We start from the raw sequence: 72,089 nt of genomic DNA on the forward strand, positions 1-72,089 counted from the left end.
GTAGTCCTCAACTTACAACAGTTCACTTAGTGACTGTTTGAAGTTACAATGGCACTGAAAAAAGTGCCCCCCAAGCCACAGCTGAGCAAGACACCTGCCTGCCCGCCTGGCGGTGCTCTTCCTCCTGTCCGAGATTTTCACTGTTGTGAGCATTTCTGTTGAGGATTGGCAGCAGGGTGGGGTGGGAGTATGTTTGGGTTTCCCCCCCTCCCGTCTGCTGGGTGGTTGCAGCAGGGTTTGGTCACTTCACATGACCCTGGGACACTGTGACCGTCATAAATATGAATCAGTTGCCAAGCATCTGAATGTAAATCTCAAGACCCTGGAGATGCTGCAACATTCCAGCAGATTGGTGCTTCTTCTGAGCTCAGCAGAAGCACCAGGATCAGCACCGAGCTCCAGGTGGAGCCTGGTGCTGATCCTGGTGCTTCCACTGAGCCCTGACAGCCCCGAAGAAGCACTGATCCTGGTGCTTCCGCTGAGCCCTGACAGCCCTGCAGCTCTAGCCATCTCTCGCTCATACTTGTGTGGTGCTGCCACCGGTTCAGCTCATTCCCCTCCCCAGCTACTTTTCTAGGATGGTCGCATACCATCTGCCAGGTGCCAATGTACCACAGGTTGTACCCATACCACTGGTTGAAAAGCTCCATTCTAGTCCAGCCCCCTGCTCAAGCAAGAGAACCTATACCATCTCAGACAAATGACTGTCTAGTCTCTTCTTAAAAATCTCCAGTCATGGAGCGCCCTCAATTTCTGGAGGCAAGCTGTTCCACTGATTAATTGTCCTCACTGTCAGGAGGTTTCGCCTTAATTCCATGTTGCTTCTCTCTTTGATCAGTTTCCAACCATTCTTTCTCGTCCTTCCCTCTGGTGCTCTGGTGAATAACGTGACCCCCTCTTCCTTGTGGCAGCCCCTCAGATACTGGAATACTGCTATTATGTCACCCCTATTTCTTCTTTTGTTTAGACTATCCAAACCCAGGTCCCACAGCCGTTCTTTGTATGTTTTAGTCTCCAGGCCTTTGATCATCTTAGTTTCTGATTTTTTTCCAAACTCTCAACATCTTTTTTGTGATATGGTGACCAAAATTGGCTGCAGTATTCCAGGTGTGGTCTTACTAGGATTTTACAAAGCAGTAATAATACTTCACATGATCTTGTTTATACAACCCAGGATTGTATTTGGTTGCTGCTGCACACTGCTGGCTCATAGTCAAGTAATTGTCCACTAAGAGTCCAAGGTCCCTCTCACAGTTACTGTTTTTAAGCTGGGTCTCGCCCAATCTGTACTGGTAGCTTTGATTTTTCCTGCTTAAATGTTGAAACTCATTTTGTTGGATTGGGCCCATTGTTCAAGTTTGTCAAGATGTTTTTGGATCCTGAGTTTGAATTCTGGGGTGTTGGCTATTCCTGTCAATTTGGTGTAATCTACAAATTGAATGAGTTCTTCAATTCCCTCATCTAAGTCATTTATGTATATATTGAAAAGTATTGGGCCTAGGATGGAACCTTGTGGCACCCTGCTGCTTACTTCTCTCCATGTGGATGTAGTGCCATTGAGGACTACTCATTGAGTACGGTTTGCCAGCCAGCTATAGATCCATCTGCTGGTGATGTTGTCTATTCCACCTTTTTCTAGCTTAGCAAGAATGTGGACTTGGTCAAAAAAGAGTTTGAAAGGATATCAAGTTATGAAGTGGTAGAATGAGTGACACTGCATAAACCTGATTTTCATTCTTTCATTCTTTCAAAGACCTGCATAACATTATTTACCCCACAAAAAGTGTGCTGCATTTGTAAGTACTTATGTGAAAAATCTGGCTTGCCCCAAATCCCTTTCAATAGATTCCATACTGTGGATGACACATCTTTGATTTGGGAATAAATTAAACAAATTCTTCTCTGGTTCCATAACATGAGTAATAGGATTTTTCTCTTCGTATGGGAGATACAGGATTCATGAGAAAAAACTTCTTTTAAGGACACTGTGTTTGTACATTGTTCTTTGGCTTAGGACGTGGTATGACTTAAACTATCTGGGCTTAGACAATAATCTCCTCCATGAAGAGAAGGAAACTATTCTTCTGCCAAAAGACAAACGAGGACAGGAAATATGGATTCTGGCTAGTTCTAATATTGTTATTCTGAAGAACTTTTGCCATTTTGCTGCATATTTCCAGAGTATCTTTTACATTTGGGTCGTTTCCCAGTCAGTTTGGGTTTGATGAAACACTGTTACAAAGGCACAACCTTTTTCATGATTAAAGGAAAGCATTAACATTTGCAAACATTACTTTAATATCATGTTCTTTTAAAGTACAAGTTATCATTTTAACAAAGGCATCTGCAACCTACCCAGTCAATAACAATAATTACATCAATAGTGAAGAGTATAAAGAAGGAACACTGTAATATATCATTTGCTTAACTCAGTCATAAACACACAAGTTGTTTTGCAAAACCCAAGTAGAAACAAAACATTTTTCTTCTCTATTCACAACCCCCATCGAGCAAGACTATCTTACAGGAATAAAAGTATCAGTAGACCAATGTATATAAGAAAAAAAATGTACAATTGATGGTATTTCCAAAAGAACCAATTAGTATAAGAAAGTGTTTAAAGCAAGAATATATAAAGAATTTCCTCAAAGATGATGAGTTTATCATAATCTTGTCAATTAAGATTATGATAATCTATTATTTACTTATTATACTGCTAATTATCAATACGTAAACTTCAGCTTTACTTGGTTCTATAGCTTCTGGTCTCACATTTTTTTTTCCTAGTGTCATGCAAGTGTACAAACTGTTTACCTGAGCTAAGATGTGTTTAGGATAGAACATAATTGTGGGCCTTCGTTATTTTGCATTCTGATAATTCAATTCTCAGTCTTTGAAACAGACAGGTTTAAAATAAAGTGTCTTGGTTAAAGACAATAGAATCCTCTATATAAGGGTTTCCCAACCATGGGAACTTTAAGGCGCATGGACTTCAACTTCCTGAATTTCCCAGCCAGTAATGTGGAAGTCCACATGTCTTAAAGATGCCAAGGGAAACCCTATCTACACAATCAGGAACTATACAAAATTACATTTTTCTCAGATAAAATGAATGTTAGAAACCTCTTCCAAATTAACCTGGGAAGCCTGAAGCTTGTGTTACATTATGTTAGCAAGTCAACTATACATAGCAAGGCTTATTAGGATTTATTTTTCATTCTTTGTTACACCCCCTCTGCCTTTCTTATCCTGGATAATTTCTACACCTGTCCAAGGCTAATATCTCAGTCATCTCCAAATTCACCCGTGATTTATTCATGGATATCCTATTTTCCTTACCTCCAGATCAGTAATAAGGCTTGAACAAATGGCAAATGTAAAGAGACTGATTTGGTCCTGTTGTTGGGCTTATACTGGATAATAGCAGTGCAATTGTCAGTGCAGTGCGGATAAATTCCTGAAGGGCTTATTCGACTATTGCAGTGCAGTGCTCCAATTAAAGGGGACTTGGAGATATCTTTTAATTAAATACAGTACCTTGGTGCAATGCTCATAAAAAATTTAAATGCAGTTTCAGTACCCAGTCTCTTGTTTCTTATGAACATTCTTAAAAACTATTAAAGGCAAAATATTTAACATTGGTCCTATGAAAATACCAGGTTTCTAACAAAACCAGCGTCCAAAATGTTCATTTCGGAGCACACTACAGTATAGATTTTAGGATTTCTCTACTTGTCTGAATGGCTGTTGCCTTAAAATACTTAAGAAAAATAGGAAGGGTATGTTTTGCAAAACCGTGACATGTGCAAAGCTTTATAAACATGTGAACTATTACCACCAGATTGCAAAAGAACAACAAGAGAGAATACACACAGTCTTGCAAAATAGTTTTTAGTATAAATAAATGATCTATCCACCTACTATAGAACTATCCACATTATAAATTTACATCAAAATTGTTAACATTTAGAACACTGCAACTTTGTATACAAGATGCATTTTTATAAACAGCTTCAATTCTAAAGTTGTTGTTGTCAAGATGGATTAGAAAATGAAAAGCAGCAACAGTTTATTACATCACACACCACCTTTTCACAGTTATCAAAACAAATGTTTCTCCTTTATATTACGGAGGTTTCCAACATAATGTAGAGTATTTTCCCTTCTTTTTAAAATGAATCCACATAGTTTTATAAAAAGATTTAAGCTTGTAATTGTTACCAGGAATGTCTGAAGAGGGCAGACTAGCCTCAGCTGGTAAAGGCAAAAGTACTTTTGTGTTGTTGCCAAAAAAACCCCCAAAGATATGCCTATGAAGCCACCTGGTGTCAAGCCCAGTTCAAGAAAGAATGCACTTTTACTGATTACAGTGTTAATGCAAAAGAGGACCCCATGATTTTAAGATGTTTATGAAAAATGGGATCTGTCTAGGTCAGGGTTAGGCAACCTTGGCTCTTTTATGATTCATGGACTTCAACTCCCAGCTGGCTCAGGAATTCTGGGAGTTGAAGTCCACGAGTCATAAAAGAGCCAAGGTTGCTTGGCTCTTTTATGATTCATGGACTTCAACTCCCAGCTGGCTCAGGAATTCTGGGAGTTGAAGTCCACGAGTCATAAAAGAGCCAAGGTTGCCTACCCCTGGGCTAGGTGATGTGGAGAGCAGAACTAGAATTAATGCAGGGTAGGGGATATGAGTTAAGCTTCTTCACTGCAGAAACTAAACAGACCGTGTTAAGAAATGATGTTAAGAAATACCTTAATAGAGGTATTTAAGCATGAGTTAAATGACTCTTTATTAGGACACTGTGGTAGCAAGATTCTTGCACTGAGCTAGGGATTACAAAAGATGGAGATCCTTTTTATCTCCACAGTCCTGTGAGAATTAGAAACGAGAGCAACCTCATCACTATGATTAATATTACAAATTGTGTTCCCCGTGAACTATAATTTGACACAAGGGATATAATCATATACCTGCAGTAACAATTTTGGTCTCCTCACAGTAAAGTACATTACAAATATTTCTGACATGCTGTCATCTTTCTATTCTGCATTATGAACAATTACATATTTATTTATTTTTTAAAAAACCCTGACCTATGGTAATTACCAAGTCAGCTTGGATTTCTCAACAAAAAGTCTTATCAAACTTTCATTTCTTTAATCAGGAAACTTCCTGGATATACACATTTCCTCCTCTGCCTCAATTCATCCAATCTAGCTGGATTGGAAATTCTCAAAGTGCAATGCTTTGGAAGAACCTGAGCAGTCAGTGTGGTCAGGAAGAGAAAGGGAAAGAAAGTTTCTACTCTCTTCCACAAACAGATCTTGGGATCAGGAGGAGCAACTAACATTCACAGAATAATGAGAACCAGCAATTTATGACCACAATGTGGAGGTGGAATCTTGTTTCCCGGAAAAATCCATATGTTCTATAAGATTACCTTTTATTCCTCTTTCTAAAATATTGTCAATTCTCTGCTAGTCTTCTAGTTAATTCTAGTTTTTTGTTTATCCACAGAGGATATTTCAAACTCTGAAAAAGAAAATACAGGTTGTTCTCAACTAATAACCATTCATTTAGTGACCATCCAAAGTTACAATAGGGCTAAAAAAAGTGACTTATGACTGTTTTTCACACTTACAATCATTGCAGCATCCCCGTGGTCATTTGGTCAAAATTTGGATGCTTGACAACTAGCCTATATTTAGGACAGTTGCAGGGTCCAATGGTCCTGTGATGTCCTTTTGCAACCTTCTGACAAGCAAAGTCAGTGGGGAAGCCAGAGTCACTTAATAACCATGTTACTAACTTAATAACTGCAGTGATTCACATAACAAGTGTGGCAAAATGTCATTAAAAAGGTCATGTGATCATAAGTAGAGGACTACTCCTACTACTGACTGCACTTGGATAAACCCCCCACAAATTAATGTGAGTGAAATATTTTCTTGGCAAAATCATAAAGAATAGACCAGCTGGGAGGGAAAAAAAGAGTACATTTTGCTACCTTCTGTGCAGAAATGATTTGCCGTTTGCAAATCATTGAAGATGGACATGTTCTTGAAAAACATTAGGGAATGTAAATTAACTTTTGCTTTTATTTATGTTTTAAAGTGAAGAAATTGGGGAAATTCATTTTGCATGCAAGTAGCCAGAATGTATTAAAATCCCTGGAAAAAATGGAGATATTATGATGACCGCATGTCCTACTTTTGGAGGATCATTTTCTATTTAAAGAACTATCCAGTCCAATATCAGTTAAAAAAGAAATGACCTATCAGAAGGAAGAGTAGAGCTCATGAATTTTCTCACTGATGGCTACAAGAATGTGCATATTGAAATAATCTGGGGGAAAAACAAACATTTGAAACAACTAGGTCAAGACTTTCATAGAAGACTGTCCCATCTCACTTCAAGGAGGCATTGATGAACTTCACAAAGCATCTTTTCAAATCCTTTACACAATCTTAATGGACAATGGTTACTTGCCAATTATTTATATGGGATAAAATGAAGGGAAAAAAGAAAAGTTTGGTACCTGAAATCATATGATGACAGCCAGTGTCATAGGATGGTTTAGATATTGGATTAGGACCAGGTTCAAGTCCTTCTTCAATAGCAATTTATTAGATAATCTTAAGCTAATCACTCTTAGCACCCCAGTTAAAAATTCTTAGTTAACTTATCTCTCAGGGCTGTGGTCATAGTAAATACTTGGAAAAAGAGTATCTTTAAATTTCTGGAGGAAACACAGATTATAAATGTATTAGATAAACAAAAAAGATCCAGTATATTTTAAAGGAAATTACACATAAATAAAGTTTCTAAAAAGATCAAAAATATCCATTTTAAAATACATCTCCATAAAATTGGCAAAAGGAAAACAGATTTTCATAGCATAGTTATAGAATACTTCCAATATGGTTCTTAGTCTTAAGAAAGATTGGTACACACTAATTTGCACCATAACCTTGAGGTGAAATAGTTTTGGAATTGCAATTGGTTACCTCTAAAAATTTTTTCTCAAGCTCTCCAAGCCCCATTCCAACTGGATAGTTCAAATTTGGTAGTTTGGTTTCCAGCCACTTAAAAATACATAGGAAAACTCCAACACTCCTGAAAGGAAAGATTCTTAATCCATCCATTTTGCAAAATCACCCTGTCCAGTCAATCTACCCTAAATGAGGACTTATAATTCATATGGCTGTTTTTCAAACACAGACATGTGGATATTTTTAGGACTCCTTGTGATTTTCTTTCTCCCACAGAGAAAGCTTTGAAAAAATTAAATCTGGCCTATAATAGGTATCTATTCATCTGTGAAATTTCTGTGAATAATGTACATTTCACTTGTGAGGCTCTGTACTACTTAAGAGTAAACATCCTGACCATTTTTCCCTTCAAAATGAATTGAAATTTCATTTGCTTTGTGCCCTTAGAGAGCAAAAGAATTAGACTGCCACAGAATGTAACAACTGGGATGCTTACACTAAATTAAAAAAGACAAAAATGTATCCAATATTTAATCCAAAGATTATTTAGATAACCTATATATTCACAATAGAGCCCTTGATGAACAAATCAGCTTTTCCATTTACAGTATGTGCATTGACCTTTCATGTAAGATCCATATTTAATTGGCTATGATGGAAATTATGTTTCATTTTCATATAATTTACGAAAAAATGTTTTAGGGTATTTTGGTGATTTTGTTTGCCACTTGCTCTTAATTGGGACTTAGATAACAAATTACATCTACCTACCAATATTTAAAAAGATTTACATTTTATATAGGTAGGTGCACATACTGTACATACATACACATGCATCTGCTCTTAGGAATGATGGCAAAGCAACTCTGTCTCCCGGAGTTGTTCTTCCTCTCAAAATGTAAATGCATATACAACTCCAACAACTACAATGTTCCCAATTGTGGCTATAATTGCAATCCATAACAAAATGGCATCATTTGAAGAACGCGATGTCTCTTCTGGCTGGTTTGGCACTGAGGCAGCATTGTAGACATTGGCAGATGAATTAAACAAAGAATATTCTTCGTTGGATGAGTCCATAAACACTCCTCCCATAACTGGAAGCTGCAGAAGAAAAAATTAGAACATAAAGTTAATGTCCAGATGGAAGATGACCATATAGACACATTACATACTGGAAAGTAGCTAAACTCCACTGGTCACCAAAGCTGCAGACTATGCTTTAGATAAGGTTATCTGTTTTTAAAAATGAGCTTTGTCAAGCAGATGTACTGCATAAAATAAATATGCTTTGTTTTCACATTATAGCACCATCTCCTTTCAAAGAACATCAAAACTTCATGAGCTCTACTCTTCCATGAAAAGCACTGAAGGGTTAAGAAAGGTTTCCAGCAGTGGGTGATGAAAATAAGTCCCTTCCAAGTAAAATATGATTATATGGCTCTCCAAAATAACACAGCAAAGCGCATGGATTCACTTTCCCTACCAGACTAGAATAAATATATTTTGCCATATTACCCGAATCAAATAAATTATGTTTAGGATTTCTTCCAAGCCAACTGGCTGGGGCATTCCAAGAGCTAAAGACCACACATTTTAAAGTGCTCATGTTTGAAAAACAATTTTTTTAAAGGAAAACTCTGCTTGGAGTGAGCGTTGATTACAGGTAGGAAAGGGATGTTGAACTAGCAACTTAAGCTTATTCGTTTTAACCTTTCAAAGGCTCACTTTTTCTTTTCTAGTTATTGATTCTGTTCTCTTTTCACTCTTCCGCCACCACCCTGGCTTGTGTAAACAAACAGGAAAATGTAATCAACCTTAAAACCACTGCTTTGAAGTCTCCACTTTTGTAAGCAGTTCACAATAAATATCAAAGATTTCAAGCTTTTGTTAGTGTTGTCCAAGTACTATTCGGAAGGAGAAGGAAAATAGCATCCAGAAAGATAGCAATGCTTCAAATGAAAAGTATGGTTAAAAAAAGATGAAAATGGCTTTAAACCAAGATGTCAAATTAGCATTTTAAGTTTTTATTAGAAATTTTCAATATAATAAAATACGCAAAATAAACAAGAGCAAAGATAGAAAAATAAGGAACACAGAAACAAGAAATAAATTGGCAAGAAACATACAATTGTGCCTTCCACTCTTATTTATTTATTTATTTAATTTTTTATACCGCCCTTCTCCCGAAGGACTCAGGGCGGTGTACAGGGCAATAAATATCAAAATATAAATACAAAAGTTAAAAAAGATTAAATAATTATGCCCAATATAATACAACAATTAAAACTATGTTAAAATCAAATCCAAACCCCAAACCCATCAGACCAGGCCGGATTGTTCAAATAGATAGGTTTTTCTATCAAGTAATTGTCATAAACCCTTCTCCATCTTCTTGTCTCATTTTCAACCTTCATGAAAGTAGTATTTTAGAAAGCGTTTCATTTTGTTCAGATTATGTTCAAACCATCATCTTCATTTTTTATAACTTTTCTAATTCACTTAATAAAAAATAGTGCTCCTGAATTTTTTTGTATATATATTTTATTGATTTTTAAACAAAGCATAAATCACTCAATAATTGGTAAACAGTGTGTTGTCTGGGTTATGCTTGTAGAACAATCTTTAACAATTAATTTCTATAATCTATAGAAGTGTCTTTCTTAATCAATGTACTTTGCTGAATCAAAAGATTTTTCTGTTTAGTTTTTTGTCTCTCCAGTTCTGGTGTTTTCCCTCATATCTCTGTAGAATATTTTTTCCAGTCCTTTTTCTTATCCTCAAAGTTGCTTCGGAGCATTGAAATATAAGTTATCTTTTCTTCCACTTGAATTGAATCATATTCTTTTGTTTTATAAGGTTCCATCTTTAAGTCCCTATCCTCAGAATTATATTCAAGTCATCTCTGCTATATTTTCCTGAGAGTTTTCTTGGAGTAAAATTAAATTGGAGATAAGTTGATTCATACTTTTAAAATTGTTCTGTATTTCTTTGTAGTTTAAAATCATTGTCCTTTGAAATGGTTGCTGCTTATCATATATTTCCTCTTGTGAAATATTCATTGCCTCGGATTTGTTAATCTCACTTTATCTACACAGCTGTGTTTATTGAGAACTTTGAAGGTCAGAGACAGAAATTTGTCCCAAAATAGTCCTCGTCCACCAGTAGATGTCAGCATTGGTTCATTTTACAGATCTTTCTAATCTTTTCCCCTCCCTAAAGGGTAAAATTCACCGCTTCCAAGGACCAAAAGGTGGGGGGGAAAACCCACTCCTTCTCTCGGAGGTCTTTTATTTTTGGGAATTCTCTTCTTCAGGAAAGTAGGTAGGATAGAGAAAATCAATATTCTTATCCAGATTCAAACGTGCTGTTTACAATCAGCTTAAAGTAGAGCTTTTGACTTCCATTGTTTGCAGCTTGGGCTGAAGTTAGGCTAGCCTTTCCTCTGTTGGTTTCTGGAAGGCTTCTCCTGGACCATTCGGGGAGACCGCTGTCTCTCCTAGGTCCCTAGAACTTCCTTCCTTCATTGCCACCTCTCTGGGGCAGCTCCTGGCCCATTTAGGATCCTCAAACAGAAAGAAATTCAGCTGAAGGGTTTGGCATTCCGAATCCCTCAACTGCTTCGCTGCTCAACAGGAACTGGAAGTCTCAACAGGAACCAGAAATCAGTGCTCCTGAATTTTTAAAAGATGTAGTAAAATATTTCTAACATGATCTGTGGTTATATCATAGTTTTAAAGCCTGGACTATTTGCATCTTCCTCCTAGAAGATGACCACCTTGATATGATGGGAGATACTTCAGTGGCTCCAATGACTTTAAGAACTCTGCTGGTGGATGTGGAAACATCTCATAGGCTTTCCTCTGGTGATAAAATATAGACAGGAGAGTAGAAATTATAGAGTAATCCATAATGGGGAAGAGAACATGTGAGGCTTTGTAGGAGCTGTGGTGGTGAAGTGGTTAGAATGCAGTATTGAAGGCTAACCCTGCAGACTCCCATAGCCAGTAGCTCAGCAGTTCAAATCTCACTGGCTCAAGGTTGATGCAGCCTTCCACCCTTCCAAGGTCGGTAAAATGAGGACACAGATTGTTGGGGGCAATATGCTGATTCTGTAAACTGCTTAGAGAGGGGTGTAAACCATTATGGAATAGCATATAAGTCTAAGTGCTATTGCTATTATACTCATTAGGAAGAAAACTTCTGAAGACATGCAGTCCTCAACATTAAACCTGAAAGAAGGCAACATCAAATTACTTCTCTATTGATGCCACAAAAGCAATATGGGTTTACCTGAAACGCAAATAAGTTTGGGTGACAAATGATATGATCCCAGGTTGAAATACATTGGGATCACTATTATTAGAAAAATAAGCTTCCAGATGAGCATTGATGGTGGATTAGCCATCCCTGTATCAAGGTTGAATTGCTAAGATGTTTGCTAACCTCTGTCATTGCTTAACTTGCCATAGAAACAGGGGAGAGGGGGAGTATGGGAAAGAAATGGGAGTTTCAAGAAGCCATCCATGGACCGTGAGACCCATGGTCATCCAAAGCAGGTGTCTGGTGGAGAAGTGGACCGTCCCCATAACAAACAGAAAGAATTTGATTGGTCAACGTGAACACATGATGGGTGGGGTTTATGAAAAGCTATTGTTAACTAACCAGATTTTCATGTGGGAAAGGTAGAGTTGATTTTACTTCTTCAGTGCCAGGATGTGTATTCAATAAAAAATTATCTCTTATGGCACCTCAAGGCTGTAGAGTTTCTTTAACGTTGAATTTGCCAGGGACAATACTCTGGTGGAATTGCAGCCAGGAGCTGCAATTTCTGGCTGACAAAAATCTCTCTGGAGGCAAAGAGAGATCTTTGGGATTACCAACTTGCACTCTTGAAAGGAGACCACACAAACTGATCTTCTTGTGTTCTACTGTGAATTCCCTATTGGGAACTAGGGGATTTACAATGTGCCTTTAACCACTGTGCAGCCTCAATGGATATTTGACCAGCAAATATGTCACTTTCTTAAACACCTCTGGATTTGCATTCTGAATGACAGGAAAGTCAAAGACTTTTGGTGAGTACCTTCTTTTTGAAATTAAGAAAGAAAATGGATTTTAATATAAAAGCAAAATGCTTAACATGATCAAACCAGATTTAAACAAAGGAACAGTGATTCTCAAAAATCAGTTTTTTTCTGACAAAATTGTCTCTGAAAATAACAAAATTAGACTGGACTTTCATGAGAATATACTGATGTTTATTTTTAAACATTCACTAGAACATCTTACAGACAAGGCCATTTCATCAGAATTATTGCAGAAGAAGTTGCCAAAAAAGATGACTGCTATGGTTATAAAGAAAACAGGAGGATAAAAAAAGATTGAAAGAAGTAGTTAAGAAGATGGAAGAATCTGTAAGGCAACTGACTGCAAATGAAAAACAAATTATTGACAAAGTTTTGGAAAGTAAGATGGAAGTTATAAAGAGAGAGATGAAGGAAGAGTTAGACAATTTGGCACTATATGAATTAACAGAATTATTATTTTTTGCTTAATACTTAGAGTAATTCCAGAACATGGAAAAGATTGTTATGTCTCTGTCTAATTTTCCGGATTGTGAGAAAGATGTCATTCAAAAAGAGGCTGATAAGGTCTATAGGAGTAGTATACATTTTGCAAAATTAAAATCCAAGGGACATCCTTGTGCACATTGACAGGAAGAAGACAAGCAACCAACTTGTACAGGAAGAAAGTTGTAATTTCACTAGTGGATCCAGATGTCATAACATAACCAGACCAATGCCAAAAGCAACTGTAGATATTGAACCTGCCAATATTAAGTTAGCTTTCTTTACCATACAAGGATATTAGAATTGGCACACTAAATGAAAACATGGAATGTGAAAATCAGTGACCCACATGAAATTATGAAACTGCTGTGTGCTTAGCTATAACTCTATACTACAGAAACCTATTAGAATTCATAGATATTTGGTTAGTATCAACACTGTACAATTGTATGCTCCTATTACAGATGCAGTGAAAAATTTAGCGGATAATTGGAAAAGTTGCTACATGAAAGTACATCAGTATCACTGATAAATGATTGGAATGCCAAAGATGGAGAAGTGAAGGAATATGGGTTGAGTCCAAGGCAGCTCAGGAATTTGTGGTCTCCATGGTAACCAGGGACCTATCCCAAGTAACTGAGGCTTAATGTACATTGGTAGTCACAAATCAAATCTGAATTTTGTCCTGAGGCTGTTGTGATGTAATCTGGTAATGGGGCATTCAAAGCTGCAGCTGGTGCTGAATGCAGAAGTGTGGGCAATTTGGGGGCATTACTACATTTGTGTTATACTACTATTCCAGAAAGGGACGCGGTGGCTCAGTGGGTTAGGACGCTGAACTTGTCGATCGGAAGGTCGGCAGTTTGGCGGGTCGAATCCCGAGTGCCGCGTAACAGAGTGAGCGCCTGTTACTCGTCCCAGCTTCTGCCAACCTAGCAGTTCGAAAGCACGTAAAAAATGCAAGTAGAAAAATAGGAACCACTACGGTGGGAAGGGAACAGCGTTCCGTGCGCCTTTGGTGTCTAGTCATGCCGGCCACATGACCACGGAGACGTCCTCGGACAAGCGCTGGCTCTTCGGCTTTGAAATGGAGATGAGCACCGGCCCCTAGAGTTGGAAACGACTAGCACGCATGTGCGGGGGAACCTTTACCTTTACCTTACTATTCCAGAAGCTGTTCTGGATCCCACAAAGCTTCTAGGTACAAGTAACCCTCGACTTAAAAGAGTTTGTTTAGTGACTGTTTGAAGTTACAATGGCACTGAAAAAAGCAACTTATCATAGTTTTTCCACTTATGACCATTGCAGTGTCCCTGTGATCAAAATCCAGATGCTTGACAACAGCTTCGTATTTACAATGACTGCAGTGTCGCAAGGTCAGGCAATCCCCTTCGGCAACCTTCTGACAAGCAAGGTCAATGGGGAAGCCAGATTCACTTCACAACTGTGTTACTAATTTAACGACTGCAGAAATTCATTTAACAATTGTTAGCAAGAAAGGTTGCAAAATGGGGCAAAACTCACTTAACAAATGTCTCGCTTAGCAACAGAAATTTTGGAGTCAATTGTGGTCACAAATCAATGACTACCTATATAATCAAAGTGCCAGGTTTCTGAGATGTAAAGCATTTTTGCAACCATGTTATTGTTAAGGTTTTTGTTGTTGTTTTTTTTGCCTAAAAGTTTTCAGTTTGTTTTGCGATTGAATTGTACAGCTTATATGTTATGTTAATGATGGAAATAATTCTTAATTTATTTTGGTCTCATTTATCTTGGTCTGATTTTTTTTAAAATCTGAAAAACCTGGCATTTTAATAAGGGTGTGTAGACTTTTTATATCCATTTAGGACCAGCCTTATTTTCTTCAGGGCTGGCAAGAAATCCTAAGAGATCAGAATCAAATAAAACTTTACAAAGGAAAATGAAAAAAAAATGGGGGAGGGAGATTTTTAATTAAATACAGGTTTCCTAGTCTAGATATTTGAATGTGTTAGATTTTATAGTACTAGGCTACATTCTTCTTAACGTAGCCTTTGAATTATAGAAAGCAGCCATCTTTGTATATGTCTGATTGTGTCTGTGTGTATACAGAGTCACATAATAACATATGAGGTGTTTATATGAAATGTAGCTTTCACCAACCTTGTACTTTCAAACATACAACTCCACCCAGGTGATGATGACAATGATGGTGAATATTCTATTCTTCTTCCCAAAGGACTTTCAACTGATGCACGCATGACTCCTGTTCCTAAGAATAAAGCCTGAAGGCTATAGCCTGAAGCCAGGAAAAATAAAATTGGGAAAAAGGCTAATACTAGTAAGCTAATGACATCCAACTAATTACCTCTTCCATAAAAATTGGGCTGCCAGGCCTGTTGTTAAGCAAAGTGGTCATTAACTGTAAAATCACATGACCCATGACTATGGTTGCAATTTTATTTTACCTTTCCTTTTCCCCCAATCTCCACCTTTTGGAATGTTCATTCCGACACTGGGATAATTAGAAGGTAATTACTGTTTGTATTTACAGCCTTTGGAGAGGAAAGGATTAAAAGCAGGGACACAACAGGGAATATATCAGGGTGCTTGGAAGCGCCCAGCCTGAGTGTGTTTGGAGCTACCAAACTATCACATTCCTTTTAACATGTATTCCCCACTATGTGCCTGCTTATTCTGCTATAATCCCTTCCTCTTCAATCACTCCTCTCTGCAAGGGATGGAAAAGAAATCTTGAAAGATCATTCAGATATCTCTCTTTAAGGTGTTTAGCCAAATCTCAACAGAGAAAGACTATTCTGTGAGAAATTCAAACACCATCCAAAATTTCAGCCATTCTTTCTACTGTTTATGTTTTATGGGAGAATGCTAAGCAGCAACTATAGAGGTGGATTAATATATTAATATATATACACTAACAAGAATAAATTTTAGCAAGTAGTACTGTAGCAGAACAGAACTTTTATTTTCAGCACCTGTCAGGTGGATACTAAAAGAAACATGCCTACTTAGAAACAGATTTGTGTCTGCAGTTTACAGTAATCTTATGGCAATATTAGAATATAAATCATTCTCAATTGCAGGCCTCCTAACAAAAATGAGAACCAAAAATGTGCATTTTTTCACCAAGATAAAGAAAGTAAGTGAAAAGGTAATTAATTTTTCAGGATGGTTAAGATCTCTTTAAAGTTAAAAACTTTCATTCTCAAGGAAAAAGAAAGACCTTTGTGGTATATCAATATTAATAAACATTAATAAGCAAATTAAATGCAGTTCTATGTTTTTGTATAGTTTGTATTATGGTATAAATGTATAGATGCTTACTCAGAAATAAATCCCACTTATTTCAATTGGACTTCTTCCCAGTTAATTGTGAAATAGACTGCAATTTAATTCATCTGTTTACTCCAGTTATCACCACCAGGACACAAACAGAGGCACACTGGTCTTTGCCAGGTCACGAGGCTATAAACACTGCTAGCCACAGGATTACTTTGGGAACAAGACAAACAATACCCAGATAGTAAAAGCTGATACTTAATATTAAAAAGATGGCAAAGCAGCATTTCAACTGTCTCTTGGGTGGGAAAGCCAATATGAGCTAAGAAGCATCTAATTCAGGAAGAAGTCTTTCTAGAGGGCAAGTATCAAGTTTTTAATGATTGCTAAATAAAGTTAGTGAAAATAAAAATGGGTATATAGGTAGAGATTAATATGGAACAAAAATGCAGAACAGAGACAAGAGGAATGAGAAATTCTTCCAAAATATTTATGTAAAAATGGTTATAATGTCATCATTCTGATCCCTGATGAAGGGAATCATTGTAGCACAAATGTAAGTGACACCAGAATGGAAAAGACTGATTTAGATAATTTAACACACAGTAAAGTGTAATGCTAACTAAAGGCTTAAATGAGTTTGACTGATATTATGGTGGACTAATGGAAGGAGGGGACGTGGTGGCTCAGTGGGTTAGGACACTGAGCTTGTCGATCAGAAGGTCGGCAGTTTGGCGGGTCGAATCCCGAGTGCTGCATAGCAGAGTGAGCGCCTGTTACTTGTCCCAGCTTCTGCCAACCTAGCAGTTCGAAAGCACGTAAAAATGCAAGTAGAAAAATAGGGACCACTACGGTGGGAAGGTAACAGCATTCTGTGCGCCTTTGGTGTCTAGTCATGCCGGCCACATGACCACGGAGACGTCCTCGGACAAGCGCTGGCTCTTTGGCTTTGAAACGGAGATGAGCACCGGCCCCTAGAGTTGGAAACGACTAGCACGGATGTGTGGGGGAACCTTTACCTTTACCTTTAATGGAAGGAGAGTCTAAAGTATCTGTGGATGCAAAGTCACAAAAATTATAATGCTCTGGCCGTGGAAGCAGACAAACACAGTTAGACATTGCAGGCAACAAGATGTAGGACAAAGTAGGCCTTTGGTGCGATTTGGCAGGGTTCCTCTTACACCAGCATTACAGTATATTAGTACTCTGAGTGGGGGATAGCTTAATTTAAATTATATGCAATTTATTTACAACTGCCAATGGAGGCAATGGAGGAGGAAGAAAATGCAGGAAACAGTTGAAGGGGATCAAAGGCAAAGAACAGAAACAAAAGACTTACGAAGAGAAGGCACAGGTAAACATTGGAAAAAGAAGAAATAGAGGGGCAAAGCAGAGGATCTTGAGAAGTAGTGGGTAATATGGGGGAAGAAAACATTGAACATCCTGGGTAGGGCCTGAAGGCCCCACAGTTTAAAGACATTTTGAGAAAAAAAACATCTCTACATTATAGGAAGAAATATCTGAAAACCGTAGCATCTGGTTTACATTTTATATTATATAAACCCCTGTATCTTATTTCTTCCTGTATACTGTTATCTACTAGATTCCCCAAATCATCCTTATGGATTCAGGATTAGTCTACATAGATCACAGTATTCCTAAATTTTAATGCACCTCAAGGTAGAACAGTTAAATTGATGCAACTATAATTAATATATCCTCATTTAAATAATGAAGCCATTGCTACACAGTCTTGAAGAAACTCACACATTCAACTTCTTTTCTGCTGGAGACAGGAATAAAAAAAATTATTTAAATTGCTGTTACTTTCAATATATCACACATTTGCACAGCCTGGTGTGAAAAATAATGAAAGTTTGAATAATGCTGTCTTGGAAATATGAGGTTTCCCAGCTGGCAATTAAAAATATTATTTTCAAAAACATTAGTGTATGTAATATCCTTACTTTGAAATTTCTTTTATTTTTCTTCATGTACCACTTTGACATTTTAATGGGGTTTAAAATGCACATTTCTAGATTGATGATTCCAAGTATAAGCAACCATTTCCCATAGTTTTATAAATTATTTGTAATTTATAGACTGACCAGTTTGATCGCCTTGCAGTCCAAGGGACTCACAGGAGTCGTCTCCAGCACCATAGTTCAAAGGCTTCAATTCTTTGGCGCTCAGCCTTTCTTATGGTCCAAATTTCACAGCCGTACATTGCAACTGGGAAGACCATAGCCTTGACTATATGCACTTTTGTTGGCAGGGTGATGTCTCTGCTTTTTAGTGTGCTGTCTAGGTTTGCCATGGCTTTCCTCCCCAGGAGCATCTTTTAATTTCTTGGCTGCAGTCCCTGTCTGCGGTGATCTTGGAGCCCAGGAAAATAAAATCTGTCACTACCTCCATTTCTTCCCCATCTATTTGCCAGGAATTGAGAGGGCCAGATGCCATGATCTTGGTTTTCTTAATGTTTAGTTTCAACCCAACGTTTGCACTCTCCTTCTTCACTCGTAACAAGAGGCTCTTTAGTTCCTCTTCACTTTCTGCCATTAGAGTGATATCATCTGCATATCTTAGGTTGTTGATATTTCTCCCGGCACTAGCAAATTAAAATGGACAGGAACTGGACTCCTTCAGTCAAAATACATTATTTACTATTTAGAACAAGAAAAACAATGAAGGAACAATATTGTTTTCAAAATAAGGAAAAATATAATAAAGACACTATTTGGTACAATGCAGTCAATGACAAAATACATAATATCAATTAGACTTTAATATGATGAATATCCAATTTATACTCAACCACCAGGGCAGGAGAGGATCAACCTATGTCTGAAACTGACAGAACATGCAATCAAGTTGTTCTGTTTATGGCTGGAGGCAGCAATGTTTATGCTTTGGCAAAAATGAAATCTCAGAACATTGTGAGATTTCATTGTCTTTATGTGAAAATCTAAACATGCTAGGAAGCCACAGTCCAACTAGCACATGGAAAAACAGAATGGCTGCAGGTTGGCAAAGGAATGAGACAAAGGTTATGTACTGTGATATGGACATACATTATGTGTCCTACATTGGCCTTGATGAATCTTTCAGTTTTCCATTGCTCTCTTAGCAGAATCTTTAAAGGCTACTCTAAATGTAGAAATATGGTAATTGTCCAGCACTGGATCACTGCTTGCAGTGATGGACACAATCCATTTGTCTGTCCTTTCCTTTAGCAAACTCAGAACAAGTACCGTATATACTTGAGTATAAGCCGAATTTTTCAGCCCACTTTTTGGGCTGAAAAACTCCACTTCGGCTTATACTCCAGTCAACAACAAAAAAAAAGAACTTCTACCCCCGTTTGGAGAGCTGCTGCTTTCATCAAACATGAAACACTTCGCGGAGCGCTCCAACGCCTTGTTCTCTCGTCTCACGGAGACTTGTTTCGGGGGATCCAGCCTCTCTCAGCTCCGCGAAGTGTGGGGTGGGGAAGCTTGCCGCCCATTCTCTCAGCGACGAAGACTTCTTTCGGGGGATGCAGCTTCTGCCGCCCCTTTCTCTCAGCTGCCCAGCTGAGAGAAGGGGGTGACAGAGACTGGATCCCCCGAAACAAGTCTCCGTGAGACGAGAGAACAAGGCGTTGGAGCGCTCCGCGAATTGTGGGGTGGGGAAGCTTGCCGCCCATTGTCTCAGCGACGAAGACTTCTTTCGGGGGATGCAGCTTCTGCCGCCCCTTTCTCTCAGCTGCCCAGCTAAGAGAAGGGGTGACAGAGGCTGGATCCCCCGAAACAAGTCTCCGTGAGATGAGAGAACAAGGCGTTGGAGCGCTCCGCGAAGTGTGGGGTGGGGAAGCTTGCCGCCCATTCTCTCAGCGACGAAGACTTCTTTCGGGGGATGCAGCTTCTGCCGCCCCTTTCTCTCAGCTGCCCAGCTGAGAGAAGGGGTGACAGAGGCTGGATCCCCCGAAACAAGTCTCCGTGAGATGAGAGAACAAGGCGTTGGAGCGCTCCGCGAAGTGTGGGGTGGGGAAGCTTGCCGCCCATTCTCTCAGCGACGAAGACTTCTTTCGGGGGATGCAGCTTCTGCCGCCCCTTTCTCTCAGCTGCCCAGCTGAGAGAAGGGGGTGACAGAGACTGGATCCCCTGAAACAAGTCTCCGTGAGACGAGAGAACAAGGCGTTGGAGCGCTCCGCGAAGTGTGGGGTGGGGAAGCTTGCCGCCCATTCTCTCAGCGACGAAGACTTCTTTCGGGGGATGCAGCTTCTGCCGCCCCTTTCTCTCAGCTGCCCAGCTGAGAGAAGGGGGTGACAGAGACTGGATCCCCCGAAACAAGTCTCCGTGAGACGAGAGAACAAGGCTTTGGAGCGCTCCGCGAAGTGTGGGGTGGGGAAGCTTGCCGCCCATTCTCTCAGCGATGAAGACTTCTTTCGGGGGATGCAGCTTCTGCCGCCCCTTTCTCTCAGCTGCCCAGCTAAGAGAAGGGGTGACAGAGGCTGGCTCCCCCGAAACAAGTCTCCGTGAGACGAGAGAACAAGGCGTTGGAGCGCTCCGCGAAGTGTGGGGTGGGGAAGCTTGCCGCCCATTCTCTCAGCGACGAAGACTTCTTTCGGGGGATGCAGCTTCTGCCGCCCCTTTCTCTCAGCTGCCCAGCTAAGAGAAGGGGTGACAGAGGCTGGCTCCCCCGAAACAAGTCTCCGTGAGACGAGAGAACAAGGCGTTGGAGCGCTCCGCGAAGTGTGGGGTGGGGAAGCTTGCCGCCCATTCTCTCAGCGACGAAGACTTCTTTCGGGGGATGCAGCTTCTGCCGCCCCTTTCTCTCAGCTGCCCAGCTAAGAGAAGGGGTGACAGAGGCTGGATCCTCCGAAACAAGTCTCCGTGAGACGAGAGAACAAGGCGTTGGAGCGCTCCGCGAAGTGTGGGGTGGGGAAGCTTGCCGCCCATTCTCTCAGCGACGAAGACTTCTTTCGGGGGATGCAGCTTCTGCCGCCCCTTTCTCTCAGATGGGATGGCAAAGTCAAATGCAAATGGGGATCTTGCAGATCTTGCCCTGCCTTTCCCCCCACGGTTACCTTCTGTTCTTGATGAGCTCACGAGTGCTCAAGGACAAAATAGGGCAGGGCAGAGCCGGCAGTTAAAAATAGGATGCAGATAAAAGGAAAGGTAAGGAGGGGTTCAGGTTGAGAGGAGAGCCTTAGTGTAACTCCTGTTTGGGCTGACTGGGTTGCCTCCGATGGGCTCTGACAGTGGAACAGAATGGAATAGAAAATATGGAATGGATTGGAACAGAACGTAGAACAGAACAGAACAGAACAGAACAGAATAGAATAGAATAGAAATATAGAAAGTGAATAGAATAGAATAGAATAGAAATATAGAAAGTGAATAGAATAGAATAGAATAGAATAGAATAGAATAGAATAGAATAGAGAATGGTAATAAGAATAGAATAGAATAGAATAGAAATATAGAAAGTGAATAGAATAGAATAGAATAGAAATATAGAAAGTGAATAGAATAGAATAGAATAGAATAGAATAGAATAGAATAGAATAGAATAGAAATATAGAAAGTGAATGGAATAGAATAGAATAGAATAGAAATATAGAAAGTGAATAGAATAGAATAGAATAGAATAGAAATATAGAAAGTGAATAGAATAGAATAGAATAGAAATATAGAAAGTGAATGGAATAGAATAGAATAGAAATATAGAAAGTGAATAGAATAGAATAGAATAGAATAGAATAGAATAGAATAGAAAATGGTAATAAGAATAGAATAGAATAGAAATATAGAAAGTGAATAGAATAGAATAGAATAGAATAGAATAGAATAGAATAGAGAATGGTAATAAGAATAGAATAGAATAGAATAGAATAGAAATATAGAAAGTGAATAGAATAGAATAGAATAGAATAGAATAGAATAGAATATGGTAATAAGAATAGAATAGAATAGAAATATAGAAAGTGAATAGAATAGAATAGAATAGAATAGAAATATAGAAAGTGAATGGAATAGAATAGAATAGAATAGAATAGAATAGAATAGAATAGAATAGAGCTGGAAGGGACCTTGGAGGTCTTCTAGTCCAGCCCCTTGCTCAAGCAGGAGGACCTATACCAGTGGTGGTGAACCTATGGCACGCCTGCCAGAGGTGGCACTCAGAGCCCTCTCTGTTGGCACGTGCGCCACCACCGCTGCCAGCAGCAGATCCTTGTTGGTTGGTGGACTGGAAGAAAAGGGAGGGGGAAGCATTTTACATGCGTGCATGCGCGCACGGGGCCACGAGCAGGCACATGCTGCAAAGGGGGCGGGGCTAGTGCCTGCGTGATACTCACTAGCCCAGCCCCATTCTCACGTGATGTGGTGCCTTGTATCTGCACCCTGCGGCACGGCGGTTGGCGTTTTTGTGCCTTGCGGTACGGTGGCCCATTTTTTGCTCCCCCTTTTTTTCGTGCCAGAGACGGCACTCAGAGGCGCCTCCCTGTCCCCTCCCCCGAGGGCACCAGAATGCCGATGCTGCCTTGGCACTTTGTGATAAACAAGTGGGTTTTGGCTTGCGGTTTGGGCACTCGGTCTCTAAAAGTTTCGCCACCACTGACCGATACCATCTCAGACAGGTGAATGTCCAGTCTCTTCTTAAAAACCTCCAGTGATGGAGCACTCTTGATTTCTGGTGGCAAGCTGTTCCACTGGGCAGCTGAGAGAAAGGGGCAGCAGAAGCTGCATCCCCTGAAAGAAGTCTTCACCGAGAAAATGGGCGCTGAGACGCCTCATTCTCTCGCTCAGCGGAGACTTCTTTCGCGAGATCCAGCCTCTGCCGTGCTGCACCGAGAGAACAGCAAGCCGCCCCATTCTCTCGGCGGAGCACTCCACCGCCCCATTCTCTCGGCGGCTTGCCACCCCGTTCTCTCATCTCAGCAGGGGGATCCAGCCTCCAGCTGCTGCATTTCCCAGCCTCGGCTTATACTCGAGTCAATAACTTTTTCCAGTTTTTGGGGGTAAAATTGGGGGTCTCGGCTTATACTCGAGTCGGCTTATACTCAAGTATATACGGTAACTTTAATTTAATTTGTAGAAAATTCTACTAGTTGATCTGCTATAATCAAGTCACACTGAGGCAAATCTTGCTAAATACTGCATTAGTTGTATCAAGGTATTTTCCAATTAGTTAGTATTTTCCAACTAGTAAAATCTAGTTATTTTGGTGTTGAAATAATGCTGCAGCCATGTGTTTTGTTGAGTGTCCTGATGTCAGAAGCCATCTTTACCATCAAATGTGAGATTCTTTTGTCTGTCTTAATGAAAATAAGGGGTTTTCAAGATTAATATCAGCCCGAGATAGTCCAGATCAGCTTGACTGGAACTATACTTTATTAAGATAGGTCAGTGTTTCTCAACCTCAACAATTTTAACTCCCAGAATGCCTCAGCCAGGGAGTTAGATTTTTGTAACCCAACAGATACTGGCTATGAAAGCCTATACCAGCATATTCCTCTATTAAAGCTGGCTGCTTAATCAACCTCAACAACCTTAATATGTGTGGAGTGAATGGGGAATTCTGGGGAATAAAGACCATACACCTTAAGCAGCTGAGCCCCAAAAGTGCTTTTTCAAAAGGCAACTGGACTTTGTTTTTCCTTGAAGATGTTTTGCTTCTCATCCAAGAAGCTTCTTCAGTTCTGACTTAATGGTGGAGGATGGAGGGATTTATATTCCTTGCAGTCATCTAGTCATTAACACTCTTTCTAAGAGTCTTTGAGGCCACTTGGAGCCCTCCCAGAATGTGAACTTTGGACAGAGAGAACTGCTGGTTTGAAAGAGGGATGAAACAGGCAGTGGCGTAGCGTGGGTTGTCAGCACCCGGGGCAAGGCAAGTAATTTGCGCCCCCTAACCCGTGGATTTTAGCACTCGAGTCTGCACTGTCCCTCCCCCAGATAGTCCCTCGCTCTCTCTCTGCACCGCACGCCTGGCACCCCCCCTCCACAGTGGGCGGCGACCCGGCGGCTCGGATCGGATTCGCACAGCCAGCACAGCAGTGAGAGAGAGTGAGTGAGCCAGGCAGGGGCAGAGAGCTGCGAGTGCGAGTGCGCCCCCCCAGATGTTGCGCCCGGTGCGGCCGGCCCCCCCCTGCACCCCCCACGCTACGCCACTGGAAACAGGCCTTCTACATTAAAACTGAGCAGCCCTCTGCCTCCTGTTTACAACACAGTCCTTTCAGCAGTTCCAAGAATGTTCCACACTCATTTATACTATTCAGATGACACTGAGGGCAAAGATAAACCTCCAAATGGCCTCAATGATTCTCAGATGACTGCAAGGAATATAAATTCTTCCAATCAACTGAATTCAGATTCCCACAAAAGTTCTAATCTTATTTTTTAAGGGGGGATTTCAGTGAGTGCAATGCAAGAAATGTCCTGGCAAGTTTCACCTGTGGGAATCAAAATACTGTGGATAGTGACAGATGCACAGCTCCAAACTTAGCTAAAGTGTCCCAGATTTCTTACCTATGATCTTGAGGAAGAAGGCTTAACCTTTCATTTGCATTTGAAGTACAGCAGAAAAAGCTGCAACTTTCCTAGGCTTTCTTAAATAGAAGTAGGCAGGCTCTGGTTTTCACTGGACTAATGACCATCCTACTTAAATAGGTCACTGAGTTCAAAGAATGCTTGCAATTTATATAGAAATAAAGGTAGGAAAAGTGGATATAAGGCTCACCTTGATTTCTTTATCTGATAGTATGATTTAAGATTATTTTGGATAACTTTTGCCTTGTTAGTAATATGGAAGTAGACAGGGTCCTTGGAGCTCTGGACTCCGCCACCTATATTTTAGACCCCGGTTGCTCCTGGTTGTTCAAGAGTAGCTGAGAGAATCAGCACGTAGCTGGATCCAAGTGACAATGAAGGCTTCTCTGTGGAAGAGGATGGTTCCAACTGTTTTGAAGAAAGTGGTGGTCCATCCTCTCTTTAACAAGCCATCCTTGGACACATGAGTACAAAAAAACCTTTATTCAGTTTCCAACCTTCCTTTTTTACACAGACTACTGCAATGCTCTCTACATGGGGCTGCCCCTGAGGACCACTCGGAGGCTTCAGCTGGTGCAGAATGCAGCCGCGCGAGTTGTGATGGGAGTCTCCCGATACTCCCATGTAACACCTCTTCTCCGCGAGCTGCATTGGCTTCCGGTTGCCCTCTGGGTGAGATTCAAGGTGCTGGTGATGACCTATAAAGCCCTAAATGGCATGGGCCCGGATTATCTAAGGGAGCACCTGCTGCCAGCGTCAATTTCCCATCGTCCTGTGCACTCCCACAGGGAGGGCCTCCTCAGGGTACCGCCGGTCAAGGATTGCCGACGGGCAATCCACAGGGGGAGGGCGTTCTCTGTGGGCGCGCCTGCCCTATGGAATCAACTGCCAACGGAACTCCGGACTGCCCCCGACCTTCGTTCATTTCGCTGGGACCTAAAAACCTGGCTCTTTGAGCTATCTGGTCTGGACTGAGGGGTTTAATGTTTTTAAATTGTGATTTAATTTTTGCGGCTAGACTTAATTTTATTTTATTTTAATTTTATATTGGATTGTTTTTAAATTTTGCCTTGTAAACCGCCCTGAGTCCTTTGGGAATAGGGCGGTATATAAACCGAATAAATAAAATAAAAGGTGGTAGGTGCACAGCTTCTGTAGGCCCCAGAGAAAAGTGGATTATCTGGACTCTTTACAGTCAGGTTTCAAGCCGTCTTGTGATATGGAGCCACTGGAGGGCTTAAGACAGAGGTTAGTACATCCATCCTTGTCTTTCTAGATTTCTCAATGGCTCAGTACCATTCTATCATTCTACCAGACTGGCTTTGGGGTTTTGGAAGTGAGAGGAACTGTTCTACACTTGTTTTCCTCCTTTCTCTGGGGCTGTTCCAATCAGTGTTACTGTGTATGTGTGAGGGGGAGATCTAGGTCTAGGATCCTGTCATGTGGGGTACCTCCCTGGATATTGTTGGATTTCAATTACTATCAGCCTCAACCACCAAAAGGAAATATAAGAATTTGGAATACTACAAATTCCTCTTCATCAATTTATAGAGACTACAATTACTGGACAACGTAGAAAAATTAGAACCCAAATGAAGCCATATAATTTAAATGTTAATAATGTTTAATGAATAATATTACTGAGTTCCAAATTTATGGGTCAATTCAGATAGCTTCACTCAGCAAGCATTAACTATAATGGAACTTCCTCTCTTCCCCAATCTCAAATGTATATTTTTTGCCCAAAATAGAAGGATTTTCAAGAGGCTGTACCAGGTAGTCCTCAAGTTACAATCACAATTGAGCCCAACATTTCTGTTGCTAAGTGTCAAGTGAGTTTGGTGAATCTGGCTTCCCCATTGACTTGGCGTGTCAGAAGGTCACAAAAACCGATTACATGACGCCAGGACACTGTAACTGTCATAAATATGACTCAGTTGCCAAACATCTGAATTTTGCTGGAATGGTTGTTAATGCAAAGCATGGTCATAAGTCACTTTTTGTAGTGCTGTTGTAACTTCAAACAGTCACTAAAAGAATGGTTGTAATTTGAGGACTACTTGTAGTTAAGTCTAGAGGCTGATTCTTTCGTGAATTTACAAGTCTAAAATCAATCCTGTAAACCAGTTTTAAAAATTTGCAAACAAAGCCTACCAATAAAATGCCATAATTGTATATTGTAAATTCTATTGAAGCTGTTTCTTGCTTTTAAATGGTACATTTTGGGGAAGAAATTGGTAGATTACAAGAGCTGCCATTGCAGGAAAAAGGAAATAGACAACAAGAGCAGAGAGCTCTGTTCTTATGTTATTATTATACTTAAACAGTCAATTTTAAACTATAAAAGAAATTCTTTATAGGAATACTATTATGCATAAACACCTTGGACATAGATTCCACATTTGAACAATTTAGAAAGGCCTCAATAGTTTAACAGTCACGAATCTTTTCAAACCAAGCACTAGGTAGTTCAAGCATATGCAAAAATTATATCTGCTCCTGCTCCCTCTGCAGAAGGACATTGACACTGTCACCAGTGTCTATAAGTTCTCAGAAGACTTGATCAGAGCTCCTCCTGCTGGTTTATTATTCCCATTTTGCATGTGCCACAGCAGGAAAAAAAATGGGGGACACCTCCTCTCATCAATCTTCAACAAGGAGAAAAGCAATTTTAAATATTACACAAAGTTATATCAGCACTGAATTGAGTATATAATCAAACTGATACATAGGACAGGTTGACAGTGACATTTCCCTCCAAAAAGCAAATTATAGAGTCCCTAAGAATTATAAATGAGTAGAACTCACATGATTATCTAGAAAAAGTACATACCGTGATTGACTGATTATGTATCATCAAATCAATGTTGATTCTTATCAACCACACAGACAGGCCTTCTCCAAGATAACTGGTCTCCAACTTGGGCCTTTAGTCTTCTAAGAGTATAGCCATCCAGTTCTCTCGCTGGTTTTCCCCTTTTGTATTTCCTTCTACTTTTCCCACTATTATAGATTTCTCAAGGAAGTCTATATTATATAACCAAACTATAATTCAAGCCTGGTCAAAGTTCTCAAGAGACAATTTCGATTTGTTCAATGATCCATTTACTGGTTTTCTTGGCTGCTCATAATATTCTCTGGAGCTGTTTCTAATAGGAAGCTATACTGTAAGCATCAGCAATAATGTTGATGTTTCTTGGACTTTTTTATAAGCAGCTTGAATATTTGGCATATCTCTTTTGCTTGTTAGGCTCCAATCTACTTTGGAGGATTCTAATTATTATAATGGTACCATGTGAAATTAAGAACGCTGTGTAATGATTTGGACACATAGTTATATTTTGTTTCTTTACTACTGGTACATAGACTGACCTCTACATGTCAAGGTATATCTGATTGATAAGATCCAGACTGTTGCAATTGGTAAGATCAAGCTTGATATTATCTGATAATACATAATCAATGTTTAGTTTATCTTATAGTGCAGACATGTCAAACTTGTGATGTCACGTGACATCGTGAGACGTATCGGGACAGTTTTGCCATTGCCGGCAATGGGGTGGGCGCAGCTTCCAGAAGATGTGTCCGGCCTGCAGGCCAGCAGTTTGACACCCCTGATATAGTGGGATACAAGTCATGTGGAATCAAGCCAACATGCTCTGGCCTAATGTTGGGTAATGTGCATTACATGAATATAGCAACTAGTTTCTTAAGTTAGATTTAGTGTACGTATGGCACCATTTCTTTTCCACTTTGAATTTTCTGTGTATTCAACCAAGTGATCAATGATTTAAGAAGGGTTTGCAGCATAGTTTGCTAATATTAAATGGGAACAGCTCATTGAAAGATTTACTGCTACAGAAATAGATTCACTAGAGATTTTATTTTACTTGTGCAAGAAAACTTTTTTCTCTGATTAAATGGAATATTTAGAGCTATGCAAAGTATGTATAAAGGGACACGGTGGCTCAGTGGGTTAGGACGCTGAGCTTGTTGATCAGAAGGTCGGCAGTTTGGCAGGTCGAATCCTGAGTACCGCGTAACAGAGTGAGCACCTGTTACTCGTCCCAGCTTCTGCCAACCTAGCAGTTCGAAAGCAAGTAAAAATGCAAGTAGAAAAATAGGGACCACTACGGTGGGAAGGTAACAGCGTTCTGTGCGCCTTTGGCGTCTAGTCATGCCAGCCACATGACCACGGAGATGTCCTCGGATAAGCGCTGGCTCTTCGGCTTTGAAACGGAAATGAGCACCGGCCCCTAGAGTCGGAAACGACTAGCACACATGTGCGGGGGAACCTTTACCTTTACCTTAAAGTATGTATGTGTAAACATTTGTCTGCTACAATCTGTTGATAATTCTTTATAGAGAGATTTAAAACCTTAGTGTATATTTTCATCGTCCAGCATAATGTATTTATCCTGATACCTAGCTATGTACATTGCTTGTATTCTACATGAAAATCATGACATTCTCATTTTGCAATAGCACCAGCAAAATAGAAGAACCACCATGATTGCAGTTATCAGGGGAAAAAATGCCTATCTCTAAAATACACAGAAACTAAAAATACATTACTGTTCTATGAAGAAAGCATTAGGAAGCTGAAATGAAATTAAATGAATGGGTGCAAAGGGATATACACACAAATATATACAAATAAGAATTACACCTGGTAAACAAGCTATCAATGTTAGAATAATTCATCTCAGAGCATTACTGAGTTGTTTACAAATGAGAAAGTAAAATCACTAAAATGTACATAGTAATGATTCATCTTTGTAAAAGAGAGAAAAATTCACTATCACTTTAAAAAATATTTGAAAACTATACTGAGACATAGTTTGGTTGACAAATGGTGGGATATTCACAAAATGAGTTTTTCTACCCAGCAATCCATATTAGGAAAGAGGGGAAGCACAATTTATGCTTTAACAAAAATCCATTGATTCTTCAAAAGAGTACAGCTAAAGAAGTTTAAGATAGTTATCAAATATATTTTCTATGGGTTTGTGGAGATGAAAATAATGACATCCACCCATCACTCAAAAACTCAGGATAAAATGCTTAGTAAAAATCAGAATTCAAATCCCCCTTGGGGGGTGAAAAGTATTAAAACAAAATAGTATAAAGGAAGGAAGAGGACCAGCTAATAATATTCTGATAAATCCTAATTGGTAATAAATTAAGCACATACAGTAAGTTGAACATCTATGCAGAGAAAAAATGCTATCATTTGATTGAATTATCACTGATTTAATTTATTAATCATACTCTGATATTCAAAACGCAGGTAATATAATATTTTAGAGGAAGCTCCAGAACTAACCCCCAAAGGATATAAACCTGTCAACATAACAACTGAGAAGCCAAGGCGGTTGCAGAAATCTTGAATTTCAACTAGAGTTCTGCAGTGACAAGTGACAGTGCTTATAAGTAAGAAATACAGGCTTAATTTTTATTCAGTTGTGTATAAGCTGAATTTGTGTTACCTTTGCAAAAAAAACCCAAAATGTATGTTGCTTGCATCTGCTGATACTACTAAAACTTGCTATCATATCCTTAACTGAGGGAAACAGTACACCAAAGGGCAACAATTTTTGAACCAGGGTACCTCAGGTGGTTAACTTAGAGAATGTTTCCAAAATTTGGGACCCATGACTTCCGAGGGAATGAAATTTGGGAAAGTTGTTGCTATTGGTTGCTGCTGCATTGTTGTTGGAGTCACGTTATCTTAATTTTCAATGTTTTTCAGCCAGTCTCAATGTTTCTCAGAAGAGGATTTCTGAAGTTCCCTGCCGGACTCCCACAAGGAAATTCAATGGGGAAGCCGGCAGGAAGTCAGTAATTGATTTTTCTCCATTGCTTTTTTGCCCACCCTTGGTCATTCTGTTTCTCTATTTAGTTAAGGAACTATCTCTTTAACGATGATCCACCAGGGCACAAGTTGTCTAGTTTACTCATAAATCTAAGTTGCCATTCTTAAATCAGGAACCTAAATGCAATAAAGATGATGTGTAAAATGGGCACATGCCCAATGATTTACTTTACATGGCAGAGTTGACATGCGCCATTAGGTGATGCATGAAGGAGGAATTAATCTACTTTGACTTGCAACCTTGCCTTGAAGAAAGAGGCTTGTAGGACATTAATATACTTTTGCCAAAGATAATTTGGCTGGTAGAATCAAAGCAATAATATTGCTCTTCTCTCTTCCTGAGAAGTTGGGGGATGCCTTAAGGCTTTTTTTGGTTTTTGTTTAGCTTTTTTAAAATGAAGGCAAGATTTGCTTTAATATTTTCTATACCTTAACTTTTGATTTCACAGCATTTCCAAATGTGTGAACGGTTCTTTGATGAACAAAAACACAATTTTGTATGCATATACAGACATGCATGAAAAATACATATACATTCTTAAAAAATGTCATGGAAAAAATAGGATGGGTTAAATAGTGAATACTTGGTAAAGTGCCTGACTGATTTGAATTTACATGTCTCTATAAACAATGTTGGAGTGCAGTCATATCAGCATGAATGATACAAAACTATAAGCATTCCTGAGGGGTTTTGAGGGGCAAATGTAAGTTAAGAGATGAGACCTTCATATTAACCTCTATAAAATGTTACCTGTTTCATTTCAAGACAAGATTAGAAATGTTGGGATGTGGAAAAAATGATGTTTTAGGAATTATAGGTTTAGATTTGTCAGGCATTAAAGGACCATTCTGAGAAAAATGAAGCTTGCATTAAAGGAATGTTTTCCAGATTTTTGGCACTTCACGTTCAAATGTGAAACAGTCTAGGCGGATTTTTGGGGAAAGCTAATAGATGCTTGGAAGCATCTGGCTCAGGAAAATTAATTGCCCAAATGGGAGCTGATATAAACATACAAACACTGATAGGGAGTTAAAGAGGATAAATGGCCATATAAGAAAATATTACACATCAAAGACAACAGGAGATAGAGAACTCTGTGAGGGAGACGGGTGGTTCAGAAATGTGAAATATAAATAAACATTTGCATGTGTTTTTATATTCTAAATATGACTTTAAAGTAGAACCTGAGGTTATCAGAAATCGACTAGAACGCAAATAACCTGTTGGCTATGGTTTTCTATAGAAATCAATTCTACAGAGTAGACCATATAGAGGACAGCACAATAAACAAGCTAGAAATGTCAGACAGCTCCAGACATTTTGGTACTGCAGGCAATAACGGTCAAAACAAGATCAGCACACTCTTGAAAAGAATAAAATCAGGAAGGCACAAAAAGTAGGAAGAAATTTAGTAATGCTTGACTATATAAAATACATGTTCTTATTGCAAAAAGAAGCAATATTTACAGATACTCACAAGATACTCTCTAAGTTCCAGATGTGTTTACCAGCCCCAAATGACTGGAAATCACTAAAGCATGCAGATAGCTATGTAAGTTGATGTTGTTTCTGTCATGAATAACTCTGCCAGACATCCAGATTTCCTTTCATTTTATTTCTACCTCCTTTACTACATTCTTTGAATATGATTATTGTATGTTCTTATATAAGAGGACAGTTTAATTAAACCGCATCAGCTTTACTAATTAAAAATAAACTGTCTTAAATAATAAATTTTTATTAAAGCATAATTCTACTATCTACTATCACCAAAGTATTTTGCATTTTAGTAGTATCTGCAATTCCCTCTTTTGGGGACACTGATAATTAATCAAGATAAAAATTGACCGTCAGTTTTGAGACAGATCTATTCATATCAAAGGTTATGATATGATTTCTTATTCCTGAAGGTATTTCAAGCCACGAGCATTTCCTCAGGAGAACAAAGCGTACTAACACATTTTATCATCAATGAATTTCTTGATGCACTCATCTTAATTTTTCCATATCATTGCATCTCACTTCAATCTAAGTAAGAGTTTTTACAGGGCTCTGTATCTTGCCAGTATAGCAATGACGAGTTAGAAAAATATTCAACATTTCATCTGAATAACTAGTATAGTTTTAATTGGAGGAAGGATATCTAAAAAGAATTGCAAGAGATAAATAAAGAATTTAAACATCAGGACTCATTAGTTGCAGCTGTCATACTTGTTTCAAAAAAGATAATATTCTCTTCAATTACATCTATGTAACTCTTCAGTTCCTTTATGAAAATCACACTGAATTATTTTTGTTTCATCCAGTACAGATATAATTTTCATTATATAAGAGAATCTTTATTAAAAAATAAAGAGCTTCCTCTAAATGGGATATACTTTCAGTGCAGCATCATGCCTTATTGGAACTATGAGTTGGATAAAGGCTTATACATATTTAAAAGCAGCTCCACTAAAAATTATACATAACTTATTTCACTATCTTAAGTTATACCTACACCAATTAATCAAGTTTTGGTATTCTTAGCCATGGAATCTCTTCTGAAGGTTCCTGATTAAAATACATAAACCACATTTGCACTGCATGCTTAGTCTTGGTTAACTCAATCACGGCTGATCACTTGTCTGGGTTCGATATTCACACATTGAATCATACACAGGCTGAGTTTGTGCAAGACAAAGCTAAAATATGATTATTGGATTTGCATTGTAAAAACAAAGTTATGTAGTAGCTTTTGAATTGGATTACCAGTAAATCCTCTGCCTGAGAGTAATGCTATTTCTGGTTATATTATTTGTTTGATTGCTTTAATATATACACCAGAGAGAAGCAAAAAAGAATCAAAGAGAGGGAATGCACATTCAAACAGACAAAAGGGGAAAAGGAAATAACAAAAAATTATATTACATACAAGAAATCATTTAGCCTAGTTTTTGAACACTCATTATAGAATAATGTTCACTATTCTGCTGAGGAGGTGGCACAAGAGTGGAAAATGTTAGATTACTTTCATAAGAAAGATACCCTTTACTCATGAGGTAGTCATCCAGTTGACTATTAGGTAAGAAGAGTTGAACCAGACAGCAAAAGAATTGGTGAGGTCACCTCACTGGATTCCTTTAAGTGGAAAATGGACAACTACAGTACCTATTAAGAATGCTTCAATCTGGATTTTTTTTTCCTCCAAAAGTCAATTGCAAAATTTCCTGTAGTTTTGGAGTGTAAAACATGATAAAGCTTATTATAATTACCAGAGTAAGTATCATATTAAAAATATATATACTCCCCTAAAGTACATGATGCAGCTCCAGCTACTCTGGGTTAATGACTTCCTTAACTAAAATTATATGCAAGGAACATCCATCCCACAAGTTGCCTCTGAAAAGTAACTCTTCTCCAGATGCTTTCCACAATCTCTTTCCATTGCACATGTGAGATAATCAAAACTGAAGTCTGAGATATTTAGCTATTTAGCTCCTAAGCAATCAGCATTATCTGAGAATATTCACAGGTTGGAAATAGAGAGAAGCTTTCACATCAAAGAGGAATAGTACCGGTATTCTTTCTCCCCCCATTCCTCCCAAACAACCAAAACTATAAGATCAACACAATTTATAATTCACTCCAATCTTGGTAAGACTTAGAATGGTGAAGAAATAACAGTGAAAAACAAAGAAAATGAAAGTTACCCAACAAAATATATAAAGCTAACAAAATCCTATGCTGACTCTGAAAATCATCTTGGAATAAATTACTATTTTAACTAGACTAATTTAACTTACTTGCAAAATGCAAAGATGATTTTATGCACAAACTGCTAAGGGGAGTAAGTTCTAAAGAGTTTACATACTTATTAGATTTACAATATATCCTACTTACTTATTATTTGATTTGTATCCCAACATTATTACTTTATAAGTACCTCAAGGTGGCAAACATAAATAATGCTCCTCCCGTCTCCTATTTTCACAACAACCACCCTGTGAGGTGAGGTGGTCTGAAAGAGTGACTGGCCCAAGGTCACCCAAGCTGGCTTTCATGCCAAAGATGAGACTAGAAGTCACAGTCTCCTGGTTCTGGCTTGTGCCTTAACCACTAGGCCACCCTGCTATACTTTAGAACTCTTTTCTTCCATGTCTGTGGAGATTCTCAGTCAACCAGGTCATAGTTATCCCAAAGGTGCTTTTTTCACGAAGCAACTGGACTTTCTTGTTTTTCTTTGAAGTAATTTTGCTTCTTATCCAAGAAGTTTCTTCAGCTCAGAATGTGAAGAATCTTCTTGGATGAGAAGCGAAATGTCTTCAAAGAAAAACAAGAAAGTCCAGTTGCCTTGTGAAAAAGCACCACTAGGATCTTTTCTTCCATTTTTCTCCATAGCAACTGGGGGAAGTAGATTGGACAGAGAAAAAAAATTACTGGACCAAAATCCCTCATTGAGCTTCTGTGGACTAAGACTTGGCTTATCACAATCCTACTCTAAGACTTTAATTAATGTGTCACATTGGCTCTCAGTTTGCAATGTTTCTGTTGCTAAAACACTTTACCAGAAACAAGACAGATTTATTAGCTGACCTGATAAAACCTCAAGGTTTACAAGAGAAGAAAATCTACAGGGAAAACAAAAAAAACAGCATACTGGTAGTCCTCAAGTTATGACCATTTGCCTTTTACAGTTGTAAGTTATGATGGGCATAAATCTGATTTTATGACCATTTTTGCAATGATCATTAAACACAGTGGTTATAAAGCAAATGAGGCAATCATTGACTAAGTCAAGTTTACTATGGGTTTTAGTTTAGTTTAGTTTAGCCAAAACTAAAAATAATCCAACCAGCAGTATTTTCAGCCCTATTGCTACTATCCTATTTTTAAAAACAAAGAAACCTTGCTTGAAATGTCCAATTAAACAACTTTTGTTTGCTGCAACTCTCAATTAAGCTTTCCACATTTTTTGAAATAAATTCTGAAGGCTCATTTTGCCTGGAAACAGGGGGAGGGGACCAAAACCATCTTTTTAAAATTAGATCTCTATTTTATTGTTGTTAAAGGGACTTCTTTCCCTCTTTTCCAATTAAAGAGCATGCTGGGAAATATGCAGAAGGCCTTTTCAAGAGGGCACCTATACTCTAGTGATCTTTTTAGTCTTTTGAAGAACATTAATTATGACCCAAACTTTCTTTGGTAAGAAACAAATATGTCTGCCTCCAATCTGATGCCCTCCAAATAGAGTGGAACTATTATTCCCTTCACCTTATTATTCTCTTAACCTCCAGCCATTCTAGCTGGGAAAATAAATGGAGCTGTAGTGCTCCATATGGAGGGAGGGTAGCAGGGCAATGCTAGCTGGTGATCATAGGAGAGCAAGCACAGCATGCTTGAAATGTACCATATTGGGAATTCCTAGAATAGGAAATTATTCTTCAGTCAGTAGGCATTGAGGTCAACCAGCAGACCATCTGGCGAAATATATAATTAATTAACATACGGTTATTTTTCTTTCGCCTAAGAAAATTAAGCTTTAATCCTTTATTTATGCTTTACTCCTTCTACTCTGTTATGTAACTCAGGAAAGTAAGGTAATAGTTTTACCTCTCAAAGATAGTCAGTGCTCTGGATTCAGAGCACACCTGCCAGGACTTCACATTCACTACATGTTGATATATCTTTACATATTTCCAGGGACAGAGACATTTAGAAAATCTGGGGTATTTTGTCGTCCCCTAAAGGTTGACTGATTGTGTTGTTGATTGTTTCCAGCTCTTAGTAACCATGCAGATTTTGTTCCAGATGATCTCTTCCACTAAAGGTTACTCAAGATACTCTATCCAAGTTATCCATGCTACCAAATATGATCAAAGTATTCTATATTTATCAGGCTTTCAGGTGTACCAAACAATTGTGCAGTAGTATATTTCATTTGCACAGCTAAACAGATACCCATTTTACCTTCTTCAGGCGAAAGGGACATTTTTATCCAAAACTTGCCTAAGACTTTTTATTCCCCCACTACCTCCTCACGATCAGTGATTTTACTGAAGAGAAGCTTTTTAATTACGGGGGGGCCGTTTTCCCCGCTCCAAAAAAGCCACAGACAATCACTAGGTCCGAAATAGGCAGAAGCCATCACTGCATCTGAAACATCCAGCCTGCAAATGCTTTCTTTCCCACCACCCGAAGGCTCTCCTCTTTCGCTACCTGCCCAGGGCGGGAGGGAAGAAGGAGCCCTGAGGCTCGGGAAGACCCCGAGTCTGAGCCCAAGGAAGCACCCTTCAGCCGAGCGAGGGAGGCCACTCTCGCACCAGCGCGGTCCAATTACCTGTGCGGCCATGAAGGAGAGGTCCATGATGCTGTTGGAATCAGAGCTGCTGCTGCTGTTGCTGCTGCTGCTGTTGTTCGTCGAGACGATGGTGGCGAGGCCGCTCTCGCCGTCGCCGTTTCCCGGCCGGGACGCCTCTTTGGGTTGCTGGCGAGCGGCTTCCCGCAGGACCAACTTGGGCCGCGTTACCAATTCCAGCTCACTAGGATGGCGGCGGGGCCGTGGCGTCTGCCCGGCTGCAATCAGCTTTCTCTGAACATGGTCGGCCGACAAGCTGGCCAGGCGAGACAGGCGAGGGCACCAGCGCCCGCAAGATCGACGCCGAGGCTCCAGTCTCCGGCGAGAACAAAAGCCGCGCGTGGAGTCGCCTGGGCGCCCCGAGTGGTCACGCCCTCCCCTCCGATGCCGCGTCCGAAAGAGCGGAGATGAGCTCGCCAGCCCGCCCGCTCCTTCAAGGGAGGCTTCGGGGAAGAAAATGGGGCAGCCGCGGGGTGGCTGGCTTCTGCCCACCACCTGCTGACTGATGTAGTCGTGAGTGTCCCCCGCCCCCGGAAGCCCGCTTCCTTTCCAGTAGCAGACGGCTTGTTTGGGGACGCCCGATTCGAATGATCCATGGACGTCGGATACAGGGCGTGCTTTTCAACCTTAGGAACTTGAAGATGCGTGGACTTCAACTCCCAGAATTCCCCAGCCAGCTGGCTGGGGAATTCTGGGAGTTGAAGTCCACGCATCTTCAAGTTCCTAAGGTTGGGAAACACTTTAGTCCAGCGTTTCCCAACCTTAGGAACTTGAAGATGCGTGGACTTCAACTCCCAGAATTCCCCAGCCAGCTATGCTGGCTAGGGAATTCTGGGAGTTGAAGTCCACGCATCTTCAAGTTCCTAAGGTTGGGAAACACTTTAGTCAACTGAAAGGCAGGTGTATTATCCTCAACAGGGATAATTCTGGGAGTTGAAGTCCACGCATCTTCAAGTTCCTAAGGTTGGGAAACACTTTAGTCCAGCGTTTCCCAACCTTATGAACTTGAAGATGCGTGGACTTCAACTCCCAGAATTCCCCAGCCAGTTATGCTGGCTGGGGAATTCTGGGAGTTGAAGTCCACGCATCTTCAAGTTCCTAAGGTTGGGAAACACTTTAGTCAACTGAAAGGCAGGTGTATTATCCTCAACAGGTGTCAGCCGCTGCCACTTGTCAAGCGGGTAGCGTCTTTACTGGGAAGAAGGTTCACACTGCGCAGTCTTATAGGAGAAGGGTTCTTTTTCTTCTGGTTGAACACATCTGACAGATTTAATCCAAATGAAGAGGTCATGTCCTTGATATACTGAACTCCCGCGAATGATTACCCAATTCTAGATTAGAAAGAAACAATTATTGGGGGTCATTAACCAGCATAATGGAATTGATATTCGAATGTCCACAACTAAATCGATGGTATCTGGACAAGTAGGAAAGGTGCAAAACAACAAAGAATTTTGGCTAAAAGACAATAGATATTCAATCAAAATATGCTAGGGGATGTGCTTAGGCTTCAAAGACGGAACAAAGGAGAAAATATATGAAAGTTAGCAATCCAGATAATACAAACTTTGAAACAGCAATATAAAATACAAATATATTGTAGATAAAACAATAAAATTACCCCAAATGATTTTAAAAATTATAAATATACATAGCATATACATAGAATGAAGGCTACTGCTAAGCTTGTAAGCCGCCCTGAGTCTTCGGAGACGGGCGGGATATAAATGTAATAAAAATAAATAAATAAAAATAAAATAAATAAATTTCTTATACAGGTCCCTGTCAAACCTGAAAGAAAATTTAATATAATAACTCTCATGGCATATGGCGCCCGACCTTCGCTCCTTCCGACGGGATCTAAAGACCTACTTGTTTGAACAAGCCGGCCTGGCCTGATGGGTTTGGGTTTTATTACTGTTTTACCGTATTTTAACTTATTGTTATAAGGCACTGGGCACTTTGTTTAATCTTTTCTTAATTTTTGTACTTTTGCATTTTAGTATTTATTGCCCTGTTCACCACCCTGAGTCCTTCGGGAGAAGGGCGGTATACAAATAAAATTATTATTATTATTATTATTATTATTATTATTATTATTATTATTATTATTATTATTATTATTATTATTATTATTATTTTATTTATTTAGACACCAAAGCATAAACAAAATTAAAATCAATGCTAACCTTTATTGCTCTTAATTATTCTTTGCCTAATTTTGCATGTGCCATGCAAAATCTGTCAACTTTGTGTTTCATTTCAACATTGATGTTGAAAATAGAAATTGCTTATAGGGTTGATTGTTGTATTGTGTTTTGCTAGCCAGGAGTCAGGCATTTGGGACATTGCAAGATTTTATATAAAATTGGCAATACAGAACTATCATACAGATGTTAGATGGTTTCTACCTTTCCTGAATCACAAGGACATATTCATAATGTAGTTGTCTTTTTGTATCTTCCAGCCAGAAATCTTGAAGGGAGAGTCTTACATCACGCTAAGCTAAAGGCTCTTCTCTGATTTGGAATCTTAAGCTGTGTCATACACATAGGTGGTGCCAGAGCTTCCTGTCATAGGAAGCTAAGTAGTATTTCTGGTAATACTTAAGCTCCACTTATGTATATGATAAACCAGCATCTGTTTGATGGTCTGTGTCAAGGAACTTTGCTGTGTACACATAAGGAAATCCTTGTAGGAACCACGTATAGAGTTTCATCGTGAGCACCAAGTGTGGAATTTAAGTCTATCTGTCTATACACACAGCATTCCAGTTTCTTCCATAAGCACCTGATATCATATTTTCTTCTCATTGGTGGAAAGTACACATCAGACATGTCAAACTTGCAACGTCACGTGACGTCGTGCAACGTATTGGAGGCTTTTCACCATTGCCGGCAATGGGGTGGATGCGCCTTCTGGATGACGCATCCAGCCCGCGGGCCAGCAGTTTGACACCCCTGGTATACATTAACTACTTTAAGGTACAGATCCTGATTGGTTATTTACTGATATTTAAATGGCATTAGTTGTTAGGCTCAGGTTGGTGATTTTCAATATACTTAAACCAACCTTTAGGTTTACCTCTACCTTCCCCAGCTACAGCATTTAGGGAATAAGCTGTGTGTTTAGTGCCAAGTCAGTTTGAAGCCAGGTTTCTTGCAACAAGCTGAACAGATGGATTACATCCCAGAGTTAGCAGATATTATACATCTGAAAGAGTTAGCAGATATTATCTCAGAACCATTGTACCGTATCTTTCAAAGATCCTGGAGCACTGGGGAACTACTAGAGGACTGGAAAAGAACTGACATGGTTCCCATCTTCAAAAAAAGGGAAAAATGGATCCAGGAAACTACAGACCAATCAGCCTGACATCAATACCTGGGAAAATCCTGGAAAAGATAATCAAGAAACATATCTGTGAACACCTGGAAGCAAACAAAGTTATAATTAGAGGCCAATACAAGTTTGTCAAAAACATATCATGTCAAACAAATATTATTTGATTCTTTGACAAAGAGACTAAATTAATGGACCAGTGAAATGCTTTAAAAATATAATAATAATAATAATAATAATAATAATAATAATAATAATAATAATAATAATAACAACAACAAAACAACAACAACAACAACAACAACAACAACAACAACAATAATAATAATAATAATAATAATAATAATAATAATAATAATAATAATAATAATAATTGCAGATCAATGGTGAAAGACTGGGAGAGGTTAATATCAAGAGAGGAATATTTCAAGGAGATTCATTATCACCACTACTATTTGTTATTGCACTGTTTCCTCTGTCAACAATACCGAATAACTCAGGACATGGCTATCAAACATCAAAAACATCTGCCAGACTATCCCACCTCCTTTACATGGAAGATCTGAAGCTGTATGGAAAAACATCATCTGAAATAGAATCGCTGCTGAGCACTGTCCGTATATATAGCAAGATATTGCAATGGAGTTTGGCTTGGACAAATGTACCACACTTACTCTCTAACAAAGAAAAATAGTGAAAACTGAAGGAATAAAGATGCCCCACGAAAATAACATTAAGAGTCTGGATGAGGAAGATTTCTACAAATACTTGGGTATCCTTCAAGCTGACAACATCAAGCACACTGAAGTCAAGAAAAAGATTAGAGGTGAATACATCAAGAGAGTGAACATCTTAAAGTCCAAACTCAATGGAGGAAATACCGTGAAGGGAATCAACACCTGGGCAATTCCAGTCATTAGATACACAGCTGGAATAGTGAACTGGACTCAAGCAGAACTAAAAGCAATGGATAGGAAGACCAGAAAAATAATAACAATGAATCATACCCTTCATCCATGCAGTGACATTGACAGACTCTATCTACCAAGGCAAATAGGTGGACATGGAATGCTGCAAGTACATCAGATGGTTGAAGAAGAAAAAATGGTTTTGGAAGAATATCTGAAGGACAATGATGAAGATGCACTGAAATTAGTATATCAGGAAGGCTTACTGACTACTGGAAAGACCAAACTGGCCTACAAGAAAGATCAAATGAAGAACAGAATAGAGGCGTGGGAAGACAAAGCACTACATGGCCAGTACATTAAAAAATAGCTGTGAAATCAGATAATAACAAGACCTGGCAATGGCTAAGAGCAGGAAAGTTGAAGAAAGAGACTGAGGGACTAATTCTGGCTGCACAAGACCAAACCTTAGGGACAAATGCATACAAAGTCAAAATTGAGAAGACAGCAAAAGACAGTAAGTGCCGCCTATGCAAAGAAGCTGAAGAAACAGTGGACACCTAGTAAGCTGCTGTAAGAAGATCCCACAGACTGACTACAAGCAGCGGCATGACAAAGTAGCAACAATGGTGCATTGGAAGATCTGCAAGAAATATCATTTGCCTGTAAGCAAGAACTGGTGGGATCATAAAATAGAGAAAGTCATAGAAAATGATAAAGTTAAACTGCTCTGGGACTTCAGAATTCAAACAGACAAGAACCTGCAACATAACACCCCAGACTTAACAATTGTCGATAAGAAAGACAAAAAAGTCTGGATAGCGGACATGGCAGTGCCTGGAGACAGCAGAATAGATGAGAAAGAACTGGAAAAGATAACAAAATACAAAGACCTACAAATAGAAATAGAAAGACTGTGGCAAAGGCAAGCAAGGGTAGTACCAATGGTAATAGGCACCTTGGATGCAATCCCAAAACAACTGGAGCACCACTTGAACACCATTGGCATTGACAAATTTGCCATTAGTCAATTGCAAAAGGTGGCCTTACTAGGAACTGCTTCCATCCTGCGATGATATCTATAATACCATCAAACATCCACATCTGCCTATCCCAGGTCTTTGGTAAGGACTCGATAGGTAGACAAAAATGCCAAATCCAGTCTGAACATCTGGCTGACTGATCAATAATAATAATAATAATAATAATAATAATAATAATAATAATAATAATAATAATGATGATGATGATGATGATGATGATGATGATGATGATGATGATGGATCCAGGAAACTACAGTATTTCTCTTGCAGATCTCTTAGAAAAGAATTAAAAAAAATAATATTTAGAAAAGAATGTTGCATGTGATTTCTTACCACTTTTAGATGTATATGCAATCTCCATTTTCATCAAACCAACCAGTCTTATATTCCAGACACTATAGTCTTATATATCTCTTATCTTTATGAACAATCCAAAATGTTCAGTCATTTAAAAACAATCCAGTAATTTCTCACCTAGAAGAATAGCCAAAAGGTCAAAGTTTTTCCTTTCTCTGCAGACTATTCTTAAACTTAAATATTGCAGCTCAGTAAGTATTTATAATCCAAGAAGGTCAGCAGTTTTCATAAACAATTGTTTTTCTCATTCTGCAATAGATAACCCAGTGTGTTTTCTTTCTTTTATTCCCAGCTGTTCTCTGTTTAGCTACGAATCCTTAAGGATCAAAAGGATAAAAGCATTCTGTTTCTGGGTGTCTTGCCAATTTCTGAGGCAGAACAGCTATAATTCTACACTCTGTTCTACCACTAGATTTCAGTATCTGTTTATTTTCCAGCTTTTTAAATGAAAAGATTATTTTCTTGTAATTCCATCAATATTCTTTTAAGTAGAAAATCTTAACAATTTCCATAATTTTCAGTTTCCATAATTTTACATTAGTCCATTTCAATGTATTTCTGTCCAACATAAAAATTAAATTGCCACTTCCATCTATGGAAGGCTGGGGTTATAGTTCCCTTCCTTCTCACTTTTGGAGGATTTTTTGCTTCTTGGGGATCTTTTCCAGTAAATCAGTTTCAAAATAGAGAAGAGAAGATCAATATTCTCACCCAGCTACATCACACTGTTCAGTTGTTCTTGGTGTTTTTGGACTTTGGATGCCAGTAGCTTTGCCTAGTCAACAGTGCAGTTAGCCTTTCTCTTGTCAGGTTGGAGGGCTTCCTCCAGATCAAACTGATTGACTGCCACAGTTCTGCAAGCATCAGGGTGCCCTTCCTTCTTTGTCGCTTTTCTGGGGTGACTTTCAACCCATTTAGGGTCTCCAGGCAGGGAGAAACCAGCCATGGGGTGTGAAGCCCTGCAATCCATCAGCTGTGTCACTACAATGCAAAACTGGAAGTTCCACTTCACCAGTCTCTTGATGGCTGTAGGAGGTAGAGGGGAAAATGTTACATAGCAATTCTGTCTAGCCTGGGAACCATTGGTTTTCAGCTTGCTCCCTTCAGTCATTGTACACAATCTCTTTACTTTTGTGCTTTCTTTTGTAACTCTGTTTCAGTCTGCCCCACCCCTGCCTAACGTGCCTCTACTTTTCTGGAGTCAAGTGTAGTGTCCTCCATTTCAATTACCCTAAATGAACCTGTTGAAGGCCTAACTAGTCCAATTTCTTTTTCTTTGAGTAGCCAAGTAAACTTCACTTTAAAAATGAAAGCAGGATATTTGCACAAGAACCTCTAGGTTTCGGGGGAACTAAATTTAATTGTGTCAAAAGAGGAAATGCAATTAATACATGTAGACTTGTTCATTTAAAGGAAATCATAAGGCAGGTGAGTAAAGGCTATTTCCCCTTCATGGATTACTGCCTTGTCGTGGCGAAGTGGTTTGTGTAATTCAATGAAGCTATGAGCTATGCTGGGCAGGGCCACCCAAGAAGGACAGGTCATAGCAGAGAGTTCTGACAAAATGTGATCCACTGGAGAAGGAAATGGCAACCCACTCCAGTATCTTTGCCATGAAAACCCTGTGGATAGTACCAAAAGGCAAAAAGATATGATGCTGGAAGATAAGCCCCTCAGGTTAGAAGGCGTCCAATATGCTACTGGAGAAGAGCTGAGGGCTAGTACTAGTAGCACCAGAAAGAATGAAGCGACTGGGCCAAAGCCAAAAGGATGCTCAGCTGTGGATGTATCTGGTGGTGAAAGGAAAGTCCGATGCTGTAAAGATTTTTTCTCCATAGGAACCTGGAATGTAAGATCCATGAATGAAGGAAAGCTGGACATGGTCAAACAAGAGATGACAAGACTAAACATCGACATCTTAGGTATCAGTGAACTAAAATGGACAGGAATGGGTGAATTTAATTCAGATGACCATCAGGTATACTACTGCAGGCAAGAATCCCTCAGAAGAAATGGAGTAGCCTTCGTAGTCAATAAAAGAGTAGGAAAAGCAATACTGGGATACAATCCTCAAAATGACAGAATGATCTCAGTTCGAATCCAAGGCAAACCATTCAATATCACAGTAGTCCAAGTCTATGCCCCATCCACCGGTGCTGAAGAGGATGAAACTGACTGGTTCTATGAAGCCCTACAGCACCTTATAGAACTGGGGGATTGGAATGCTAAAGTAGGAAGCCAAAAGATAACCAGAATAACAGGCAAGTTTGGCCTTGGAGTACAAAATGAAGCAGGGCACAGGCTGACAGAATTTTGTCAAGAGAATACGATGGTCATTGCAAACACTCTTTTTCAACAACCCAAGAGATGGCTCTACACATGGACATCACCAGACAGTCAACACATAAATGAGATTGACTATATGCTCTGCAGCCAAAGATGGAGAAGCTCTATACAGTCAGTAAAAACAAGAGCAGGAGCTGACTGTGGCTCAGACCATGAGCTTCTCGTTGCAAAATTTAGGCTTAAGTTGAAGAAAGTAGGGAAAAGCACTAGGCCACTCAGATATGAACTAAATCATATCCCTGATAAATACACAGTAGAGGTGACAAATAGATTTAAGGAATTAGATCTGATAGACAGAGTGCCTGAAGAACTATGGATGGAGGTTCACAACATTGTACAAGAGGTAGCAACTAAAGCCATCCCAAAGAAAAAGAAATGCAAGAAAGCAAAATGGCTTTCTGAGGAAGCTTTGCAAATAGCTGAGGAAAGGAGGGAAGTGAAAGGCAAGGGAGAAAAAGAAAGATACACCCAATTGAATGCAGAATTCCAGAGAATAGCTAGAAGATATAAGATAAGATAAGAAACTGGAGAGATGAAGGGAACGTTTCATGCAAAAACGGGCATGATAAAGGACCAAAATGGCAGGGACCTAACAGAGGCAGAAGAGATTAAGAAGAGGTGGCAAAATTACACAGAAGTACTATACAAGAATGAGCTTAACGTTCCTGATAACCATGATGAGGTGGTCACTGACCTCGAACCAGACATCCTAGAATGTGAAGTGGGCCTTAGGAAAGCTGAGCAACAACAAAGCTAGTGGAGGTGACAGTATTCCAGCTGAGCTATTCAAAATCTTAAAAGACAATGCAGTAAAACTGCTACACTCAATTTGCCAGCAAATTTGGAAAACTTAACATTGGCCACTGGATTGGAAAAGATCATTTTATATTCCAAATCCAAAGAAAGGCAGTGCCAAAGAATGTTCAAACTATCACACCATTGAACTCATTTCACATGGTAGTAAAGTTATGCTTAAAATCCTACAAGCTAGACTCCAGCAGTATGTGGATTGAGAACTACCAGAAGTACAGGCAGGATTTCAAAGAGGCAGAGGAACTAGAGATCAAATTGCCAACATACGCTGGATCATGGAGAAAGCTAGGGAGTTCCAGAAAAACATCTACTTCTGCTTCATTGACTATGCTAAAGCCTTTGATTGTGTGGATCACAACAAACTGTGGCAAGTTCTTAAAGAGATGGGAGTACCAGACCATCTTATTTGTCTCTTGAGAAATCTATATGCGGATCAAGAAGCAACAGTGAGAACTGGACACAGAACCACTGTTTGGTTCAAAATTGGGAAAGGAGTCCAGCAAGGCTGTATACTGTCGCCCAGCCTATTTAACTTATATGCAGAGCACATCATGAGAAAGGCAGGGCTAGATGAATCAAAAGTTGGAATTGAGATTGCCGGGAGATATATCAACAACCTAAGATATGCAGATGATACCACTCTAATGGCAGAAAGTGATGAGGGACTAAAGAGCCTCTTGTTGCGGGTGAAGAAGGAAAGTGCAAAATTTGGCTTAAAACGTAACATTAAGAAAACCAAGATCATGGCATCCGGCCCTCTCAATTCCTGGCAAATAGATGGGGAAGAAATGGAGGTAGTGACAGATATTATTTTCCTGGGCTCCAAGATCACCGCAGATGGGGACTGTAGCCAAGAAATTAAAAGACGCTAGCTTTTGGGGAGGAAAGCCATGGCAAATCTAGACAGCACACTAAAAAGCAGAGACATCACCCTGCCAACAAAAGTGCATATAGTCAAGGCTATGGTCTTCCCAGTTGCAATCTATAGCTGTGAAAGTTGGACCATAAGGAAGGCTGAGTGCCAAAGAATTGAGGCCTTTGAACTATGGTGCTGGAGAAGACTCCTGCGAGTCCCTTGGACTGCAAGGCAATCAAACCGGTCAGTCCTAGAGGAGATCAACCCTGACTTCTCTTTAGAAGGCCAGATCCTGAAGTTGAAACTCAAATACTTTGGCAACCTAATGAGAAGGAAGGACTCACTGGAGAAGAGCCTAATGCTGGGAAAGATTGAGGGCAAGAGAAGAAGGGGACAACAGAGAATGAGGTGTCTGGATGGAGTCACTGAAGCAGTAGGTTTGAGCTTAAATGGACTCCAGAAGATGGTAGAGGACAAGAAGACCTGGAGGAACGTTGTCCATAGGGTCGCGATGGGTCGGACATGACTTCGCAACTAACAACAACAACAAAAGGGCTGTTTACACACATGGAACATTAATTTTAAAATGAATGTATTAGACTGGAATGTGCAGTCAGTTTTCTTCTCAGATCATCTTCCACATTTGCATTCATATGTTGTATAAAAGAAAAGAAAACACCCTCATGATATCACTCTGCTAAAAAAATAATTCCCACAGCACTTTTCCTATGCCCTGGGATGTCAAACCACCTAACAGAGCTGTAATACTATTACTATTATCCTTCTCATCTTTCCTATTACATATTTCCTTAGCTCAGGGGTGTCAAACTGTTGGCCCATGCGCTGGTTGCCTCATGCGGAGGCCGCACCCACCCCAGCTCCAGCAATGCAAAAAAAGTCGTGATACATTGCAACACATCACATGATGTGGTCAGTATGACACCCGTGCCTTAGCTTCTTATACAATAACTTCATTGTTTGTATTTCATGATTTATGTTAATTGCTTTTATTAGTACCCTATTATGATTTATGTTGATTGATTATTTAGTATCCTATGATTATCACGGAGTGTTGTATCTTATGATTTGTGGTGATTTTATGATTATAATAATGATTTATCACTTGTTCCTTGTATGTACGCTAAGTGCTTATGCACCAGAGAGACAAATTCCTTGTGTCTCTAATCACATTTGGACAAATAAAGGATTCTATTCTATTCTATTCTATTCTATTCTATTCTATTCTATTCTATTCTATTCTATTCTATTCTATTCTATTCTATTCTATTCTATTCTATTCTATTCTATTCTATTCTATTATCACAAATCCCAAGAAAACAAATCAAACAATGAGATAGGCAGTGTTGACAGGGCGAACTAGAAGCAATAGTACATGAGGGAGGGTATGACATAGTTGGCATGACAGAAACCTGGTGGGATGAAACCCATGAATGGAATGGACTGATAGATGGTTACAAATTGTTTAAAAGAAACAGGTCTACAAAAAGAGGAGGGGGACTCACACTATACGTAAGAGAACACTATATATCTGTAGAAATGCACATGATCCAAGACAAAATCTCTCCAGAATGTATATGGGTCAATATAAAAGAGAAAAAAAGTGACATTACCATAGGTGTATATTACAGGCCACCCAACCAATCAGAAGAAATAGATGAACTCTTTGCCAACCATTTAACAAATGTATGCAGGAAGCATACCACAGTAGTAATGGGAGACTTCAACTATCCAGATATCAAACAGATTCCTAACCAACCTAGCCAACAACTCTGACACCCAAAAGGTGGAGGAGGGAACTAGACGCAAAGCTATATTGGACTTAATCCTTACAAATAGAGAAGAAGTGATAGAGTTGCGGAACTTGGGTTTGGCTAGTCTAAAGAAAAGAAGAAATAGGGGAGACATGATAGCAGTATTCCATTATCTGAGGGGCTGCCACAAGGAACAGGGGGTCAGGTTATTCACAAGAGCACCAGAGGGAAGGACGAGAAACAATGGTTGGAAACTGATCAAAGAGAGAAGCAACCTGGAATTAAGGAGAAACTTCCTGACAGTGAGGACAATCAACCAGTGGAACAGCTTGCCCCCAGAAATCATGGGTGCTTCATCACAGGAAATTTTCAAGAAGAGAATGGACAATCACCTGTCTGGGATGGTATAGGTTCTCCTGCTTGAGCAGGGGGCTGGACTAGAAGACCTCCAAGGTCCCTTCCAGCTTCTCTTCTCTTCTCTTCTCTTCTCTTCTCTTCTCTTCTCTTCTCTTCTCTTCTCTTCTCTTCTCTTCTCTTCTAGTGCCAAATCAAGTGGTGGACATGCAAGAATGATAGTAATGTACTAAGTTACTTTAAAGCAAGGTTGGCCAATCTTGGCAGCTGTCAAATCTCTGGGAGACTTCAACTCCCAGAATTCCCCAACCAAAAAATCCTAAAATTGCCAAGGTTGGATACCCTGCTTTAAAGTTTCCACTGGAGTTGGTGGCTTATAAATTCAAACAAAGAAACAAATGCAGACAGGGCAAATTGTACCCCATCACCCCACCCATACTTCCCCAGCACAGCTTACCTATCTCTTAAACCTTTTTTATCCTCAGAACTGTCCTACGATTCACAGAAGCACTTGTCAGAAACTTAATAGGATGGTTTCCCATCAATTTGAAGTGGGAAAGCAAAGAAAATCAAAACGATTGAAGGTGCACTGTTTAATTAAAATATTATCTTTCTCTTTAAAACCTTTCTTTGCCACATGGCAGTGATAAGGGATATAAAGCCAGAAGGTGGCCTTTTTAATATTTTACATTACATTTTTTACATTATTAACCATGATTTATATCTTAGTTTGGCAATATAGGTAATCCATACATATTAAGTTTCTAACATTTATATATGTTTAGTAAACAAAGAATTTCCTTCCTTCAAAAATGTGAAAGAAAACAAAATTCAGTTTCATCCTCATGTATATTTTACTTTATCCCCATAGCACGATAGCCCTCACCTTCCCTCAATGTATAAAGCATAGATCACAAACACGAAAAGGTAGCCAACCATTTATTATAATAACATTTGGGATACATATGATCAGGCATTTCTCAGGATTTCTTCTGTTTGAACATCATGGACTACTTAATTAGAAGCATCTAAAGATCCATGCCTTAAAAATATAAAATCACTATGTTTAATTAATGTCATTCATTGCTGACATTTAGTATGTAAGCTTAGTGGATTGATGTAACTGATGTTTAATTTAGGTTCAGTCCATTTTTGCTAAATAAATTACATTTGTGATGTTTCCATGGGAACAAAATAATTGGCAAGTTGCATATTAATACAGGATCATTCGAAGCAATATTATGTTTTAGGGAAATTCAGATGGAATGCCATCCTCCTCATTAACTGCATTGAAATTCAAGTATCTGCTTGTAAAGAGAAGGCTACAACTTAGGATAAACTGGCTTTAGATAAACAGGCTTTAGATCCATAAATTATCAGTATTGGTGGTCGTTGTTGTCTCCTTAGCTACCTGATTTAGAACCAGCGGATTCAAAAGTGTAAGAGCTGTAATGGATCAGCTCAAAGGTCTATTTAATCCAACATATTCTTCTAACAGTGGCCAATAAGAACCTGTGTTCCCCAGTTATTTTTTTCAGTACTAGTCTAATATTAGTCAAGGTTGGGGACCATCATAACTCCTTGTAGCATCAAACTCTATACACTATATGAAAAATATTTCATAACTGTCCTACATTTAATTTATGGGTTGATTCAGTATGAGAAGGTCTATACACTTTCATCAATCAATGAGAAGGGTTGCAGGTGTTCATCAATTTGCAAACAACAGCATAACTTCCAGTCTAGGCTACATGCAACATTTAGCTGGGCCCAAAAATTAGTATTTGGAATAACCAGTAAAAAATGATATGAGAGGTCAGATTAATATTTTCCAACCTTGATAGCTTTGTAACTTGTAAATACATTATAGTGGAGGGAACAACAGTTAGTGATGGATGGCTATAAAAACTGACTAATCCCTTCCCCATCTTTGGCTTCCTTGTACATATTCTGTCCATACAGAGATAATGGGAAAGGGCCTTTGTATGATCCTGAACAGGAATCCTCAGGTATTTTTTACATAATACACATAAGTTTCATTTTGATGAGGTTGATTTTAATATTGTCTTCATTTCTTACAAACAAGAGTATCCCAGGTACAAAGATGAGTTGACGTAATTGCACAGAGTTGTATTCTAAGTGTAGTTTGACCAAAAAAGCCTATGTTTTTAAATAATGCTGCATAAAAAGTTACTTTGTTTAAATTATGGTTGAAGACACAAAGCTTATTTGCCCTTGTGTGTCCTTGCCTTCTAATTCTTTTTCTAATATATAAAAGTGGGATTAAATTTACACATGAACGACATAAAAAACCAAAATACTGAATAAATGGCAATACTAAACCAGTTCACAGAATAATGTTACTTTTATGATTGTGGCCAATATTATTTTCCATGCCTCTATGCAACTTGTATTGGTGTGAGGGCACTGTCTGGTTAAAATCAGGCAATAATGGATAATTTTCATCAGCCTCTGGAGAGTTGCTGATTCCATACTGTAGACCCTCAAGCCAGTATAAATGAGAAATGGAGGTCACAGGAGGACCCATTGCTTGACTACAAATCCACTTCCACATTTCTGGATCCAATCTAATTTTTTTCACTTTCAGCAATGTACTGCATACTGGTTTTAAAATGGCCTCTGAAATATCACTGACAATTGCCATCTGGCTTATACTAGCTTTTGAATGAATACATCTGAATAGTAGTACTTGAAAAAGTAAAAGCAAGCTGTGTATGCTTACCTGGGAGCAACAGTGTCTATAGGGTTATGGCATCAATTATATAGTTTTTGCATCACTCAGAAAAATTGGTTGCTTGCCAGTAAAAGGTTAGAGATTCATTACTGTTATTTTCATTGCAAAGGAATGTAGCATATTTTAACGAATATCTAGGCTATCTGATTTTTTATGGCACTTAGGAAATCTTGTGATGCTGAATGTGAAGATAAAGTCAGCTTTTGCTTTATAAAAACAATCTAACAGTATTTGAAAAATCAAATCTTTTTTTCCCAAAAATCCTTTTATTGAAGGTCATGTTTTACTCCCCGAGAATTTCCATTTCTTTAGTTCATGAAGTTTATTTAATAGAACTCTGGAATTACTTATTTCAGTTAGGCCTGAAAAAGAAAATGCATCAAAAAGAAAGCAACAATGTGCATAGCATTTGCATAGGATAATACAGAATATTTTACCGTAGTGTGGAAAACTTTGATCATGTTGTGACTCAGGGCCAGCCTGTGGGCCCGACAGCCGGGTCCGATGTATCGGAGGACTCAGATGTGGGGGAGGAGGGAAACGAACCGGCTGATGATGATTTGGAGACTTTGCAGAGTCCTCAGCCGGGAACCTCTTCTCAGCTGTGTGAGCCCGAGAGTGCGGAGGATGATGACCCACAGCTGGCCCTGTTCAAGGACGCCCGACGCAGGAGGCAGACGAGCAGGGACAAACAAAGGAAGGCTATGGGACTCCTCGGGAGGAGGCACAGGGAGACCACGCCCTGAGCTCTCTATAAAAGAAGTGTTTGGGGAGGGGCTAGTTGCTGAAAGCAACTTTTTCTTTGAGAAGTCAAGCTCTTGTATTTTTGTAACAGTGTAATTAAAACTTGGCAGAAGCCTTTTGATCTTGGACGCTTTCCAGACTCTTCCTTTGATTAGGGGTGCGAGAAGAGGGCTGGTTTAGAACAGTTTGCTTTCAGCCACCCACCCCTTAATACTACGATGGAGCAGCTTCTTGCCGAGAATGTCCAGCTCAACCAGCAACTCACCTTGCTGGCCACTCAGGTGGCACAACTGCAGGCTCAGGTACATGCTGCCCCCCCACCCAGGAGGAAATGTCAGATAGCTATGCCGGATAAATTCGCTGGTAATCCAGAACTGTTTCCTGCCTTCCTGGGACAATGCCAGCTTTATATCAGCGTGAAAGCAGCTGATTTCCCCACTGACCGAGATAAGGTGGGATACGTGTTGAGCCTTTTGTCGGGAGATGCAGCTCGTTGGGGCACGCCTCTGTTGGCACAGCCTAGCCCTTTGTTGGATAACTTTGGGGGGTTTTGTGACCATATGCGCCTCATGTACGAGGACCCGATTAAGGCACAGACGGCCACCCGACGCCTGAAAGCTTTGAGGCAGGGTCAGCGCCCTCTACAGGCCTATATCAGCGATTTCCGGCTGCTTAGCCAGGATTCCGCCTGGAATGAGGCTGCGCTCGTGGATGCCTTTCAGGATGGCTTGTCAGAGGAGATGTTGGATGAGCTGGCCCGCGTGGACATTCCCTCAGACCTGAATGGGCTGATCCATCTTTGTCTGCGGATCGATGCCCGGCTGCAGCAGCGTAAGAGTCGCCGTGCCACCCCACAGACCCCTGCCGCCCCTGTTGTGCGTGAGCCCCCGGTCCAGAGGGAGGAGCCAATGGAGCTGGGTGCCGCCAGGTCCCGTCTATCGGTGACGGAAATGGACAGACGACGATCGGAGGGGTTGTGTTTTTACTGTGGGGACCCTGGACATTTGGCTGCTTCTTGCCCGAAGAAGCGTCAGCGGGCGTCAGTGACCAAGCCTGCCCTGAGAAAGTCCCCTGCTTTGTTATCGGGAAACGGCCCGAGCCCGATCTAGACGGTGTGAAAGATCGGGCGACCCACAACATCCACTCCGAGCGACGCCGTTCCAACGGTGCCTGTGAACCTCCACGGCATTTGATTTTGGAGGCACGTCTGATCCTCCCTGGCAAGTCAGAGGGGATTCCAGTCCATGCCTTAATTGACTCTGGGGCTACCACTAACTTTATGGATTCGGCCTTTGTGGCCAAATGGGCTGTTCCCCAGTGTCCAGTGGATCCGCCCATGCTTGTGGAGACCATCGATGGTCGAGTGCTCCTGTCCGGGCCTATCACGGCCGCCACGCAACCCGTGTGTATGGCCATCAGTACCCATGTGGAGGCCATTCAGTTCTACGTCACTTCGGATCTGCACTTCCCCGTGGTCTTGGGACTGGCGTGGCTCCGGGCGCATGATCCACAGATCTATTGGTCTCAGAACTTGGTCACCTTCCCAAGTTTGCAGTGCGTGGACCACACCCGCCATATCTGTGCCGGCCAGGTGGAGGGTTCCTCAGGGGTTTCCTTGCCTCCCGAACTGTCCGACTTTGCTGACGTGTTCAGCGAGTCAGAGGCGGACCAATTACCCCCGCACAGGCCCTACGACTGCTCCATTGACCTAGTCCCTGATGCGCCTCTCCCAGTGGGGCGTTTGTACTCCATGTCGGAGCCCGAGTTGGCTGCATTGCGGGACTTCCTGACGAAGAACTTGGCTCGTGGTTTCATCCGGCCCTCGTCCTCGCCAGTGTCTGCGCCCGTGCTCTTCGTCAAAAAGAAGTCGGGCGAGTTACGGCTTTGCTGTGACTACCGGAAACTCAACGCTATCACGGTGCGTAACCGCTACCCGCTGCCCCTCATCCCCGAGCTCTTGGACCGACTCCGGGAGGCTAAGATCTTCACGAAACTGGACCTGCGTGGAGCTTACAACCTCGTCAGGGTTCGGCCGGGTGATGAGTGGAAGACGGCGTTTGGTACTCGCTATGGACATTTCGAGTACACGGTGATGCCGTTTGGCCTGACCAACGCCCCCGCTGTGTTTCAGCATTTTATGAATGACGTCTTTCGGGATCTGTTGGACCAGTTTGTTGTGATTTACCTGGACGACATCCTGATTTACTCCCCGTCGCGTGAAGCGCATCATCAGCATCTCCGTCAGGTCCTGCAGCGCCTCCGGAATCATCGGCTGTTTGCCAAGTTGGAGAAGTGCCAGTTCTACCAGGTGACCATTGATTTCCTGGGTCACCGCATTTCTCCTGAGGGCATCGCCATGGAACCGAGTAAAGTTGAGTCATTGCAGAGTTGGCAACCCCCGCGTCGCGTGAAGGATATTCAGCGACTTCTTGGATTTGCCAACTACTATCGGACATTCATCCCTGGCTTTGCTGCCTTGACAGCCCCCCTCACCCGGCTCCTGCAGAAGAAGACTCGGTTCCAGTGGAACGCCCCCGAACAACAGGCGTTCCAAGCTCTGAAGGACGCCTTCATGAAGGAGCCCATCTTGAAGCATCCTGACCCGCAACGGCCGTTTGTCGTGGAGGCGGACGCCTCCGACATTGCCATTGGGGCCGTGTTACTTCAGGCAGCGACGCCCAACGGTACCCTTTTCCCTTGCGCGTATCACTCACGGAAATTGAATCCCTCGGAGCGCAACTATACCATCTGGGAGAAGGAGCTGCTGGCCATCAAGGCGGCGTTCGAGGCTTGGAGGCATCATCTGGAGGGGGCGCGGCATCAAATCGAGGTCCGGACGGACCACAAGAATCTGGAAAGCCTGCAGACCGCTCGGAATTTGAACCAACGCCAGATCCGGTGGTCCCTCTTCTTTGCGAGGTTTGACTTCCGGGTGCGGTACATACCAAGCGGGCACAACCAGAGAGCGGATGCTCTGTCCAGGAAGCCCGAGTACACCCGAGTGGAAGACAAGCTTCCGCCCAGGACCGTGATCCCCGTCGAGTCTTTTGCTGCGGTGCGGGAGCCGGTGGATATACGGGCTCGGATCCGGGAGGCGCAGCAGCAGGAGGCGTGGGTGGCTCAGCGGAAGGAAGAGGTGGGGCCAGATTCGCCTTGGTCGGTCACGGATGGACTCCTGTATTATCGTGACCGGCTCTATGTTCCAGGAGGGCCACTCAGGGGACTCGTCCTCAGCCAATGTCATGATAACCCGGCTGCGGGGCATTTTGGCCTGTTCAAGACTCTGAACCTGGTCTCCCGTACATTCTGGTGGCCCCGAGTCCGACACGATGTCCAGTCTTATGTCACCTCCTGCGTCCCATGCAGGCAGGCCAAGTCAGCGACAGGGGCCCCGCCTGGTTTACTGCAGCCTTTGCCAACGCCCAAGAGACCCTGGGGGGCTGTGTCCATGGACTTTCTGACGGATCTACCCCCATCCTCCGGCTTCACGACAGTGTTTGTGGTGGTGGACATGTTGACCAAGATGGCGCACTTCATCCCCTGTCGCGGCTTACCGTCAGCTCGCGCCACTAGTCGCATGTTCATCCAACAGGTGTTCCGGCTGCACGGCCTTCCCGATAGAGTCGTCTCCGATAGGGGGGCCCAGTTTACAGCCCGCTTCTGGCAGGAGTTGATGCGGGCGTTGGACATTAAGGTTTGCCTCTCGTCCGCGCATCATCCTCAGACCGACGGGGGTACCGAGAAGGTCATCGGCATTTTGGAGCAGTATCTGCGCTGCTACGTTAACCTGCAGCAGGACAATTGGGTGGACTATTTGGCCATAGCCGAGTTTGCCTTTAACAACTCGCAGCACACCTCCACGCAGATGACACCGTTCTTGGCCAATGTGGGTTATCACCCTCGGTTTTTCCCCCTTTCTCCCGTGGACTCACCGGAGCCGGCAGCGAACGAATTCATGGCGGAGTTACAGGCGATCCATCGGTTGGTGCGACGGCAGCTGGAGAAGGCCAAGGCCGACTACAAGAGGTTCGCCGATCGGTCGAGAAGGGATACGCCTCCATTATCGGTGGGGGATCGGGTCTGGCTGTCCACCAGGAACCTACCATCCACTCGGCCGGCGAGGAAGCTGGACCACCGTTACCTTGGACCGTTCCCAGTCGAGGCCGTCATCAACCCGGTCGCCTATCGTTTAACTCTGCCACGTTCCCTGCGCGTGCACCCCGTCTTCCATCGGTCCTTGTTGGTCCCCGAACAACCGGCTTGTCCACTTCGCCAAGCGGAACCTCCCCCATCAGGACCTCGTGATGGCGACAGCACCCCCGAGTACGAGGTCGCCAGCATCAGGGATTCCCGCTGGCTGAAAGGTCGCTTCCAGTACCTGATCGAGTGGAAAGGGTACGGGCCGGAGGACTTCACATGGGAAGACGCGACCGCCGTTCATGCCCCTGCGTTGGTGACTGCTTTTCACGAACAGTTCCCATCCCGACCGCATCCGGATCGGCAGACCCGGGGGAAGGGCCCTGCGGTGCGGGATAGTGTTGTGACTCAGGGCCAGCCTGTGGGCCCGACAGCCGGGTCCGATGTATCGGAGGACTCAGATGTGGGGGAGGAGGGAAACGAACCGGCTGATGATGATTTGGAGACTTTGCAGAGTCCTCAGCCGGGAACCTCTTCTCAGCTGTGTGAGCCCGAGAGTGCGGAGGATGATGACCCACAGCTGGCCCTGTTCAAGGACGCCCGACGCAGGAGGCAGACGAGCAGGGACAAACAAAGGAAGGCTATGGGACTCCTCGGGAGGAGGCACAGGGAGACCACGCCCTGAGCTCTCTATAAAAGAAGTGTTTGGGGAGGGGCTAGTTGCTGAAAGCAACTTTTTCTTTGAGAAGTCAAGCTCTTGTATTTTTGTAACAGTGTAATTAAAACTTGGCAGAAGCCTTTTGATCTTGGACGCTTTCCAGACTCTTCCTTTGATTAGGGGTGCGAGAAGAGGGCTGGTTTAGAACAGTTTGCTTTCAGCCACCCACCCCTTAATACTACGATGGAGCAGCTTCTTGCCGAGAATGTCCAGCTCAACCAGCAACTCACCTTGCTGGCCACTCAGGTGGCACAACTGCAGGCTCAGGTACATGCTGCCCCCCCACCCAGGAGGAAATGTCAGATAGCTATGCCGGATAAATTCGCTGGTAATCCAGAACTGTTTCCTGCCTTCCTGGGACAATGCCAGCTTTATATCAGCGTGAAAGCAGCTGATTTCCCCACTGACCGAGATAAGGTGGGATTCGTGTTGAGCCTTCTGTCGGGAGATGCAGCTCGTTGGGGCACGCCTCTGTTGGCACAGCCTAGCCCTTTGTTGGATAACTTTGGGGGGTTTTGTGACCATATGCGCCTCATGTACGAGGACCCGATTAAGGCACAGACGGCCACCCGACGCCTGAAAGCTTTGAGGCAGGGTCAGCGCCCTCTACAGGCCTATATCAGCGATTTCCGGCTGCTTAGCCAGGATTCCGCCTGGAATGAGGCTGCGCTCGTGGATGCCTTTCAGGATGGCTTGTCAGAGGAGATGTTGGATGAGCTGGCCCGCGTGGACATTCCCTCAGACCTGAATGGGCTGATCCATCTTTGTCTGCGGATCGATGCCCGGCTGCAGCAGCGTAAGAGTCGCCGTGCCACCCCACAGACCCCTGCCGCCCCTGTTGTGCGTGAGCCCCCGGTCCAGAGGGAGGAGCCAATGGAGCTGGGTGCCGCCAGGTCCCGTCTATCGGTGACGGAAATGGACAGACGACGATCGGAGGGGTTGTGTTTTTACTGTGGGGACCCTGGACATTTGGCTGCTTCTTGCCCGAAGAAGCGTCAGCGGGCGTCAGTGACCAAGCCTGCCCTGAGAAAGTCCCCTGCTTTGTTATCGGGAAACGGCCCGAGCCCGATCTAGACGGTGTGAAAGATCGGGCGACCCACAACATCCACTCCGAGCGACGCCGTTCCAACGGTGCCTGTGAACCTCCACGGCATTTGATTTTGGAGGCACGTCTGATCCTCCCTGGCAAGTCAGAGGGGATTCCAGTCCATGCCTTAATTGACTCTGGGGCTACCACTAACTTTATGGATTCGGCCTTTGTGGCCAAATGGGCTGTTCCCCAGTGTCCAGTGGATCCGCCCATGCTTGTGGAGACCATCGATGGTCGAGTGCTCCTGTCCGGGCCTATCACGGCCGCCACGCAACCCGTGTGTATGGCCATCAGTACCCATGTGGAGGCCATTCAGTTCTACGTCACTTCGGATCTGCACTTCCCCGTGGTCTTGGGACTGGCGTGGCTCCGGGCGCATGATCCACAGATCTATTGGTCTCAGAACTTGGTCACCTTCCCAAGTTTGCAGTGCGTGGACCACACCCGCCATATCTGTGCCGGCCAGGTGGAGGGTTCCTCAGGGGTTTCCTTGCCTCCCGAACTGTCCGACTTTGCTGACGTGTTCAGCGAGTCAGAGGCGGACCAATTACCCCCGCACAGGCCCTACGACTGCTCCATTGACCTAGTCCCTGATGCGCCTCTCCCAGTGGGGCGTTTGTACTCCATGTCGGAGCCCGAGTTGGCTGCATTGCGGGACTTCCTGACGAAGAACTTGGCTCGTGGTTTCATCCGGCCCTCGTCCTCGCCAGTGTCTGCGCCCGTGCTCTTCGTCAAAAAGAAGTCGGGCGAGTTACGACTTTGCTGTGACTACCGGAAACTCAACGCTATCACGGTGCGTAACCGCTACCCGCTGCCCCTCATCCCCGAGCTCTTGGACCGACTCTGGGAGGCTAAGATCTTCACGAAACTGGACCTGCGTGGAGCTTACAACCTCGTCAGGGTTCGGCCGGGTGATGAGTGGAAGACGGCGTTTGGTACTCGCTATGGACATTTCGAGTACACGGTGATGCCGTTTGGCCTGACCAACGCCCCCGCTGTGTTTCAGCATTTTATGAATGACGTCTTTCGGGATCTGTTGGACCAGTTTGTTGTGATTTACCTGGACGACATCCTGATTTACTCCCCGTCGCGTGAAGCGCATCATCAGCATCTCCGTCAGGTCCTGCAGCGCCTCCGGAATCATCGGCTGTTTGCCAAGTTGGAGAAGTGCCAGTTCTACCAGGTGACCATTGATTTCCTGGGTCACCGCATTTCTCCTGAGGGCATCGCCATGGAACCGAGTAAAGTTGAGTCATTGCAGAGTTGGCAACCCCCGCGTCGCGTGAAGGATATTCAGCGACTTCTTGGATTTGCCAACTACTATCGGACATTCATCCCTGGCTTTGCTGCCTTGACAGCCCCCCTCACCCGGCTCCTGCAGAAGAAGACTCGGTTCCAGTGGAACGCCCCCGAACAACAGGCGTTCCAAGCTCTGAAGGACGCCTTCATGAAGGAGCCCATCTTGAAGCATCCTGACCCGCAACGGCCATTTGTCGTGGAGGCGGACGCCTCCGACATTGCCATTGGGGCCGTGTTACTTCAGGCAGCGACGCCCAACGGTACCCTTTTCCCTTGCGCGTATCACTCACGGAAATTGAATCCCTCGGAGCGCAACTATACCATCTGGGAGAAGGAGCTGCTGGCCATCAAGGCGGCGTTCGAGGCTTGGAGGCATCATCTGGAGGGGGCGCGGCATCAAATCGAGGTCCGGACGGACCACAAGAATCTGGAAAGCCTGCAGACCGCTCGGAATTTGAACCAACGCCAGATCCGGTGGTCCCTCTTCTTTGCGAGGTTTGACTTCCGGGTGCGGTACATACCAAGCGGGCACAACCAGAGAGCGGATGCTCTGTCCAGGAAGCCCGAGTACACCCGAGTGGAAGACAAGCTTCCGCCCAGGACCGTGATCCCCGTCGAGTCTTTTGCTGCGGTGCGGGAGCCGGTGGATATACGGGCTCGGATCCGGGAGGCGCAGCAGCAGGAGGCGTGGGTGGCTCAGCGGAAGGAAGAGGTGGGGCCAGATTCGCCTTGGTCGGTCACGGATGGACTCCTGTATTATCGTGACCGGCTCTATGTTCCAGGAGGGCCACTCAGGGGACTCGTCCTCAGCCAATGTCATGATAACCCGGCTGCGGGGCATTTTGGCCTGTTCAAGACTCTGAACCTGGTCTCCCGTACATTCTGGTGGCCCCGAGTCCGACACGATGTCCAGTCTTATGTCACCTCCTGCGTCCCATGCAGGCAGGCCAAGTCAGCGACAGGGGCCCCGCCTGGTTTACTGCAGCCTTTGCCAACGCCCAAGAGACCCTGGGGGGCTGTGTCCATGGACTTTCTGACGGATCTACCCCCATCCTCCGGCTTCACGACAGTGTTTGTGGTGGTGGACATGTTGACCAAGATGGCGCACTTCATCCCCTGTCGCGGCTTACCGTCAGCTCGCGCCACTAGTCGCATGTTCATCCAACAGGTGTTCCGGCTGCACGGCCTTCCCGATAGAGTCGTCTCCGATAGGGGGGCCCAGTTTACAGCCCGCTTCTGGCAGGAGTTGATGCGGGCGTTGGACATTAAGGTTTGCCTCTCGTCCGCGCATCATCCTCAGACCGACGGGGGTACCGAGAAGGTCATCGGCATTTTGGAGCAGTATCTGCGCTGCTACGTTAACCTGCAGCAGGACAATTGGGTGGACTATTTGGCCATAGCCGAGTTTGCCTTTAACAACTCGCAGCACACCTCCACGCAGATGACACCGTTCTTGGCCAATGTGGGTTATCACCCTCGGTTTTTCCCCCTTTCTCCCGTGGACTCACCGGAGCCGGCAGCGAACGAATTCATGGCGGAGTTACAGGCGATCCATCGGTTGGTGCGACGGCAGCTGGAGAAGGCCAAGGCCGACTACAAGAGGTTCGCCGATCGGTCGAGAAGGGATACGCCTCCATTATCGGTGGGGGATCGGGTCTGGCTGTCCACCAGGAACCTACCATCCACTCGGCCGGCGAGGAAGCTGGACCACCGTTACCTTGGACCGTTCCCAGTCGAGGCCGTCATCAACCCGGTCGCCTATCGTTTAACTCTGCCACGTTCCCTGCGCGTGCACCCCGTCTTCCATCGGTCCTTGTTGGTCCCCGAACAACCGGCTTGTCCACTTCGCCAAGCGGAACCTCCCCCATCAGGACCTCGTGATGGCGACAGCACCCCCGAGTACGAGGTCGCCAGCATCAGGGATTCCCGCTGGCTGAAAGGTCGCTTCCAGTACCTGATCGAGTGGAAAGGGTACGGGCCGGAGGACTTCACATGGGAAGACGCGACCGCCGTTCATGCCCCTGCGTTGGTGACTGCTTTTCACGAACAGTTCCCATCCCGACCGCATCCGGATCGGCAGACCCGGGGGAAGGGCCCTGCGGTGCGGGATAGTGTTGTGACTCAGGGCCAGCCTGTGGGCCCGACAGCCGGGTCCGATGTATCGGAGGACTCAGATGTGGGGGAGGAGGGAAACGAACCGGCTGATGATGATTTGGAGACTTTGCAGAGTCCTCAGCCGGGAACCTCTTCTCAGCTGTGTGAGCCCGAGAGTGCGGAGGATGATGACCCACAGCTGGCCCTGTTCAAGGACGCCCGACGCAGGAGGCAGACGAGCAGGGACAAACAAAGGAAGGCTATGGGACTCCTCGGGAGGAGGCACAGGGAGACCACGCCCTGAGCTCTCTATAAAAGAAGTGTTTGGGGAGGGGCTAGTTGCTGAAAGCAACTTTTTGTATTTTTGTAACAGTGTAATTAAAACTTGGCAGAAGCCTTTTGATCTTGGACGCTTTCCAGACTCTTCCTTTGATTAGGGGTGCGAGAAGAGGGCTGGTTTAGAACAGATCAGTCAACTTTTGTATTTTTACAGCTGCTATCCAAAGCCTCTGTTCTATCTATCTATGTATCTATGTATCTATGTATCTATGTATCTATCTATGTATCTATCTATCTATCTATCTATCTATCTATCTATCTATCTATCTATCTGTCACGACGTCCTCCTCCAGAAAACACAAGCACTCCAAAAGGAACGGGTGACCAGGTTTATTTCTTGCACAAATCAAACCGCGGTAAAGTCAGCGTTGAGGCACCTAGCCTCAACGCTCTTTTATCATGTTACCACACCCTAACCCCACCCCTTCAAAGCAAACCGGCATCCGCCTGCCTCCCCATAAATGCCCCACCCATCACCTTGCATAGCCACCACCCACCGTGTGCACTGCTGCGGCCCGCCAAGCCCCCTCCCAGGTAAGCCTCCCTCACACGCCCCAGTCCGTGCCGGCGTTGCGGCTGTTAGCTCCCCCCCGAGTCCATCCAAGCGCCCAGTGAGTGAGGGTGGCGAAACGGGCACAGCCACACCCCCCTCTATGTTTTGCTGGGGCGGGCCTGACTGTCCGTTTGGCCGTACGTCGCCTCCAGTCCGTTTCTGCCCGGCCGCCGCCTGCAGCTCAGAGTCCTGCAGCTCAGAGTCCCGAGAAGTTAAAGGGTCCTGGGCGGACGCCAGCGCTAGTCCGGTGGGCGCCCGGCGCCGTCCCCACTGACGAGGCGAGCGCGCGTCCGCCGGCCATCTGGAAGCGGACGCGCCGATCAGCTGGGCGCCGGCCAGCTGCATGGCGGGGTTGCGGCGCGCTCCGCAGAGTTCGGGCGAAGCCACGCCCACCAACCGAGTGTCCGGGGCCTGTCGGAGTTGATGTCCTGGAGCGGGCGCGCCGATCAGCTGGGCGCCAGCCAGCTGCTCGGCGGGGCTGCGGCGCGCTCCGCGGAGCCCGGGCGAAGCCACGCCCACCTTCTGAACGACTGGGGCTCGACGGAGGCGATGTCGAGGCCCGAGCGGGCGGCAGGCCGGCGGGGCTTGACACTATCTATCTATCTATCTATCCATCCAATGTGGAAATAAACCTCCATTTGGTTATCAATGACAGACACTCGCAGATACAGAATTTTTATTATACACGTTAGAAAACTACAACTTTACATTCTTTTTGACATAATCACCATTCAAATTGTCATAACGTCTTGCAAGGTTTGAAATTCCTTAGTAGCAGTCACTCGGCACCAAATCTGGGCTATTGGGGGACGGGTTTGATCAAAAACATCCAAACAGAACTGCTTCAAAAGTTCTTGGGTGCATCTAGTGGTGTGTGGGTGAGCATTATCATGAACCAACACCACACTGGAAGTCAGCATGCCCTGATGCTTGTTATGGATGGCTCATCTGAGTTTTTGTAATGTTTCACAGTAGTCTTCTGAACTGAAGGTTGAACCATGCTCCATTAACTTCATTAGCAGTACTTCTTTGGCATCTTCACATTTGGTGGGATTTTCTATGGCAGCACTTCTGTGCCTCAATTTGAATGGCGATTATGTCAAAAAGTAATGTAATGTTGTAGTTTTCTAATGTGTATAATAAACGTTCTGTATCTGTGAGTGTCTGTCACTAATAACCAAACAGAGGTTTATTTTATTTTATTGCCCTCGTATCTATCTATCTATCTATCTATCTATCTATCTATCTATCTATCTATCTATCTATCTATCTATCTGTTAAGGAATTTGTTGTGCAGAGGTCTCTTTGTACAACCAAAGAGTTGCACAGACAAGGAAGGGTACTGAGAGCAGTAAAAGTCACACACAGGAGTACACTGAGTTCTAAAAGCAAAGAGTATTTTACTTTTGAGGTGGTGTAAAAACAAAAATGCACAGTCAAAAAATAAACAGTCCAGGTCATAAACAATAGCAACAGTCCAAACTACAAAGTCTTCTTACCGGTCCAGAGGTCAATACACAGTTCAGGTTTACAACAGTAGTAAACCAACAGCAGAGCAAAAACAGTAATAGTAGAGATCAGTGAATTCAGAGAGAGAGAGAAGCTACGTTCCTAGCTTCCTCTTACGGCCATGAGAACACTTACACACCCATTGGCCAATTAACATCTTAAAGACATAGCATTATGGTTAATATATTTTCAACTCAACATTGTAGGCTAACACCATATGCCTAACATTCTCCCCTTTGGGTAGAATAATATATAACTCTTACAATCTTATGCACATTCTTTCACAATTAGCATTGTGTTTCACAGCACTTTGTACCTTCGTAAAATGGTCTGCAATATTTACATCAGATGAACAATACTCTAGCTGTATTAATTTATCCTTGACACATTGTCTGACATTTAAATAACGAAGATCAGTATATTTAGATCTTGTTCTTACTGCAGCATTATTTGCCATCTTTATTGCAGCTTTCCATGATGCCTGTTCCTTTTCAGGATACATCCTGATCTCATCATAGTTAGAAGGTACTGAACTAACTTGACATATTAAACTTGCTTTATAGCGATCAGGTGGACGTCTGATGCGCGTTGAACGCCAAGGAACTACAGGGCTTTGAATTTCTGACTCCTTTTCTTCCTCTGATTCATCTTTTATCTCCCCTATCTCCTCTTCATCTTTTATATTTATAGGAGATGTATCATCATTACTAGTTATGTTATCAGAGGAGTCCTCAAACACTAGAGGATCAGTATTAACAGTTTCTTGCTCTAACCTATCACAACCAACGTGCTCAAGGAATTTTGCACTCGCACTGTTATATACATTAGTTGTGCCTCGTTCCCAGAAACGATAGGATCTATGGTTAGCTTCGTAACCTACGAAGTATAATTGCCTAGCCCTATGTTGGCCTTTCACCCTCTTGTTGCGGGTGAAGAAGGAGAGTGCAAAACTTGGGTTGAAACTAAACATTAAAAAAACCAAGATCATGGCATCTGGCCCTCTCAATTCCTGGCAAATAGATGGGGAAGAAATGGAGGTAGTGACAGATTTTATTTTCCTGGGCTCCAAGATCACTGCAGATGGGGACTGTAGCCAAGAAATTAAAAGACGCTTGCTCCTTGGGAGGAAAGCCATGGCAAATCTAGACAGCACACTAAAAAGCAGAGACATCACCCTGTCAACAAAAGTGCGTATAGTCAAGGCTATGGTCTTCCGAGTTGCAATGTATGGCAGTGAAAGCTGGACCATAAGAAAGGCTGAGCGCCAAAGAATTGAAGCCTTTGAACTATGGTGCTGGAGAAGACTCCTGCGAGTTCCTTGGACTGCAAGGCGATCAAACCGGTCAGTCCTAGAGGAGATCAACCCTGACTGCTCTTTAGAAGGCCAGATCCTGAAGCTAAAACTCAAATACTTTGGCCACCTAATGAGAAGGAAGGACTCACTGGAGAAGAGCCTAATGCTGGGAAAGATTGAGGGCAATAGAAGAAGGGGACGACAGAGAATGAGGTGGCTGGATGGAGTCACTGAAGCAGTAGGCGTGAGCCTAGATGGACTCCAGAAGATGGTAGAGGACAGGAAGGCCTGGAGCAGACATGTCAAACACAAGGCCCGGGGGCCGGATGCGGCCCGCAAAGTGGTTTCATGTGGCCCGCGAAGCCATCCTGGAAACAGTGAGGGAGCGGCCCCCACTGCCTTGGCCCTGGCCCAGAGACCCTCCTTCTGCCAGAGACCCTCAGATCTGTCCCACTCTTGCCCAGGCCCCCATAGGCACCCTTGATGAGAATAATGTAGAGCTGGCCACGCCCACCCAGTAGGCCACACGCACTCTAGCCACACCCACCCAGTAGGCCACGCCCACCCTGGCCATACCCACCCAGCCCCCTGAGGGCAACCGCAATGCTGATGCGGCCCTCAATGAAATTGAGTTTGACACCCCTGGCCTGGAGGAACATTGTCCATAGGGTCGCGATGGGTCGGACACGACTTCGCAACTAACAACAACAACAACAACATGTTGGCCTTTACTCCTGAGTTGTGCAGGAATGTGGACCCAAGCTGGGGTGCCACACGTGTGCAAGTAATCAAGGTTTGGTCTTCTACCATGCCATATTGTATATGGTATTTTACCAGTAGAAGTATTAACAACTAAATTCAGAACATGGTTTGCACATTTTGCTGCCTCCCCCCACAGTCTATCTGTTAAGCCAGAATCTTGTAACATGGTTCTCATCATGGCTTGTAATGTTTGCCCACGTCTCTCAACAAATGCATTATGTTCAGGTCTATAAGGCGCTGAACGTTTATGCTCAATGCCAGCAGATTCTAACATATCAACAAAACGCTTGTTTGTAAATTCAGTACCATTATCAGTAATTATGCACTGAACCTTTCTCTTTGTTTTCCTTTCCACAAACTTCAGCCAGTTTGCAAATTGTTGGAAAGTGTCTGCCTTTGACTTAAGCAGATAACAAAATCCATAACGAGAGTAGTGGTCCAATATACTTAAAATATAACATGACCCTCCTAAACTTGGTTTCATGGGTCCAATTAACTCAGCAAACACAACTTCCAAAGGTACAGTTGTTTTGAAGCTGTTTATCCTGTTTGCAAATTGCCTTGCTCTTTTCCTGATTACAAGATATCCTTTCTCCCCGGATATTTTCCATTTTGGGCTGGTACAGCTTAATAATCTATGATGGATTAATCCTCCATGGGCTTTGTCTAATGATTTTTCTCAAATGACCTGCATTTATAGCCATAGGGCGTTCTCAGCTCTTGTGCTCCATTTATGAAATACTGTCCCTGGAGAGCTTTACCTGGTGCCTGCTTCAATCTAATTTTGGCACTCAGAACACTTTTTCATTTTCCTAGGATTGTTTGGACTCAAGCTCTTTTCATGCGCAATAAGTTTGCCTGATTTATTTTTGAACTGTGACATTATTTCTCCTCAGTAGGTTTGATAATGAGCTTCTCTGGATATGCCTCTATATTAAAGGGCAGGATAACTATGTGAACATATAAACAGAAGAATTTGTATCCTGAAAGAAAACCCTCATCTTTGGATGCATTCATTCATATGTAAATACACCCCATCCTATTTTTTATTCTGCCATCTTCTCTCCTGATCAAATCCTGCATTGTTTTTTAGTAGAGGAATTGGCAGCTTATTGCCTTTGGTAAACATCATCCAAGTGGATGTGGAATCCTGCTTGGAGATCAAGTGCTTCATCCTTATCAGTCTGGCTGCTTTTCTTGCCCAACAGCATAAAGCAGGCACAGGATGTTGAATTATTTATAAAGAAAAGACTTGCTGGACTGCATTACCAAATGACAGGAGACTGTTCATTCATACTTCAGTCCTAGTTCAAAGCTAGTATGAAACTGAGTAAAAAGTCAATAGTTTGTTAAAAGCCCATCTATTTAATTTGAGAACAATGTACCTGAGTAAATATCTTAGAGAATTATTGGGGAAGCAGCCCTGGATAATTTTTAAATGCTCTGCCAGGGAAAATGCTGAAAGAGGCTTGTTATTCTCCACACTTTCTCCACCCTATATAACCCAAAGGCCCTTTATGGTTTCATGTACAAGTAGACAATCCTGTCCACAGAATGCATGCACCTCTCACTGCTTAGACCACAGAGTTACAGTATATGAAAGCATATCAATGATCTTCTACTATCACACACACACACACACACACACACACACACACACACACACACACACACACACAAAGAGAGAGAGAGAGAGAAAGAGAGAGAGAGAGCATTCTGAGACAGGAATGTTGGTAGAGATACTTTGCAGACATTTTAATTCATTGCAAGCTGTTCTATATTTATTTGTGCAACAGTGTGTGCTTGTTAAGCTTTGATTACTGTAATACATATCCTGGACAGTCCACAATTATAGTTAGAACAATTAACCAGTGAAACAACCTGCCTCTGGAAGCTGTGAATGCACCAACACTGGAAGTTTTTAAGAAGAGACTAGACAGTCATTTGTCTGAAATGGTATAGGGTTTCTTGCTTGAGTAGGGGGTTGGACTAGATGACAGATGTTCAGACTGGATTTGGCATTTTTGTCTACCTGTTGAGTCCTTACCAAGGACCTAGAATAGGCAGATGTGGATGTTTGATGGTATTACAGATATTGTCGCAGGATGGAAGCAGTTCCTAGTAAGGCCGCCTTTTGCAATTGACTAATGGTGAATTTGTCAATGCCAATGGTGTTCAAGTGGTGCTCCAGGTTTTTGGGATTGCATCCAAGGTGCCTATTACTATTGGTACTACCCTTGCTTGCCTTTGCCACAGTCTTTCTATTTGTATTTGTAAAGGTAAAGGTTCCCCCACACATGCGTGCTAGTCGTTTCCGACTCTAGGGGCCAGTGCTCATCTCCGTTTCAAAGCCGAAGAGCCAGCACTTGTCCGAGGACATCTCTGTGGTCATGTGGCCGGCATGACTGGACGCCAAAGGCGCATGGAACGCTGTTACCTTCCCACTGTAGTGGTCCCTATTTTTCTACTTGCATTTTTATGTGCTTTCGAACTGCTAGGTTGGCAGTAGGTGGGACGAGTAACAGGCGCTCACTCTGTTATGCGGCACTCGGGATTCAACCCGCCAAACTGCTGACCTTCTGATCGACAGGCTCAGCGTCCTAACCCACTGAGCCACCGTGTCCCTATTATTTCTATTTGTAGGTCTTTGTATTTTGTTATCTTCTCCAGTTCTTTCTTGTCTATTCTGTTGTCTCCAGGCACTGCCACATCCACTATCCAGACTTTTTTTTAAGGCAAATGATATTTCTTGCACATCTTCCAATGCACCATTGTTGCTACTTTGTCATGCCGCTGCTTATAGTCAGTCTGTGCGATCTTGCAGCAGCTTACCAGGTGGTCCACTGTTTCTTCAGGTTCTTTGCATAGGCGGCACTTACTGTCTGTTGCTGTCTTCTCAATTTTGACTTTGTATGCATTTGTCCCTAAGGCTTGGTCTTGTGCAGCCAGAATTAGTCCCTCGGTCTCTTTCTTCAACTTTCCTACTCTTAGTCATTGCTAGGTCTTGTTATTATCTGCTTTCCCAGCTATTTTTTAATGTACTGGCCATGTAGTGCTTTGTCTTCCCATGCCTCTATTCTGTTCTTCATTTGGTCTTTCTTGTAGGCCAGTTTGGTCTTTCCAGTAGTCAGTAAGCCTTCCTGATATACTAATTTCAGTGCATCTTCATCATTGTCCTTCTGATATTCTTCCAAAACCATTTTTTCTTCTTCAACCATCTGATGTACTTGCAGCATTCCATGTCCACCTATTTGCCTTGGTAGTTGTTTGATAGCCATGTCCTGAGTTATTCAGTATTGTTGACAGAGGAAACAATGCAATAACAAATAGTAGTGGTGATAATGAATCTCCTTGAAATATTCCTCTCTTGATATTAACCTCTCCCAGTGTGCAACTGTGCCTTCCGTTTTGCCATCGATCGTTGCACAAATTTTCTGATGTTTCTACTGACTCCTTTTATTTCTAGGCACTTGATTATCCAGTCATATGGCAGAGAGTCAGATGCATTTTTGTAGTCAATCCATGCCACATTCAGGTTGGTCTTCCTTTTCTTGCAGTTTTCCAAGATCATTTTGTCTATTAGGAGTTGATCTTTTGTTCCTCTGCTATTCGGGTGGTTTCTTTTCTTCTGTTTGGGTGGAAAGAGATTGTTTTCAACTAGATGCTGTTGTACTGCATCAGCTACCACACCAGTTAGCAATTTGAAAGTTGTTGGTAAGCAGATATTGGCCTGTAGTTGCCTGGTATTGCCCCTTTTGCTGAATTTTTGATTATTAGGTAGGTTTTCTCAGTTGTTAGCCACTTTTCAATTTCTCCTCCTTATAGTATGTTGTTGAACTGCTTGGCAATGGGTAGGTATGTAACACTTAGATGTTTCAACCAAAACCCATGCAGTTCTTCTTCACCTGGTGCTGACCAATTTTTGATCCTCCTTGCTGTTTTTTCTACCATTTTTGTTGTTATTACTAGTTCTTTCATTTCAACTTCTGTTTTATTTGCATCCACCTCTTTTAACCAAGCTGCATCCTTGTTGTGTTTCTTTGGGTTATCCCATATCTTCTCCCAGAACTGCATTGTTTCTACCCTGTCAGGTACTGTCTGATTCACTGCAGTTTCTCCATTGATGGATTGGTAGAAACGTTTCTGATTGGATTGAAATTGGAGGTTCTGCCTATAATTTGCAATTTGAGCTTCGTATCTACTGATTTTCCTGGCTATAGCTGTTATTTGCTGCTTTATTATTTCCAGTGCTTCCTTGATCTTCCTTGTTTCTAAGTGGTATTTCTTGATTAGTTATTCTTTGGTCTTCTTGTTCTTCTTTTCTTTCATCTGTTCTAGCTTGCTTGCATGTGATCTTAACTTGCTGATTTTATTTTCTAGTCTAACCTTCCATTTTTGTGGTGCACTGTTTGTTTGTTTTTCTTCTTTGTTGATTTTGCATCCGAGGTATTCAGTTATAACTACAACTGTGCTGTACATTAGTTGGTTTGTTTCTTGCAGTGAATTGGTGCTTAGACTTGATATTGCAGTATTTGCATCTTTTAATGCTTTTGCTAGCTTGTTTCTTTGGAACAAGCTTCAATGCAGGCAGCCTTATTCTGTTGTTTTTGTGCTGTTCTAGATGCTCAGTTATTCTTTGTTTCAATTCTTTTATTTCTTTAGTTAGAGGGCTTTGTTCTTCCTGAGGAAGAGGTGCCTGGTTTCCAAATGAGAACAGTTGTATATCTCTGCTGGATTCCTTCACTGCCAACTCCCCCTGGCTTGCCTCTACATTCTGAATTACTTCTGGCAAGGCTTTGATTTCTTTGCCTTGGGTAAACCTTTGCAGTTCGTCCAATTCTGTTTCTGTAAATACTTTATTTCGTATTATAAATCGGCATTGATCTGCTAGTCTCTGTTCTGTTATTTCTGATTCTGGATTTTGTTCTTTCCAGAAGTGGTGCATTCGTTTTAGATATCCTCTTCTTGTTGAACTTGATCTGTAATAACAAATTATTATTTCTTTGTTTTCAATCACTGTGTATTTGTGACGGGTAAACACCTTTTCTTCCAGTAGTTCTGCAGCTGCTGGCCCTGGTTGCTCAGCCAACAGTCCTGAGTCCTGTAACTCATTTTTCACCAGATATCCAGGAACTCCAACATCTAGCATGAACCTTGTTAACCCAGGTGACATCCGAGCTGGTATGGCATTCTGAAATTCACGTCTCACCATATTTTTTATGGGAGAGACATTCTTTGTCTGACTCCTCTGATGAGACCTGTCCAGTATGATTGAACCTCTTGCATAGCTCTCATCTTCCTGAGAGTACACAAGCCCCACAACCATATCAAGGTAGTGCCTCACTGGGGGTTGTTGTTGTTGTTATTATACAACTTAGGTCTATCAAAACTATCATATAAAAATCACAAAACTGAATTTAACCACAGGATCAACAGACAATACCAGCACCCCAGAAAGGCTTGGACAAAGAACAACATTTGAGCTCCTTCTGCAAAATTAAAAGGGGTAGAGGATCAATTTAATTTGTGCTTAGATTGTAAGCCGCCCTGAGTCTTCGGAGAAGGGCGGGATATAAATGGGATTAAAATTTAAAAAAAATCATCACATGGGATAAGCTGTTTCATAAGCTGGGACATCCACAGAGAACTCTGGCATGTTATAGTTAAGGGTGTGTTTTCCAATGTTTGAATTCCTTTGAAATTATAGAGAAAATATAGGTACCTGTTTTTTCTTTTTGTTTTTGAACATACTGAAAACCTATGTTTCACACACGGGTCTTCCTCTTTTTTTTATTTCTCTGTCAAAAGCTGGGGTTGAATCTCCTTGCCATCTTCAGACACTTTAAAAGAAGTATTTGTCTTGAACCAGCATGCATCCTTTAAATCAGATTTTGTGCACGTGCTCTGGGATCTTTATCCCAATACAAACAATCTGTGAGTTGTGGCTCTTAATCACTTTGTTAAAAGGATGTCCTAATATCAGGTTTTCTGGGGAATTTTATCAAAGAGTTTAGAAGGTATGAAATTGGTTGAACAAGAAGCAACAGCCATTGCTATACTACTAAACACCCTGCATTTCTCTTTTTGTACAAAAGATGGCCCTCAGTGCTTAAGAATTGGGAACATCCTCAGAATTAAAGCCTATCCTTTTTGTGTGAATGCATAAGCAAGATATTCTCCTTCTATTAATGTATTATCATTGGAAACAACTTCATGAGAAACAATGCCAACATAAAGATTTATAAACAATGCTGCCATGCTTTTGGAATTGACAAAGAAAGCCCAAAAAAGAATATACAGTCATATTTGTATGGCCACCTGAATAATTACACACCCAATTTGAACACTGAATTTATTTTCAACACATTTTTCCAATCCTGAATTTCAGTTTAAGTTACTCTTCTTTCAGTAG

At 42.3% G+C, this 72,089-nt stretch overlaps 1 protein-coding gene across 1 annotated transcript; it reads right to left on the reverse strand.

Annotated features, from left to right (window-relative positions):
• Positions 1–7,887: 7,887 nt before the first annotated feature.
• Positions 7,888–36,601, reverse strand: LOC310650743 (uncharacterized protein C14orf132; the record flags this gene model as incomplete). The annotated part of the gene is made up of 2 exons (XM_083379478.1): positions 7,888–8,100; positions 36,575–36,601. The coding sequence occupies 2 exons, from the start codon at positions 36,599–36,601 to the stop codon at positions 7,888–7,890; spliced, it is 240 nt and encodes a 79-aa protein (XP_083235604.1).
• Positions 36,602–72,089: the final 35,488 nt, after the last annotated feature.

Source organism: Vipera ursinii (assembly GCF_947247035.1).
Source record: "Vipera ursinii genome assembly, chromosome: 1".
Classification (NCBI taxonomy): Eukaryota; Metazoa; Chordata; class Lepidosauria; order Squamata; family Viperidae; genus Vipera; species Vipera ursinii.